Source organism: Choloepus didactylus, chromosome Y (genome assembly GCF_015220235.1).
Source record: "Choloepus didactylus isolate mChoDid1 chromosome Y, mChoDid1.pri, whole genome shotgun sequence".
Classification (NCBI taxonomy): domain Eukaryota; kingdom Metazoa; phylum Chordata; class Mammalia; order Pilosa; family Megalonychidae; genus Choloepus; species Choloepus didactylus.
The window spans coordinates 8,306,764-8,378,852 of record NC_051335.1 but is presented as its reverse complement, the minus strand read 5'-3'; the positions used below and the strand labels follow the sequence as shown (position 1 = coordinate 8,378,852).

Genomic DNA, 72,089 nt, shown 5'->3' with positions numbered 1-72,089 from the left:
AGTTTTTCTGGGTTTATACCTATTAGAGTGTTTGATGACTCATTTGGTAATTCTATACAAAGATTTTTGAGAAGCCACCAGACTGTCTTTCACAGTGGCTGCATCATTTTTCATTCGTACCAGCAAAATCACTGGTTTTCTGCATCCTCTTTTCACTTGTACATTTTTTTAAATAGTAGCCATTCTAGTATGTATGAAATGGCATCTCTTGAGTTTGACTTGCTTTCCTTAGAGCTAGTGATACTGAGCATTTTTTCATGCTCTTTTTAGCCATTTGTATATTCTCTTTAGAGAATGTCTGTTCAAGTCATTTAGCCGTTTTAAAATTGTGTTGTTAGTCTTTTTATTATTCAGTTGTAGGGTCTTTTTATATATTTTGGATATTAAACTCTTAACAAATATACTTTGCAAATATTTCCTCCCATTGAATAGGTTGTCTTTTTGTTTTCATGATAAACTCCTTTGGTGCACAAATATCTTTAATTTTCATGAGGTTTCATTTATCTAATTTTTCTTTTGTTGCTTATGCATTGGTTGTAAAGTCTAAGAAACCATTGCCTAACACAAGACTCTGAAGATACCTCCTACATTTTCTCCTAGGAGTATTACATTTAGGTCTTTATTTCCTTTTGGGTAACTTTTCATATATGTGTTAGAGAGAGCTCCTAATTATTTTATTTTATTTTATTTTATTTTATTTTTTTTGGCCTACAGATACAGATATCAGTTCTTTCGGCACCATTTGTTGAAGAAACTTTTCTTTCCCAGTTGAGTGGACTTAGCAGCTTTGTCAAAAATCAATTGGCTGTATGAGGGTCTGTTTCTGAACAATCAGTTGGATTCCACTGGCCTTCATATCTTTCCTTATGCCAGTACCTTGCTGTTTTTGTCACTGTAGCTTTGTAATAAGGTTTAACATCAGAAGTGTGAGTCTTCCAATTTTATTCTTCTTTTTCAAGATGTTTTTGGCTATTTGGGGCCCTTGCCCTTCTAAAAATCTGATAATTGGATTTTTATTTCTGCAAAGTATGCTTTTGGAAGTTTGATTGGTGTTGCATGGGATCTGTAAATTGCTCTGGGTAAAACTGACATCTTAACAATATTTAATTCTCTAACCCATGAGCATGGAATGTCTTTCCATTTATTTAGATCTTCTTTGATTTCTTTTAGCTAAATTTTGATATTTTCTGTGTATAAGTCCTTTACATCCTTGGTTAAATTTATTCCTAGATAGTTGATTCTTTTAGTTGCTTTTTAAAATGGACTTTTTTGCCATAATTTTCCTCCTCTGATTGTGGAAAAAAGCACGTGAGCACTTCAATTGATGCAGAAAAGGCATTTGACAAAATCCACCACACTTCTTTAACAGATAACTTAGAAAGATAGGAATGTCACTGTCAAGAAGACAGAAATCATATATCAACAACCCACAGCTAACATCGTACTAAATGGTGCAAGTTTGAAACAGTACTGATTTTTTGTGTGTTTATCTTGTACCTCACCACATAGTGAATTTTATTACCTTCAGCAGCTTTATTCTGGATTTTGGAGGATTTTATATAGTGAAAGAGTTACTTCTTTCTTTCCAATTTTGATGCCTTTCATTTCTTTTTCTTGTCTAATTGCTCTGGCTGGAACTTCCAATACATGGTTGAATAGCAGTGATGAAAGTGGGCATCCTTGTCTCATTCCAGATTTTAAAGTGAAAGTTTTCAAACTTGCACCATTTAGTACGATGTTAGCTGTGGGTTGTTGATACATGATTTCTGTCCTCTTGACGGTGACATTCCTATCTTTCTAAGTTATCTGTTAAAGAAGTATGGTGGATTTTGTCAAATGCCTTTTCTGCATCAATTGAGGTGCTCATGTGCTTTTTTCCGCATTTGTTAATGTGGTGTTTCACATTAACTGATTTTCTTATGTTGAAACACCCGTGTATACCTGTATACCTGGGATAAAACACACTTGATCTTAGTGTATAATTCTTTCAGTATGATATTGGATTCAGTTTTGTTGAGGATTTTGAATCTTGATGCATAATAGAAATTGGCATGTAATTTTCTTTTCTTTTAGTTTCTTTGTCTGGCTTTTGTGTTAGGGTGCTGTTGGTCTCACACAATGAGTTAGCCAGTGATCCCTCCTCCTCAATATTTTGATAGAGTTTGAGCAGAATTGGTATTAATTCTTGGAATGCTTGGTAGAATTCACATGTGAAGCCATCTGGCCCTGGACTCTTCTTTTTTGGGAGGTTTTGATGTCTCAGTCAATCTCTTTATTGTAATTTGTCTGTTGAGATTTTCTTTTTCTTCTAGAATTTATATAGATTAAGTGTTTCTAGAAATTTTTCCTTTTGATCAAGATCATCTAATTTGCAGGCATTCTGTTGTTCATAATATCCTTTTATGATTGTTTTTATTTATGTGAATAACTAATAATGTCCCCCCTTTCATTGCTGATTTTGTTTACTTGAGTCTTCTCTCTTTCTTTCTTTGTCAGTGTAAAGTATTGTCAATTTGATTGATATTTTCTAGGAAAGAACTTTATGCCTGTTAATGCTATTTTTTATATTCTCTGTTTCATTTCTTTCTGCCCTAATCTTTGTTATTTCTTTCCTTCTGCTTGCTTTGGGTTTATTTCACTGTGTTTTCCTGTTTTCCCCAGGTATGAAGTTTGGTCTTTTATTTTAGCTCTTTTTTTTTATGTAGGCAAAGTGTAAATTTCCCTTTGAGCAGCCTTTGCTGCATCTTGTAAATTTTGACATGTTATGTTCTTGTTTTCATTTGTCTCAAGGTATTTACTGATTTCCCTTGTAATTTCTCTTTTGAACCAGTGATTGTTTAAAAGAATGTTAATTCACTACTCTGTGTTTGTGGATTTTCCAATTCTCTGCTTGTTATTGATTTTCAGCATCATTCTATTGTTGTCAGAGAAGATGCTTTATATGATTTCAGTCTTTCTAAATTTATTGAAACCTGTTTTGTGACTCCACGTGTGGTCTATCCTGGAGAAAGTTTCTTGTGCAATTGAGGAGAATGTACATTCTGCTGTTTGGGGATGCGGTGGTGTGTGTATGTCTGTTAGGTCCCGTTGTTTTATCATATTATTCAAGTTCTCTGTTTCCTTATTGAATCCTCTTTCTACGTGTTCTGTCTGTTGTTGCAAATGGTGTATTGAAGTCTCCAACTGTTATCTGTCTTCCTCTCCTTTTGGATTTGCCACTGTTTGACTCACGTATTTTGGTGCACCATAGTTCAATGTTATTTCTTCTTAGTGGATAGCCCCTTTGGTTAATATACAGTGTCCTTTGTTTCTTATGACAGCTTCTGATTCAAAGCATATTTTTTTCTGATAGTTGTATAGCTACCACAGATCTCTTTTTGTTACTATTTGCATGGGTTATCTTTTTCCATACTTTCACTTTCATCCTTTTGGGTCTTTGGGTCCAAGGTGAGTCTCTAGTAAACAACATATAGTTGGATCATGCTTTTTATCCATTCTGCCAACTTGTGTCTTTTGACTGGGGAGTTTAATCTGTTAACAATTAGTATTATCACTGTAAAGACAGTACTTCCTTCTGCCATTTTGTCCTCTGGGTTTTATGTCATAGTTTTTTTGTTTCTTTTCCTTTATTGCAATCTTCTTTTCAGTGTAGTTGATCTTCTGTGATGTATCTGACAGATTTCTTTCTCGTATTTGTGTCTGTATTTTTGTTTTGTTTTGTTTCTTTAGGAAGTTTTTTTAAAAAATAATCACAGTGGGAAGTTGTCATATTCAAATATGTTGTGAACACTTCTAAAAATAAGCTTATAAGAATAATAAAATATTGACATGAAAATAAAACTTGTTCATTTGTCCAGTTTGTTGAGTTTTAGATCAAACCGTATCAAGTGATTTTCAGATAACTTTTCTTCTGCTGGAGCCAGTGACAGTGAAGCTGTTGAGTTGATTAATAGGATTTGCTCTACAAGCCAGCAAGGTTTTGAAATTATCATGGTTATTCCTCATCTAGAGTTTAAAGCATAAGGTAATAAGTCAGGCAGCACTTCCTGAAACTTCTAAAGAATAACTAGGCACTAGGCCATCTCACTGGATTTTTTTTGCCAAGGTCTTTTAGATGCCTCAGTTTGTCATCTCTCTCAGGACAATGATGCCTGTATGAGAAACCCTGCTTCACCCTGCCAGTGAGTTGTTCCATTTCCTGTGTATTAAGTCTTGATTCTTTCCTCCTTAGTCATCTTACACACAATCTCTGTTCAGCACTTTCATAGCTATGTTTCACTGCCATTCCCTACCCCATCATTTCTCCCCAGATCAGATTGGCCCTTTGCCCCCAAACTCAGTATCACACAATGCTGATCAGCCACTACCCCCTCTCCTCAGTTCCAACTGCCACCCCAGACACTTAGGAGGTTTCTGTTCTGTCCCATTTTCCTAGTCTCTACTACTTTCTGCTAACTCCCCTTCCCCTTAAGTTCAGTTCTCCTTGGTTCTTTGAGTGGACGCTATTGATGGGAAGAATGGTCTGGTTCTCTTCTGGAAACCAACCCTGAGAATTAAACTGGGGTTGAACCAGGACTGAAATTTTTGCTCAGAGATTATACTGAGTTGATGAGAAACGAGAAATGAAATGTTGGTAGGTATTCCAGTTTGCTAATGCTGCCATTTTGCAAAACACCAGAAATGGATTGGTTTTTATTAAGGGGTTTTATTTAGTTACAGAGTTACAGTTTTAAGGCCATTAAGTGTCCACAGTAAAGGCATCAACAATAGTGTACCTTCAATGGAGAAAGGCCTTTGGCATCCAGAAACCCTCTCTTAGCTGGGAAGGCACATGGCTGGCCTCTCCTTGCTCCAAGGTTGCATTTCAAAATGGCGTACTCCAAAATATCAGCACCAGCTTTCAACGGCCATCTTCAAAATGTCTCTTTAAACTGCATCTGGGAGGTCCTTCTGTCTGAGCTTGTTTATTGGACCCCACTGAATGGGCAGGGCCACATTTCCATGGAAATGGTCAATCAGGAGGTCACAAACTAATCAAAGGTGTCACTCACAGTTGGGTGGGTCACATCGCCATGGAAGCACTCAATCAAAAGGTTCATCATTAATTCATCTGTCCCCACAAGACTGCAACAAAGAACATGGTATTTTGAGGAAATGATACATCCAAACCAGCACATTAGGGTTTCTGCATTGTCTGTAATGTCCTGGTGATGCCCAGAACCACCTGTACCTGGTATTTGGTATTTGCAATTGTTTAGTGTGATCTTTATGATGGGCTTCAGCTCAACTAAAGAAAAGGAACTAGAGAGACCCTCTGGGGACTGAAATACTCTGAAAACTGAGGTGCTCAAAAGGTGCTTAGGTGGTCTGTATACATGGGAGACTTGTCTCCTGCATCCCAAATGGTGGGGGGGGGGGGACTGGAAGTTGAGTCTGGTTGCCTGTGGGGTTTCAGATGATGTTTCTGTACATTAATGTACTTCTCATCCTGTATTCTTTCATAAAGCTAAAATATTATGATGTGAATTAAATGTGTTGTGTCTTGTGAGTTTGATAGTCAATCCAAATTTGATGGCAGTCAGGTGTGGTTTTTTTTAAACACCTTTGAGTGAATTAATTAAAAGCGTGTCTCCTTCAGTAGGCATGATTTAGTGGCAGGCTGGAATTTTTGCAAAAGTTAGAAAGTGATGGATGTCAAAGCAGAGGGCTTGGTCCGTGTGCACAAGTTGACTTTCAGCTCTTATTTACCACATTGGCCAGGTGAACCACTGGAACCAAACTGAGAGGTCATTTTGATCATCCACCTCAAATTTGCATATTGTCGTAGATGACCTCAGTGAGAAGATAGAAGTTCTAAACACCAAGTCTCTCAAACGTAGTTCTCTTCCCACTATTGAACATTACCTCATCTCACAACTTACCGTATAGCTTTAACTATCCTTACTTTCTTCCTTCTGTCTTGTAGGGAAGAAAAGTTCCTATTCTTTTCCAAGTCAGTTAATCTTACCTAAATTCTTTTCATCTTCCTGTATTTTAAAAATTTTCTTTATTTCTTTACATGATAAGCACATAGGTAGGAGTAAAGGCAACAATAGCATATATGCTGTGGTTCTTTTAGTTTGATAGTTTTCTTTTTATTTCCTCCTTTTCTCACTACACTACATCTTTAGCAGCCCCATCCCATCCCCACCCTTCAGATAACTTATGTTTATAGGCTTCCTAAGTTCTTCCATGATCACATGATCATGTTCAAATACTTATAAGATTAAATATAAATGCATATGTATATACAGATGTAAGTTTTAAAAATCATTGTTTTACAAATTCTATTTTTCCCTATAGTCATTTTTTGCCCAACACATGACAATATTTTGGAAGATCCCTCCAAGTGACTGTGTATGCTGGAATTCAGTATTGGACTGATTGATAATATTTCATGGTACGAGTATTTCATATTTATAATCTACTCATCTGTAGGTAGTTATTTGCCTGCTTTCCAGTTTTTGCCACTGTATATGCTACTACAATAAAAGTTGTTCTATGCTGTTTCTTAAATTTTCAAGTATGAGATGTCAATTTAAAAATTTTAAAAGCTGTAGAGATTGCTTTCCATAAGTGCCACAATAATTTATCTATCCGGTATATTTAGAAGAGTAGTTTTTTCCTGCATCCAACACAGTAGCAGGTGTGATTACTCATCAGTCTTCTTTTGGGATAGAGGATGGTAGTCATCTGGTAGTTACCCAGGGCATGAGGAAAGGAATCTGAGGGTCTAATGATTCCTCAGCTCACACATTCACGTGGAGACTTGGAGCCTCCAATCTTGAACTTTTCTGGATTTCTGAAGTAGAAATTACTTATTTAGGTTGGCTCTTCCCATTTCCCCCAACTCCAGGAGACTTGCTTTTCAGATTTCTTTGATATATTCTTAGGTACTACTCACCCATTTCAGTTCCAGGGTTACCTGCCTTCTCTGATGTTTTGCTGTCTGCTTGTCCTTAGGTTTCTACCCATTTAATTTCAAAGGTGAAAAGAGTGTGTTTTTCATGTGGACTTTACACTGGTAGCTATTTATTCAACTTCCAGGTCACCTGTAATTTGTCTATTCTGGTTTTTTCATTTCTCTTTAGGTGTTCTTTGGTACCTCTTACCAATTTTGATCATTTGTATTTTGTCAGAAACGATCAATTTCCTGCATTTTTCCAAAGGTTTGACCATAGAGTATATGCAATATTCTTTTATAATCATTTTATTACTTATTTACAAAGGTATTTACTTTGTCTTTTTCCCATTGTTTCTGTTGATTATTTCATATTTTATAATATAATCTCTTCTATTTTCTGTTTTCCTTTTTTTTTTTTTTTTTTTTTTTACTAATTTCTTAACATATGTGTTTAGTTGATTTCTTCTGTTGTTCATCTCTCACTTCCTTAGTGATGGAGGTAAAGAAAGCCAAACATTTTCTTCTGGTATAGATTTCACTGGGTCCATAGGTTTTGCTGTTATATGTTCTTCTTTCATTGCTTTCTACATGATTTGCTATTTTCTTGTTTTAAGTTTTTCCATCAAAATGTTATGAAGTATATTTCCGTTCCCAATCTGTTATGTTTCTTGGCTGTCTCTTTTGTATTTAAATCTAGTTTATTCATTCACTGAATAAATACAGAGGGCCTACTATGTTTCCAGAACCTTTCACCATGCCTGGAAGGACTCAGTGAACAGATTTACTATGCAATCTCCCATATTCTTTATCCTGGAATCATCTTGAAATCCCCCCTACTTTATCTCTAGGTTGACTATGAAATTTGAAAAACAATAGATAATTTTTATGGTACTGTGACTATAGATATTACTCACCTCACAGCAATGTAGTGTGCTAAAACTGCAATCATTTTTCTAATAAACAAAGAATGCTCCAGATGATTAATTTTTCAAATGTTTCACCACATTTTGGTTGTCTTCTATCTGAACAAGTACCTTTTACAGTTCTACACTTTTCTCTTGTGTGTTACATTTTTTCTAATTGTGATAAGAAACATACATTTTACTCTTCATGTCACCTATATCCAATGTTTTAGTTATCCTGTAACTAAATGTAACTAAATGTAATCAACATAGTTTTTTCTCTTGGAATCTAGTGATTTTCTGATTGAATTAGGATGAGCTCTCTTGCAAAACAGCCATCCTCAAAATCCTTTTCACTAGATTTTTGAGCTAGTTTTATCATTTCTTTTGGTATATACCTTCCTTTCCTTGTTGTTATCCCTCCTATTGCTGGGGTAATCCCCAAGTGCTTAAAAGTGATCTGAAACATTACATTTCAAAAAAAAAAAGACTCAGTTTGCCCACATATTTGATCGATAGTTTGAGTATAGAATTCAAGGTTCAAAATCATTTTAATTGGAAGTTGGAAGAATTGCTCCTTTGTCTTCTAGAATTTGATTTTGCTGATGAAGTATAAGATGCCAGTCTAAATTACACTTCTTTATAGATGACATTCACTCCTTGTATATGTTTTTTTTAATACATTTTCATTGTGAAATGTAACATACATACATAACAGTGATAACTTTCAATGTAGGATTTAACAAATAGCAAATTACAAAGAATTCTGTGCGTTACAGTTCCACTTTTTCACTTATATCCTTCTAGCTATTCCAGTACCCTAGCACCTAAAAAAATTTACATAAAGATTCAGAATTCATAATTATTTTTATTCCTGTCCTGTTTGTTGCTACCCCTTCCTCGTATTTAATCATTTTAACGATTTTCAGAGTTCAGTGGGAGATGGCCCTGAGAGTGCATTCGTTATTTTTTAAGGTTTCATGTATTTATTTTGAGCATTTTTTATTGTGAAATATAAGATATATACAGAAAGGTGATAATAGTCTAAGTACGTTTTAATGAGTCGCTATAGAGCAAACTTCAAAGAATATTATGGTTTACAGTTTCACCATTTCAATTATTTCCTTCTGGCTATTTTAATACTTCAGCATCTACAAAGTATTTAAATAAAGATTTAATATTCATAAATTCTATCATGTCTATTGCCACCCCTTCCTATCATTTAATCACTATCTTAATCTTCAGGGGTGTCTAGGCAGTGACCACCATAACCTGTTCATATTGAAAGGGGGTGTCAACAGTATGAGTAAGGGGTTGTTGTTCTTAAAGAGGCTGTTGCCTCTGGGTTTTAGGACTTGTCTGGTATAGGAACATTCTGGTGGATTTAAGTTTCTAGAACTTAGTCCACTAAGTTTGAGAGACAAACCTAGTGAGTGAAACTTTTATAGAGTCTCAGGTAGGGACCTAGGTATTTCAGGACTACTGTTGGTTAGGGCATGGTGTACTGCGGCCATTTGAATACCTGGCTGGAGCCTGCCTAAGAGTAACCTGCAGGAGAGCTTCTCAACTGTATTTGGGATCTGTCAGTCACCATAACCTTGTTTTGTTACCTTTCTTTCCCCTTTTGGTCAAGAAGGCGTTTTCAGTCCCACAATGTCAGATCTAGGCTCATCCCTGAGAGTCATGTCACATGTCGCCAGGGAAATCCACTCCCTTGAGACTCATGTCCCACGTTGGGGGATGTTAATGAATTTTTTTTGCAGAGTTGGGCCTAGGAAGAGACAGGCTACATCTGAAGAACAAAAGAGGTTCTCGGGAGGTGCCTCTTAGGCATAATTATAGGAGGGCTCAGCCTCCCATTTACAGCCGTAAGTTTCACTGGAGCAAGCCTCAATTTCGAGGGCTTGACTTAAATAGGAAGTTTCTAATTTCACATAGCTGTTATTCTGTCCAAGGTAAACAATTGCTGTCTCACATTATCTTTACTTAGTTGTACAGTCGTCATCACTCTCAATTTTATACAATTGTCATACCACAAGAAATCCCAGAGCTCTTATCAGTCCCTAATTATTCATCTCTAGTATTAGCATAGTGCTGATAAGGTATTCCTGTTAAATATAGTCTATAATATGCAATGGGTGGTTTTTCCATATACTACTCTGTTGTTAACTCTTTGTGCCAGTGGCATACCTTAGAAGTATATCATGGAAACATTTATATTTGTAGTGCTTATCTGTTGGATACCTTCTGTACCCCGTGGTGGTCTGGGCCAAACACACTCGCCAGTCCCTTCAAATGCAGTCTCTCTGCCTCTCCAGTTAAGTCCCCAGTATGTGGAATAGAAGTCCTTGCCCAGCTGGTAGCATCCTGGAACTGCCATTCCGTCATGCTTTCTGCCCTTTTTCTTGTCTCTTTTCCACAGAGGAGAATTTTGCTCTGTCTCTCCTAATGTGCCATCTTCCAGGAACTGTAGTCACTGTATATTTTTAAAATACTTTCCTTGTGGTTAACCAGAGGTTTATATTTCACAGCCTGTATGTATTACCTACTAATTTGAAAAAGATAACCAAGTTAGCTTTAATAACATACATGTGTTTCTTTCCCATATTCCTTGTTTCCTCTCTTTGTCCCACATTACCTCTTTTTATTTTGTGTTCATTATCAGGTAATATGCTATTCTTTTGTTCAATTGTATTCTGACTCTTATAGAAATTAAAGAGTATAGTTGTTTAGTGAAGATACAGTATTGTTGGGTTTTGAATTTTACGCTTTTAGTTTTACTCATACTGAAGATCTTCATTTCTTCCCGCTACTGCAGGCCTCTCTCTCCTGGCTTTCCCTTTCAAGCTGCAGAACTCATTTTAGTGATCGTAGTTGGGCAGGTCTTTAGTTGAAGAACTCTCTCAGTTTCTATTTATCTGTGAAGGACAGTTGTGCTAGGTAAAGAATTTTTGGCTGACAGTTTTTCTGTTTCAGTACCTTAATATATCATGCCACTGCTTTCTTGCCACCATAGTTTCTGATGAGAAATTGGTACTTAGCCTTTTGGAAAATCCTTTGAATGTGACAAATCACTTTTCTCTTGTTGCCTTCAGAATTCCCCATTTTGGGTATTTAACATTATGATTAGTATGCGTCTCAGAATAGGTTTGTTGGGATTTATTATGTTTGGAATACATTACCCTCTTTTGGACTTGTATATTTACTTTTTTTGTTAGGAGTTGCGACATTGTCAGCTATTATAGCCTCAAATATTCCTTCTAAACCTCTTTCCTTGTCTTTTCTTCTGGTGCTCCCTTGATGTAAATGTTTGTCACTCAAATTGCTGAAAAATGCCCATTTTTTCTGTTCTTTTTTCTATTGTTCTTCTGACTGTATCATTTTACTTTACCTGACTTCTTGTTTGCTGATTCTTTCTTCTGCCTTTTTCTTCTGCTTTGTATTCTTCTAGTGTATTTTAATGCAATTTGATTGAGATATATTGCTATATCTCAATTTGTTGAAATACCTGAGTCATCCAAATTGTACAGTCATTAGTTCGTGGTATCATCATATAGTTGTGCATCACCATAGTCAATTTTGGAGCATTTTCATTACTCCAAAAAATTGAAATAAGAATAAAATAAAAACAACACTCCAAACATCCCATACTCCTCATTCCCCCTTATTATTTATTTAGTTTTTGTCTTTATTTTCTTACTCATCTGTCCATACTCTAGAAAAAGGGAGTCATTCACAAGGATTTCACAATTACATGGTCACACTGTGTGAGAAATATACTGATGTACTCATCTTCAACCCAAAAATGGTTTGCAGTTTAACAGTTTCAGGTATTTCCTTCTAGCTATTCCAATACACTAAAAACTACAAAGGGATAGCCATATAGCATGTACGAATACCCTCCAGAATGACATCTCAACTCTATTTGAAATCTCTCAGCCAATGAAACTTTATTTCATTTGTCTTCCCCCTTTGGTCTAGAAGCCTTTCTCAGTCCCACAATGCCGTGGTCAGGCATATCCCTGGGAGTCATATATCAGCTTGCCAGGGAGGCCTATATCCCTGGGAGACAAGTCCCACATAGGGGGACGTCAGTGAGTTCACCTTCATAGTTGTCTTAGAGAGAGAGGCCACATCTGAACAACAAAAGAGGAACTCTGGGTGTGACTCTTAGTCATAATTATAAGTAGTCTTAGCTTCTCCTATGCAGTAATAAGTTTCATAAGGGAAAGCCCCAAGTTTGAGGATGTGGCCTATTAAATTGGTAGTCCCCAATGCCTGTGATAATATCAGGAATTCCCCCAGGTGGGAAAGTTTACTATTTCCACATTTTTGCCACAGCAACTCAAGGGGGCTTTGCAAATACTTTTTTATTTTCTTCCCAAAATACTCTGTGATGTGTCAGGGCATCGCACTAACCTGTTCAAACCAACAAGATCTCACTCCCTATTCAAGGTTCCGTGTAATTACGGTGTTTGAACAAACTAATCATACAAGTTAAATTAGATAGTGTGCTACAGAAAGTATAAATTTTGCATGAAATGAACATCTCTTCCTTTGGTCTCACACAGAAGTTGAAGTTTTAAAACACATATAGCACTTTACCCTTTAGTCTGATTTTCCTTAGTTCTAACCATATCAGCTTCATTCACATCTCTAACTGAAGTCGGAATTCTTTTTCAGCTTTTTAGTAGTCGCTGTTTGAGGTAATGCTGACCTTCAAGGCAGCAGAACTCTAGCTCTGAGTCTCAGGTGACATATAGATACCTGAGTCCTAGGGGCTCACCAGGTTATACAAAAAAGAGCTCAGAATTTAGATATAACTGCAACAACTCATGGGTGGATGTGACTGTTAAAAGAGCTTACAATCTAGGAATCTTTACCATTTGCCTTTTCCTGATAATCTCTGCTCTCAAATTCAGTTCTCAGAGTTTGCACATTATATTTAGTCCATATTAGTGAGGCATTAAAATATTTGTCTTTTCATTTCTGGTATACTTCACTCAACATATTGTTCTCAAGATTCAATCACCTAGTTGCATGCCTCACAGCTTCATTCCTTCTTGCAGTCACTCAGTATTCCATTGTATGCATACAACATAGTTCAACATTCTGTTCATCAGTTGTTGTACTCTTAGGCCACCCCCATCCACTGCAAATCATGAATATTGCCTCCATAAACACCAGTGTGCAAATTTCAGTTCTTGCTTTCAGTTCTTCCAAGTGTCCCTGCTTTCATTTCTTCCAAGTATATACCTAATAACAGGGTTGGTTGAAGGATCATATGGTAACCCTATACTTTAGCCTCTTGTGGGGCCACACACTGCCCTCCACATGGGCTGCAAAATTCTACTTCCCTTCCGGCAGTGATTAGGTACATACCTCTCTTCACATTTCTTCCACACTTGTATCTTCCTGTTTATTTTTAAACAGTTTTATTCACACTGCATACAGTCCATCCTAAGTAAACAGTCAGTGGCTCCTTATATAATTGCATAGTTTGGCATTCAGCACCACATATAGAGGAAGAAAAATGAAGCCTAAAAAATAAAAAATTAAATTAAATTAAAAAAAGAGAAACAACACCACCATACCCCTCCTCTTAATACCCCTCTTATTGGCTTTTGTATATTGCCTTTGTTTCATTTCATGGCAGTATATTACAATGCTACTGTTAACTATAAACTCTAATTTACAATCATTATATTTTTCCAAATACCATCCCATTTTTAACACCATGTAATGCTGACATTCATTTGTTCACCTTCATGTAAAAATATCCTTATATTTGTTCATTTAATCACTGTCATTGACCACTCTTGGATTTGCTGAGTTATATAGTCCCAGTCTTTATCAGCTCTCTTTCCTTCAGTGTTATAAATGCCCCTACCATTCCTCTTTCAACCATACTCACAGTCATCTTTGTTCATGTACTTAGAATATTGTGTTACCTTTAGGTAGTATTGTGCTATCCACTTCTGGATAGCATCGGAATATTCTTTACTCCTTCAGCATCAAATGCCCAGTCTCTACATTCTTGCAATCTCCTGATAACTTGTGTTCTCAACGTTAACTCTCAAAGTTTGCTCATTAATGTTAATTCATCTTAGTGAGACCATATTTGTCCTATTGTTTCAGGCTAATTTTGTGCATCATGACATCCTCAAGGGTAATCCATGTTGTTATATGCTCCATGGCTTTATTCTTGTCTTACAGCTGCATAATATTCTATTGTATATTTATTCCACAGTTTCTTTATCCACTCGTTGATTGGTGGACATTTGGGATGTGTTCATGTCTTAGAAATCATAATAATGCCACTCTAAATATTGTTTTACAAATATCCTTTTGTGTCTCTGCCTTCATTTCTTCCAAACATATATCTAGTAATATGATTGCTGGATCATAAGGCAGTTTTGTTCTTAGTTTCCTGAGAAACCACCACATTGCATTCCAGAGTGGAATCATTTGCAAGAACACATCAATAGCATTGTTCATTTCTAAAATGACCCCTTAACAGAATGATTTAAATCCGTGTCCTGGTCACGGAAACATTTCCTAATAAGTTTAATTTCTTTGTGTACTGCACTGTTAAGCCTTTGCTACCTTCTTTAGTGATGTTGTAGCATATGGATATAATAGCTATCCTATGGCCAACACCAATTGCTGTGTGTCGGGGTGGATTGTGGGAACTCAGGGTTGGGGCCTCTCCCACTTAAAAATATAAGACAACAACACACAGCAGCTTGTGTGGTCCAGACAATAGATATCAATTATCCATCCGCCCTGGGAGGGCGGGAACGTGCAGATGGCCATTCACCCTCCCGGGATCTATTAACCAGACCTTCCCAAGTTCTGCCGGTTCCCGGAACCAAGACTGTTATCCTGCTTAAAAGTATCATACACTCCCTTCTTAGCAGGCAGTTAATCTGTAGGTCACAGGTCCCCCTTTATCTTCTACCCAGTGGAATGCCTCTGTCCCGGGCCCCTATAATTGGCCCTGTAGACTCCCGCCTAAGCATGGAGTGCTAAGCGGAATCTCTGAAATGCCACCTTCAGAGCTATCTCCTGTTCATAAGTCCCATTCACTCAACGACTGAGTCTGTGCCTGGTTTGTTCTTAGGTCTCAGAGCTGTGCTCACTCCTTCCCCCAAGGCCTTGGGAATGGGTCCAAACACACAGCCACTGATAATTGGATCTGTGAGAAGGCTTATCTATACTCCCTACCTAATAGGCTCATTTGAGGATTAAATGATACAATTAATGTGAAATGCTTCAATCTGTGCATGACACTAAACTTATTTTGACAACAGGCCAGTCAGAATGAAGATGAGAGAGAGACAGAGAGACTGACTGCTTTTAGGAGCCTACTTTTCCCAGACAGACTGCTTGCTAGCCTGTGTAAGGAATTCTGAGTTAATATAGATTGGAGAACATTCTTTTTTCCAACAGTAAAGACATTTCTAAGGTTTCATCCATCTGGTGTTACGGGAATCTGTATAATAAAATGAAGACTCTTGGGTGAAGTGTTATAAAAAATTAAAAACATAAATGTTTCACCAACCTGTGGGCCCCTTGAACACTAAGCCATTTCTTTTGCCATCGCATACTGCCTTGTAAAAATGATAAATCAAAAATAGCTTGTCTCTCTTTTCTGTCTTGCTCCTTCCTAAGCCCCGATGTGCCAGAAAAAGTGTCCACAAGTATGATTCATTTGCTGCTACAACCCCTCCCTCCACCCTTGTATACCCTGTTTCCAACAGACAGGTAATTTCCAGGCAGAAATTTAAAAAGCCCCAATGAAAAGTGTTTTGTCATTGAGTGTACTCAAAAATGAAACACACAAATATACATGCAGAGACAAACACGATAGTGTTTATTTCACTTTTCGTATTGATACGCCAAATTAATCCAATCTCATTCTGTTTTTCACTATCCCCTCCTTTCTTCCTTGCATACTTCTGAAGAGACCACTGCTTTCGTATATCTGAAGATGCTGGGCTCAACATTGTTCTGTTTGAGCTTCTGTCCTCTACAGGTCAAAAGGAGAGAGTACCCTAGAAAACACACAAGAAAGAGAGAGAGGTAGAAAGAGAGAGGCAGAGACAGAGAGGCTGATCAAAATTGGAATTTATTAAAAAATAGAACAAAGGTCCTTTCAATTTCCCTAGGTCATGCACTGGTCAGTCTGTGTCTTTCCCTTTATTATCTCTTTAAATTCTAACTCCTAGTTCAAAACGAAACCTCACTGTCCATGCAGTATTGCCTCTGTTCTTTGTGTGACAGTTGAAGAGAAAGAAATGGACATGAAAATTCAAAGAAAACTGTGATGATCAGCAAAGATAAGTGATGCAACAGTTGTGTGAGCAATTCCATTAAGATTTGTCTATTTTTAAGGGAAGGCGGTTGAAGAACCTTAGGTGAGCAAAACCCAAATGCTGGAGCTAGGAGCGGGGCTGACGCCCAAGTTATGCTGCTTAGGAGTGGAGATGATTCCCCAGTGCATCCAGGTGTGCTTGGCTTAAGCTTTCCAAGTTATATGCTCTTTTGCACTGCAGTGCTGCGGGACACTGATTACGTGCTTCGACTTGGCGGGCCTGGGCTGGGGGACCTGATCAGCCCCTGGGGAGGGTGGTGGGCACGGGCGACAGCGCCCTCCACAGCCCCCCAGGCCTGAGAAAGTGAGGCCGGAGGCAGGCCCCATTTCCTCACCCCAAAGTACAATCGTTGGGGAGGGCTTGCCGGAGAAAAACCCCACCCCCGTGCCTTACCCGTACCCTCCACCCTCTTCGTTACCGGAGCAACTCCCGCACCTTTTCAATCAACCTCCACGCCCTCTCAGAACCAATCCAAGCCTTTAACCCCTACAGCTACCCCGCCCTCTAAACCGCCCGATATAAGCTTGTACTCTCCCCTAATAAACTCTCTTGGCTTCTTCATCCTAAAAGAAAGGTGTCCCGCCTGTTCCTTTCTCGCCGCCCTCCATACTTTGCACGCCTCCGCCGGGGACCGGGCCCAGTCCCCCGCCTCGCCCTCGCCTCCGGGAAAGAGCCCCCGCCGCCGGTACCCTCCGAGCAATCCTGAGAGCCTAGGATTTAGCAACCGGCCGCCACTCCCCCCCACTAGACGAGTCAACGACGACCGCACAGTGCTCCAATGTTGCTGTCTCAGAATGACTCCCTGGGTGACCTGGAGTTACTCACTGCCTTACTGTTACCGTCCATTCCTGCACTGGAGAAGTGAGTGTCCCAGGTAGCTGACAGGTACTTGTAATTCCCACCACATTGCATCTTCACCTGTCTGCCTCTCTGTTCCCTCGCCCGGTATCTTCTGTCCTCGGGTAATATTGCAGGGGATTCAGCCACAGGTCCTCGCAGATGACCTGGTAGTGTAAACAGCATGGTGAGGTGAGGAAGTGGACCCTATTCCCACCCCCCAAGAAACTGGGAAGCCCAAAAGATGGTTTCTGATATTGTCCACGATGGCCTCACCTCAGCAATCCTATTAGACATTGCCAAGTTGTGGTCAGAGAATAAGGCCAGTGTAGTGGCGACTGCATTGTAGGCCTCCTGTTCACGATCACGGAACCACTGGACTGGAGTGGAATGAGATTCCCAATACCCTGGAGGAGGAAGATGTGAGAAAGATCTTGACCACCTCCCTCCCTAGCCCATCCAGAAAGCCACCTCTTACCAGTGATGGTAACATCAAAGACCTTAGTGATCACTTCATTCTGGAAGTAGGGGTTTCTCCATAAGAAAAATGTGATCTTGCAGCTATTCATGGGATGGCTAAGTTCTTCTACCTGAAAGGAAAAGGTAGAGAAGGTGATACCTTTAACTAATAATGTCTTTCCTAGGGAAAACACTTTTTTCTCATTGCATTCTGTGTCAATGCCTCTCGCCCTCACTTGCTCATCCCGAGGACCGATCCTCCCCAACTAACCTCCAAATTGATCAGGTAGTTGAGTATGTCCACATCTTGGTCACTGATCATAGCTGACATCTGAGGATGGTTGAGAATCTGTATTGGGTAAAGGAGCTTAAACATGCTAGGGATGGAAGGGAGAGATGAAGACCATGCACATATGGAGAGCAATGAGATGCCAGGTAGGACATCTACCAGGTCTCCCGGCATTGCCAGGCTATTTTCCTCAGTCCCGAACCTTCATCAGAGGCCTCCTCATCTCTCTGCCTCCTGAGCGTGCTGCAGTCTGTCTAAATCTGTTTCCGCACCGGCACTCTCTGAGCTCTCAGTGAACATGTGCGGTGTTCATTTCAGGCAGTATCCTGTGCTGTGTATTAAATGAAGTCAGCAACTCTTTAATTCTGCAGAAAGACCTGAACTCCTACACAACAGGCAGGAACCCTATGTTATGATCACAGTCGGAATTCTCACAGAACCTGTGTGTTGCTGCAGCCCCCTCCCACTGCTCCAGAACTGCTCCGCCCCCTACCCCCGCCCCAACTAAAATGTCCCCGTTCCCGGCTGGGGCTTCCTCCCCACACCCCCTTCCCTAGTCCACCCTCCTGGGAGGCCATCACCTCTGAACTGCCGGAAGGATACGGTTTTCACCCAGAAGCCAGGAATGCCCCTGATGATGCCGCTTCTGCGATCCAGGAGGGGCTTAAGCCTCTGAATGGTCTGGCGCTTCAGCCGGCACAAGGACCGGTTACCGTGCTCAGCTCTAACTGAAGGATCTGCAGCGCCTCCAGCGATGTCCGGGACCGCATGTTATCGAACCCTGGCTGGGCCTGCCCACGCTCCTGCCACTCCTCCGGGCTCTCCTGCATTTGCCCCTGCGCCTGCACCTGCTCCTGCACCTCCTCTTCTTCCACTACCTCCACCACCTCCATTACATCCCCCTCCACCACCACCATCTCCTCCCCTATGTCTGGCGCCTCTCTCACTTCCAGCACCTCAATTTCCTGTAGCCCCACCACCCAGATGACCACAACCTCCTGGGTCGGCTCTTCCCTCGGCTCCTCAATAGCAGTGACCTGTTCCACTGCCCCTACGCTACAGCTCTCTGGGAACTGCACCCCCGGAGGCTCCAGCGGCTCTCCTACCAGAAGGCCGCCTGCCGGCTCACGGAGGTTTTCTGAGCATTCTGGAGGTGCCGACGCCTCGCCAGGACCTGCTTCACTCGCCATGTGGCCCTGGCCCGTCGCAGAGAAGGTGAATCCCAGGCCTCTCTCAGGCACAGCCCGGCAGAACCACCCAACGGCTCCCGGACTTCAGACTTGCCTTCCGGGAGTCTGTTGGGCTCGGAGAGCCTGGGCGCATGCGTAGCGGTTGGTGACGTCAACGCGCCCGGCTTTGGCGAGAAAGAGGCCCGTGCCATGCCCCACGCCGGTCCTCACCGCACACACCCGCCCCTCGCCTCCTCTGCTCGCAGAGCATGTGGGCCTCCACTGCTGGCAACTGCCCGCCCTCACACTGGGCTGGACCCAGAGCCCGCGCCTGCAACCCGCCACCTAACCTTCCTTTAGCGGACTACCCCAGGGCAGCTGCCAGCCTGTAGCAGCCGGGTGGGGAGAATGCACGGCCTCCGTGATTGCCAGTGCCCCCCGTCCGGTGCCTGGGTCAGTACTGCGAGGAATTTCTTACCCCGTGGTGGGAGACCTCCCCTTTCACCGTCTCGCTCCACCTAGCGTGTAGCCCGCCGATTCACCAAAGAGGAGTCCACAAACCTGCTAGCAGCCGCCTCGCCCCAGTGCCACGGGGACCAGCCCTTCCCTTGTTCTGCTGTGTTTTCTGTAGGGGCGACAAAGCCGGCACCCTGACCCAGAAGCTCCCTCTCACCCAGCAGCTTAAGCCCCACCTGGGTCACAGAAGCAGCAGCATCAGGGACATTCCTGGCCTCTGGGTCAAAATCTTTCCACCGTGTCCCATGTTGAATAAAGAGAAATTGATAGTGGTAAGGATGGTGAGGAAAAGGAAGACATTCCACATCCTAGAGGAAGTAGAATCTTAACTCTTTTGTTCCTGATACATGAGTGAAAATGATGGAGGGCATTCTGTATAATGGTAGTTGATCTTAACTCTCATATTCCTTCCAAACAAGAAACTTTGTAATTGCAAAGAAATTCTGAAACCTGTTGTTACACAGGTTTCAGAATGCTTGGTAGGATTTCTCCTGGAAATTGTTTTGTTTCTCCATAGTTGCATGCCTCCATTTATTATTTCTACTTTTGATATACACATGTTTTAAAGGTTACTAACATAATAAAACTTTATCTGTCCTCAGATTGTCATCGAATGGAAATAACTTATTTCCAATTAATGAAATAAATGATGAGGTAAGATAAAATATTATTGACCTTGAAGTAGTAATTCTTAATTTTGCAAAGAATTACCAGTCATTTTACTGGAGGAATGGTTGCAAATATAAAATTTTAGGATCATGTCAGGTTAACAATATCAACTCAAGAAATTCAATTTCCCTGTTTTTTTTTTTTTTCTTTAGACGTAAAACATTCATTGAAAGAGTTACTAACTTCCAAATGTTTCATTACTGGTAAACAAAAACCTAACTTCCCTTTCTTGTGAAAATATGAAGTTTTGAGTCTTATGAAATATGAAAAAATGTAGCAAAGGACCTGCATTAATTAATTCAGCAAGTAAGCAGAAAGCAGCCCATTATAGAGACAATGACTATTTATTAATGGAATATCTAGGGAGGGCTTACGGAGCGTTACATCATTGTTTTTCTCTGAGGTTTGTCCATCACAGTGTGGACATTTCAGGAATACCAGATATTGCCTTTGGACTACAACAGACTCTGGGCTGCAATAATTATTATTGAAGAAAGTGGCAGTGTGAGTGCCTGTTTCATTCTGCTAGAAGACTTAGGATTCTCTACCCAAGACATGAGGTCTCTGTTTAGGGGATGATTTGCCTTTGCTGATGTGGATAAGATCCAGGAGAAGTGTGGACTCACGATGGTAGCTAGAGCCTTGAGACTGGTGAGGCCTATCTGTCTCCAGCTACCATTGCCAGACATTGGTCTGCACATAACAGCACTGCCTGGAGTCACTGGCTCCTGTGAAGTTAAAGGTAGAATTTAGATTTGAATAATTTTCACCAAGGTTTTATTAATCCTAGAATTTGTCAAAGGGCAGTGAGTAAAAATACATAGAAGACTGGGAAAGCACATAATTAAATCATCCTTATTTTAAATTGATTCAGGTCAGAAACACATACACAGACACACACACAATCGAGGCTCAGACAATAAGAGATCATCTGTAACTGGAGAAATAGAGGTCTTTTTTTGTTGAACTATGAGGACACAATAATTAAAAGGATATTATGTGAAGTGCCTAATTTGTTTGGAGGGCACAAAATTAGTTGTTCAGCGTGGGTAGAGAAGAAAAACAATTGTAAAATAACTAGAGATTAGTAACATACTTTTTAGGAAGCTTGTTCTGTATCAAAGAACTTTCGTTTCTTCTCACTAATCCAGGATTCACTTTCTAATATAAATCATTTAAGAATAGGGAGATCTACATTTTTATTTAGATACAAAATCACAGATTCTATTTACCTGGATAAGAAAAAGAAAAAAAGCTAAACAACTTACCCCATTTGTGTCAGAGCCCGAGGCCTGGGTAATGAAGCAGATAATAGAAGTGCCTATGTCAGGGTAGAGGTGGGCACAGCTTGAAGGTCCCATTACCTGCATCTGTAACATTTCTGAGTTTTCATCTGTTTCTCCTACAAAGAAGAATGGAATTAAAGAAGCATAAGGGGTATTTGTTTATATTGAAACACCAGGCTTTGAAACAAGACAGTGTTCTCTATCATCATCTTAATTTGTATCTCTTTTATCTCTACCTTATGCTAAGAGATTTCATTTATTTTATCACATATTAATACCATTGGCATATAACCTCACAAATTTATTTATTCCACATCCTTCCTTAATTATAATTCCTCTCCTCGTAATAAAACAATCCCTCTGATTTGTAAAATTGTAGTTAAAAAGTCAAGTCTATCCTCATTTTCCCAAATAGGTAGAAAGAAAATAAATAAACAGAACATAAACAACTCTTTTTCTTCTGTTCCAATGTTAGCTAAGAGTGTGTCTTATTTGGATAAAATCTTACAGTTACTAATTGAAACAGCTCTGATTTAGTTCTTTATTAAACTTTAATAAGAATATGTACCTTTTAAGCCTTTATCCAACATGGCTGATGTCCTTATAAAAAAGGAAACTGAACCCAGAAGTAGAAGCCAGAAGTAAGAGAGAGCAAAGTGAGATCGACCCATGATGGAGGATTTCCATCACCAGAAGACTACATACTTTGGAGAAGGCATTTTGGACTAAACACCTCCAAGATTTTGGGCCAATAAGTTATTGTTTAAGCTAAGAAAAAAAAAAGATCCTCTACCTTTCTTGTTTTAGAATATTGACCTACTGAGAAAGTTATAACTGACCTGGCTTAAGAATTCGAGGCCCAGAGAGCCAGCATTCTGAGCTATTCAGGTTCTTCAGATGTCCCAAAGGTGCAAGAAGCTGAATGGGGGTCTGAATCTCTTGAAGCAGCAGCAATGCTAAGTCATTTCTTGCTGCTCCACTCACCAGTTGGAATCTCTCATGCAGTAGAATGGCAGACACCTTAACAACTCTCAGAGGTGCCCCAGGGTGCCTCAGGCCCAATATCACAGCAGTGTCTTCAGGATTCCTATGTGTGTAGGTAGAGATAAACTGGAATACATTTACCATATTCACTAGAATAGATTCACTGAGCTTTTAACCCCATTACATTTTCCAAAGTACTTCCTTAGCTGTAATCCATAAGGCCTAGGAAGTTCACCTTCAGAGAAAACGGGAGCCTACGAATGAAGTCAGATTTTATAGACAATGGTATTATAGACTGACTTATTCACAGAGAGAGTGATCCAGCAAATATCCTGAGGGAAATGTCTTACTTAGACTGAAAGAAAGATGCTATGGGGAAAAGAGAGATGTTTTGGTTGTATTATGAAAGCAATCTATCCAAAGAATTCAGCAAACTAGTTTGGGGATATTGGATCCCAGGGTTATGGGAATAGGCAGGACACAAACTTACATGTTCCTGACACAGTGAGCAGCAGTGAGAACCCAAGAGCTGCTAACAAGGGAACCACTGCAAATTTGACTGCCACAGCTGATAATCATGGCCTGCCAAGGCATGGCATATCGTAGAGAAATTCGATCTGCCAACGCTGAAAGAAATATTAAAAATAAATTCAGCAGAATTGTCCTCTCTAGCCCATATTTAAAATTTTCTCAACACTCCTAGTTCTGCTATTGTAGGTCAGCATTGTTTAAAGTGATTTGCAAGCACAAATTCTTCTGCTTAATTATATCCATGCTATTTTTCCTGCAAACAATGCTTTTCTTATCATAATCTTTTCAAAGCTAAGGTTTCTTTTTGGCCCAGTTCAAATTCCTTTTAGTCAAAATAGTGGGAACCACTTCAGCTTCCCATTGTTAACATAAGTATTAATTTAAACTAGTTAGGATTTATTTGGGCAGGTAAACAATAAAATAGGGAATAAGTAATTTGATCTGAAAATGTTAAATAAATTAAAACTTTGGAGTTAGAAGACAGCTTATCTGATCTGGAGGAGGCTGGGCCTGCTAAATTTAATATCTTAGTAAGTTATCAAATGGACAAATTAACTAGGAAATTCAGGTTGGAAGCTTAGGAAAGAGGTCAAATTCAAGAAACACATAGAGTTCCTCCAAGAATGTGTGAGTGAAGCAATGAAGTGTAATGCACGTATTAAATAATGGGTGGAAATAACCTGCTAACAAACGAGTAAGTAAGGGAAGAGTAAAGGATGAAATGAGAAAAATAATTAGGATCTTCTGTGAAGTAGCCTATTTGAGTTTTGCTGAGTGAAAATGGTTTTGGATTATTTGGGAAAATAAGTGATTTAGCTTTACTTAATATTTTAAAAGGATCATTCAATGTGGATATGCAGAAAACAGTTTTAATTTGGGGGAAATTAAATGTGTGGGAATATAACGATGTCAAAAGTAGCTTGCTAAAGGGGTCAGGGGAATAAGAGTTTTGTGAAATAGACATTGATGATTCTGTGATACATTTTGTAATAACCAAGAAAGATGAGAATCATATGTAATACAAAATTGTGTATATAGAAACCTATAAAAACCATTGTTTACTATGGTAAACAAAATAAAATAACGTGAACTTAAAATTCTTCTATTACATTTGTAAGGCACTGCATGGTAACAAAAAATAACTTTGTGTTAAAAGAATAAGATGTTTGAGTCTTGGTGCTGGCTCTAATATTTCTTTGCTCCTAAGAATATATACATTCTACTTCTCTTGGCATCAGATTAATCAATTAAGATAAACATTTTGTCCCTGTTCTCTGTATCATATAGGGATATTATGAAAGTTAAAGAATTGATTAGGTATGAAAAACCCTTGTAAGCCATAAAGCCTTACAGCATGGTAAATGATTCCAACTATTTGGTAAGTATAAAGCATTTCTCAGAAAGAGCTTTTTCTCCCTGCTTTGCTCCTTTTTCCACTTCCCTTCTCTTTTCTTCCTTTCCTTCTCAATACCTCCCTCTCTACCATTTACTTGGGGCTTACTCTGAGGCTGTGGCAGAGAGATGAAGTGTGGCCGGATAGAAGCAGGAGTGGAGGTAAAAGCCGAGGCATTGGTAGAGGTAGAGACTGAAAGGGAATTGGAAGCAGAGGTGGTCATAGGCCCTTGCTGAGACCAGGGTGCATGGCTGGGCCATGTAACTCCCTGGAGCCAGAAAAGGAAAGGGCTCACTTTGCTGAAGACGTAGGGCTTTGTGCAATGCTCATCAAAGTGACTCAAGATTCCCACCTGCACCCAAGTGTCCTTTTGTTGTAGATGGCACACTAGAGGTGCCCCTAGGTCACCCTGCAAAAAACAAGGAAGAAAATATTCATGCATATTTTGAAAGAGGCCAGATAGTAGCTTTTGCTGTTGAAGGATAATCCTCTTTTTCTTCCTGCTTTTCACACCCCTTCAACTTGTCACCTTACAGCCGGCCTCCCCCATAGCTTTCTTGGCCTCCACACAGAAAGTGAATTCATTCAGCTTGGGCCAAAATTGGGCACAAGTACTGGCTTGCAGGATGCTTAGATGCCTTTTCTGCAGAATTCCAGGACTTCCTAATAGAAAACACAGAATAGAAAGGATTTTAAACTTTAATTTAGAGGGAAAATATGAAGGGAATGATAATGACAAATACTCTACTATTACTTATGAGAGGACTACTGTTTTCCCAATGTGTGTTTCTCAAACCATCCAATGTCATTTCCATTACTCACCCCTCATGAGGGACCAACTGGGTAGCCAGCAGTCATATAGCTGTATGTTCTTCTTTTGCTCTAAGTTCTCCTCCAGGCAGATGGGAAGCACCAGGGGTTGGAAATGCAGTGGCTGCTTCAGTAAGATTAGCCCAGGGCCCAGAGGTCCACTAGGACCTAGGTAGGGCATGGCCCGATGAATGCCTACAGTCTGAGCTTGGGCAGGATCCTGAAGATCAGTAAGCCCCACCTGGACCACGGCCAGAGCTTCTGAGTTTTTTCTAGAGAAAATTTCATGAGTCTTATTATTTCCACATTTCAAGGCTGGAAGAATTTTGGGATCACATAAATCAAATGAAATATCAGTGACTATTAAAGTACTACTCCATGTAATGTCTTATTAGGCCTGCTAGCAGTGGACACTTTTAGGGATGAGAAGGTAAATGTTATCCTTGTTAAATTTCTCGCTTAATTATTATACATCCTAATATTTATTGGATTCCATATTTAGCAATATGAACTTTGAAAGTAAAGAGCTTAAATATTCCACTATAAGACGTGAGATTTTGGAGACTTACTTCTTCTACCTGAGGCTTGTTTTCCCTATTTGTATTAAGGACTCTATGCTGAAATAAGAAATTACATTATGAACCCCCAAAGAATCTTTTGAAAGATATTATTATTCTACAGATGAATAACTTTAAGTTTTAATACACATTATACTTCAAAGTGTAAAGTACAAAGCTGGGATTCTGATTTAGTTATACTTTAAAACAAAAACAGAATTTCCTTCATTTTATAGGTAAAATTATATAAAAAGAGGGTATCTTTTCATTTTCAATAAAAAGAATCTATTTACTTTGGAAACTGAAATTATCCTGAAAACAGATAAAGCATTAATTTGGAGATAAATGAATAAATAGGATTAAAAATAGAAAATATCCTATTCCAAACATGGAATTCATTACCAAAGTCTAGGAAAATCTCTTATGTGGGGTTTGGTATATATCAGACATATTTTTTTGTTAGCTAGTGAAATAAATCAGATGTGATTACATCAGGTAAAAAATGCAGCACATTTTACTTCTGCAGCTAATACTCACCATCTACTTCAAAGAAAGATATCCACTAATAACCTCAAAGTTTTCATCATATTGTAATGATATCTTAATCCTAGAGTGACTTGCTAAGACTTACATGAAATTGGCACATCTAGCTGTTGTAAGGATCCACTGTTCATTCAATATAGAGCCAGCACAGAAATGGGAGAAAGACAGTTGTACAGAAACCATCCAAGGGAATTCACCCACTTCTGCTTCCCAGCAGTTGGGACAGTGGGGAACGAGGCCAGGGCGTAATCCACACTCTGCATAAGAAATCAAAATGTGGGACAGGGTGAGGTTAGTGATCCTACCCTCCTTTCCTGAATGTGTTTTCTATTTTTAGCTTTTAAGAAAATATTTGGAAATTCAACATCTTCAACTTTGGGAAAATGCTTGAAATTCATGTCATTAACCTTAGAAAATTACGTGTAATAACAGAGGATGTCTGCACACAATTCCTGAGATAAATAATATGAAGAACCTTTGTATTCATTTCCCAAGTGGACTAATAAAACATCTCCAAGAACAAAAATAATTTTATAATTATATTCCTCTGAAAGAAATGTGTTGTTTATTAAACTTTCAGCTTATATAGCTCTTTCTGGCAAAAATAACATTCTCTTAATATGTGCACATTCCTTCAAGATTATGTATCACCCTTTCCTTATTAGATACTACTGGAATTTTGATCTTGCCAGTTTGAGAACATGACCTCTAATCTACTCTTAAATTCTGCTTTTAGTTTCCAACAAGAACTTTGGTCCCAAAGATATAACTCTAGGAGTAACTAGGCATTGAGGACTTGCCTGTGGTTTCATGAGCAATAACAGCTGTCTTGAACAGCCCGAAGGCCTGGAAATTCTCTTTCCAGACCACATCCAAGTGACACTCAGCCAAGGAAACATGGAGTTCTGAATACTTGAGAGGTTCTTGTCCAGGCTGATAGTGAGCCTTTGGTCCAGACTGAAATCTAGGCATCAGAGAAGGCTGTTTTGCTAAAAGTGTGGGCGGAGGAGCAGGCAGGGATGAAGAAATATGAGAAAGAAAGGTCCCCTTAGTAAACTTTGAAGAGGATAGTTCCTGGAAATGGCTATTAGAAGAGGAAAAGAGAAGGAGAACAGGAGAATAGAAGGCCACAGGAGACAGTGTGGAGCAAGATGGGAGAATACAGAATGAAGGCAATGTACAAGAAGAAAAGATTGAACAGGAAGGGGACAATACACATAGATATGTGGAAGAACAAGAAATAAGAAAAGAAAATGATGGGGAAAGGGGACTAAGAGATGTAGATGGGATATTAGGCTTTCCTTTTGTCTCAGTCATTTGCATTATGCTGCCCAAGTTCTGATAACTAGCACTTCCAGGAAACCAAGCTCTTGGAAGGGTAGGAAGGAGAATGTTTGTGAGATGACTGGGTTGGATAGAATTGATTCTATTTTGGCTCATTGTGAGAATGATGTTGGTTGAGAAAACTGCATAAGACTGATCCGGGAAGGGAATTGTTTCTATTGGTAACAAGGGCACAAGTTTAGACCAGGAGCCAAAATGACTTGATAATACAGTTGCCCCATCTGGCTCAACATCAGGAGAAGAAAATGTTGTAATTATACCAGCTTTAGAATTAGTACCAGACTTGACTATTTCTGTTTTGGGTTGGACCCAGGCACTAACTTTATCAGGCTTAGGAATATCAAAAGATGGGATAATATCAAATTCAGGTTGGGTCCAGGATCTGTCTGCTTGAGTTACAGGCAAGGTCCAGGATATGAGTGTTCTATCTTTAAGTACAGAATCAACCTGGGCCAACAATCTGACCAAATAGGCTTCAGACTGGGTCCACTGTTGGTTTGTAACAGTTGCTTTTTGACTCCAGGGGTGAATGGTATTAGCTTCAGTCTGAGTCCAGGGACTGAATGTTGGAGATGGAGGTTGAATCCAAGGTTTAGTTTTATCACTTTGAGTCTGGAACAAAGGTCTGACTGTATCTTCAGACAGAGTTGGGTATTTTACTACTTGTTTTTCAGTCTGGGTCCAAGTTTGGAGTGTTTCCACTTTAGGCTGGGTCCCAGATCTGACTTTATGAGCTTCAGGCTGGTTCCAGGATCTTTTTGAATCCAGTTGAGTCTGGAACCAAGATCTTACTTCTGCATCAGCTTCAGGCTTGGTCCAGTGATGGACTGCTGGAGTTTCATAATTGGTCCAGGATTTAACTGAACCAGCTTCATGTGGAGTCCAATGGTTGGTTATACCAATTTCAGCCTGGGCCCAGGAATGGCTCATTTGAGATCTGAGTTGGGACCAAGGCATTACTGCATCATTTTGAGTTGAGAACCAAAGTGGGACTGTATCAGCTTTAGTCCAGGACATGACTGTTTTGGATTCAGGCTGGGTCCATGGTTTTATTTTATCAACTTTAGATTGGGTCCAGAATGTGACTGTGTTGTTTTCAGCCTGGATCTGGGGTAGGGCTCTACTATCACCAGGATAGGGCCAATATCTGACTGTATCAGATTCAGGCTGGGTCCAAGGATGAATTATATGCCATTCTGGATAGATCCAGTTAGTAACTGTTTGAGATTCAGGTTGAATCCAGTGTTTTATTGTATCATTTTGAGTCTGAAACCAAGGTCTGACTGCATTAACTTCAGGAAGGTTCAAGGGTTTCACAGCTTGCATTTCAGCCTGGGTCAATGGGATCACTGTATCATCTTCAGTCTCTGTCCAGAGCTTGAACACTTGAGATTCAGCCTGGGTCCATGGTCGAATTGTATTTGTTTTAGGACTGGTCCAGGGATTGACAATTCCAGCTTCAGTTTGGATCCATGTACTTATTGTATTAGCTTTAGAATGCATCCAAAGTTGCAATGTTTCTTCTTCAGTGTGGGCCCCATGATGGACTGTACTAATAACAGGCTGGAACCATGACATGACTGTATCAATCTCAGAATGAAACCAGGACCCTACTCTTTCAGCTTCAGACTGGACCAAGTTGCTAACTGTTTGAGATCCTGGTATGATTATATCTGTTTGAGTTTTGAACAACCAAAATCTACTTGTAGCATCTTCAGGTTGGGGCCATGGTCTGTCTGCTTGGGTTATGGGCAGTATCCATGGTAAAAGTGCTCCAGCTTCAGATACACTCCATGCATCAACTGTATCGTTTTCTAGATGTGTTTGAGGAATGGATGTTTGAGACTGAAGTTGAACCCAGGGTTGGAGTGTATCAGATTGAGTCTGTAATGAAAGTGTGACTAAATCAAGTTCAGACAATGTCAAGGTTTTTTTGTCTTTAGTTGTAAGCAGGGGCCAGGCTAGACCTGTATCACCTATAGCTTGTGTCCAGGAATATATTAAAGGATAATCATCTAGGGTCCCTGGTGTAACTGTATCAGCTATAGCCTGTGTCCAGGGATAGATTAAAGGAGAATCACCCAGGGTCCATGGCAAGACTGTATCAGCTATTGCCTGTGGCCATTGGTAGACTGAAGGAGAATCATCCAGGATCCCTGGTGTAACTGCATCAACTATAGCCTTTGTTGAGGGATAGACTGAAGAATAATCATCCAGGGTCCCCAGTATAACTGTATCAGCTACAGCCTGTGTCCAGGGATAGACTGAAGCAGAATTATCCAGGGTCCACAGTGAGACTGTATCAGCTATAGCCTTTGTTGAGGGATAGATTGAAGGAGAATTATCCAGGGTCCATGGTGTATCTGCATCAGCTAAAGCCTGTGTCCAGGGATAGATTGAAGCAGAATTATCCAGGGTCCACAGTGAGACTGTATCAGCTATAGCCTTTGTTGAGGGATAGATTGAAGGAGAATTATCCAGGGTCCCTGGTGTAACTATATCAGCTATAGCCTGTATCCAGGGATAGACTGAAGGATAATCATCCAGGGTCCCCAGTGTTACTGTATCAGCTATAGTCTGTTTCCAGGGATATACTGTAGGAGAATTATCCAGGTTCCATGTTGTTACTGTACCAGCTATTGCTTGCGGCCAGGGATAGACTGAAGGAAAAACACTCAGGTTCCATGGTGTTACTGTACCAGCTATAGCCTGTTCCCAGGGATATACTGAAGGAGAATCATTCAGGATCCATGGAGTAGCTATATCAGAGAAAGCCTCTGTCCAAGGATTTACTGCAGCAGAATCAACCCAGGTCACTTGTGTAACCACATCAGTTTCAGGAAGTGTCCAAAGAAAAAATGATGGAGACTGAGCTTGTGTCCATGTTGTGATTCTATTAGCTTCAGGCTGTGTGCTGGATTTTATGGCTGGAGAAGCAGATTGGATCCAAACTGCAGCTATATCAGTTACTGCCAGAGTCCAAGAGTTTACCATAGGAGAATCATCTGGGGTCCATGGGGTAACTGTACCAGTTTCAGGAAGTGTCAAAAAAAATAATGATGGTGACTGAGCCTGGATCCAAAGTTTGGCTACATCAGCTACAGCCTCTATCCAGGGATTTACTACATGAGAATTACTGACTATACCAGTGTCAGGCAGTGTCCAAAAACTTTCTGATGAAGACCCACCTGGGGTCCTTGAAGTGGCTATACCAGCTTCAGACTGTGTCCAAGACTTTATGGCTGGGAAAGCAGACTGCGTCCAGACTGTGGCTGTATCAGCTACAGTCTCTGTCCAGGGATTTACTACAGGAAAATCAGCTTGGGTCCACTCTATGGCTGTACCAATTTCATGCACTGCCCAAGGAAATACTGTTGGAAATTGGGCTTCGGTCCAGGATGTGACTGTACCAGCTTCATACTGTGTCCAGGACTTTATGGCTGAAAAAGCAGATTGGGTCCAGAGTGTGGCTTTATCAATTATAGCCTCTGTCCAGGGATTTATTGCAGGAGAATCACCCTGGTTCCATGTTATGACTGCATCAGGTTCAGGCTGTACCCACGGCTTTACTGCTGATGATTCAACCAGGGTCCATAGTGTGACCAAATCAACTTTAGGCTGTGTCCAGGAATTTATGGCTGGAGAAGCAGTTTGTGTCCCTGATATGACGTTATCAGCTACAGATTTTGGGAGAGGGATTACTACTGGTGAAATAGCCTGGATCCATGGTGTTATTGTATCAGCTATAGGCTGTGTCCAGGCACTTACAGCTGGAGATTCACCTTGGCTCCACAGTGTGGCTGTATCAGGTAGAGACTCTGGCCAGGGATTTATTGTTGAAGTATCAGCCTGTGCCCATGCTGTGACTGTATTAGCTACAGCCAATGTCCAGGGATATAAGCCTGGAGAATCAGCCTGGGTCAGTGGTATGACATTATCAGCTACAGCCTGCGTCCAGGGTTTTAATGTTAGAGATTCAGCACTGATCCACAGTGTGAGCGTATGAACTACAGCCCATATCCAGGGATTTACTGTTAGCGATTCAGCTTGGGTCCATGATGTGACTGTATCAAGCACAGCTACTGACCATGGATTTATGGTTGGAGTATCAGTTTGTAACCATGGTGTGACTGGTTCAGTTTTAGGCTGTGACCAGGGATATATTGTGGGAAACTCAGTCTGGGTCCAAGAATTAACTATTGGAGAATCAGCCTGAGTCCATGGTATGAATGAATCAACTACAACTTGTGGCCAGGGATTCACTTCTGAAAATGCAGCATGGGTTAAGAATGTAACTCTGTCAGCTACCGCCTCTGTCCAGGGCTTTATTATTGAAGATTCAGCCTGGTTCCAAGGTATTATTCTATCATTTACAGTCTGTATCCAGTGATTTACTACAGGAGAAGCATAGTGGATCCAAGGTGTGACTATATAATTTATAGCCCATGTCAAAGGTATAAATGCTGTAGATTTAGGCTTGGCCCAAAGTGTTACTGTACCAGCTTCAGTCTGTGTCCAGAATTTAATTGTTGGAGATTCACTTTGAGTCCACACTATGACCGTATCAGTTACAGCATATATCCTCGGATTTACAGCTGGGGAGTCATCCTGGGTCCATGGTGTAAGTGTATAAGTTACAGCCTGTGTTCTGGGCATTACTGCTGGAGATTCAGGTTGCATCCATAAAGTGACTGGACCAATGACAGTCTGCATCCATGGCTTCATTGATGGAGATTCAGACTGGGTCCACTCTGTGCCTGTAGTTACTAATGCTTTTGTCCAGGGAATTACTTCTGTCAATTCAGCCTGTGTCCACATTTTTATTGTGTTAGTGACAGCCTGTGTCCAGGAATTTACTGTTGGAGAAACAGCCTGAGTCCACAGTGTAAATATACCAGATACAGACTGTATCCAGGTATTTACTGCTGGAGAATAAGTTTGTGCCAAGGATATGACCATATCAGTTATGACTTTTGTCAAATGATTTTTAGCTGGAGAATTAGCCTGGAACCACAATGTTACCAAATACATTTCAGATTCTAACCATGACTTTATGGTAGGAGACTCAGCCTGGGTCCACTGCTTTATTCTGGCTGAATCAGCTTTGGCCTGTGTTTTGCCTACATCAACTATCCAGGGATTTACTTCTTCAGAGTTAAACTGGTTCCACAGTGTCAATGTATCAGTTTCAGGCTGTTTCCAGAGCTTTTGTGTTGAAGATTCAGCATGGGTTTTTGCTGTGACTATATTATTTAAAAGATGTGTCCAGGGATTTATTGCTGGAGAAACAGCCTGGGACCACTGTGTGACAGTACTAATTGTCCAGGGTCTGATCACTGTAGAATCACCTTTGGCCCACAATACAACTGTACTAACAGCAGTATGTGTCCACTGCTTTACTTCTAGAGAATCAGCCTGGCTCTTCAGTATTTTTAAATCAGGAGTAGCCTGTGTCCAGGGCATTAATAACGGAGATACAGACTGGATCCACAGTATGACTATATCAGGTATAGCCTGCATCAAGGAATTTCCAGGTGGAGAATCAGCCTGGGCCCATGCTTTGACTGTACTAGCTAAAGGCTGTGTCCAGGGATGTAAGACTGGAGAATCAGCCTGGGTCAGTGGTGTGACATTATCAGCTATAGCCTGTATCGAAGGCTTTAATGTTAGGGATTCTACATTGCTCCATGGTGTGACTATGTGAACCACAGCCCATGTCCAGGGATTTACTGCTAAAGATTCAGCCTGGGTCCAAGTTGTAACTGAATCAGGTACAGTCTCTGTCCATGGATTTATGGCTGGAGAATCAACCTGGATCCTTGGTGGGACTACATTTTGTGTCCAGGGCTTTAAGTCCAGATAAGTAGATGCTTGGGTCCCGACTGAGGTTGCTCCAACTACAGTCTGTGTCCAGGATTTTATTGCTAGAGAATCAGTTTGGGTCCATGGTGTGTCTGTGTCAGCTACAGTCTTCATCCAGGGCATTAATGATTGTGATTCAGCCTGGGTCAATGCTGTGACTGTATCAGTTTCAGCCTGTATTCCAGGATTTAACTCTGGAGAATTAGCCTGGGTCCTCAATGGGGTTGTAACAGCTACAGTCTGTGTCCAGGACATTAGTGTTGGAGATTCAGGCTGTGTCCACAGTATGACTATACCAGGTATAGTCTGTTCCAAAGGCTTTACTACTGGAAAATTAACCTGGGTCCATGATATGGCAGTCTCAGCCCCAAGGTATGTCCAGATCTTTATTCCTGGAGATTCAGTCTGATGCCACGGTGTGTCTGTTTTAGCTCTAGCCTCTGTCCATAGTTTTACATTTGGAGATTCAGTAGGGGTCTGTAGTGCGACTGTGTCAGTAATAGACTCTACCCAATAATTTACTACTGTAGATTCTGCCTGGGTCCATGATGTGACTATATTGGCTATAGCCTGTGTCCAAAGTTTTATGGTGTGAGATTCTGCCTCAGTCCATGGTATAACCTCGGTCCAAGGATTTAGTGCTGTAGGTTCAAACTGGGGCCATGGGGTGAGTCTTCCAATTACAAGCTGTGTCCAACCCCTTACAGCTGGAGACTCAGCATGGTTCCATGGTGGCATTGAATCAATATCAAGTTGTTTCCAGAGATTTACTGCTGATGATTCAGCCCGAGACAAGAATGTGACTTTTTCAACTATATCCTGTGACCAGACCCTTACAGTAGCTGCAGGTTCAGCCTGATCCCATGGGGTCACTGTATTAGCTTCAAGTTGTTTCCACTGACTTAGTGCTGGTGTTTCTGCCTCTTTCCATGTTACAGAATCAGCTACAACTTTTGACCAGGGATTTAGTGCCGGAGTGTAAGTCTGGATCCATGGTGTAGCTGAAATAATGATAGCCTGTTTCCAGGAATTCAATGCTGGAATATCTGCCATGGTCCAGAGTGTGACTGAATCAGCTAAAACCTCCACCCATGGCCTGATTTTGAATGCCTCAGGCTGTGACCACAGTGTGACTCTATCAGGTTCAGTATGCGCCCATGGTTTAGTTATCCTACCCTCAGGTGGGTTCCAGGGTTTCAATGTATCAACTTTTGATTGTGTCCAGAATCTAACCTTATCACCTTCAAGCTGAATCCAGGGTCTAACTGTATAAGCCTCATTCTCTGTCCAGGGTCTTATTAACCCAATTGCAGAGTGAGACCAGTGGCTGCCTATTTCAGCATTAGACTGGATCCAGTGCTGGTATGTTTGAGCTGCTGACAGTTTGATTGTATCCATCTGGGTCTGGAACCGAAGTTTCACATTATCAATCTCAGATGGAGGTCTGTCAATATAACCTTCATGTCGGATCCAACGGTGGACTGTCTGAAATTCTGCCTGTGTCCAAGGCCTGATTTTGTCCATTTGAGTCTGGAACCAAAGTCTGATTTTATCAGCTTCAGGATTTGTCCTGGATATCATCGAATCAACTTTAGGTTGTGTGAAGGATCTAAATATAGCTTCATCTGGGTTTCTCCAGGTTTGAATGGTTCCAGATTCAGAATGAGTCAGTGATTTTACTACATCAACTTGGGGCTGAGTCCAGGAATCAGCTGTTTTAAATCCTGGCTGGATGCTCGGTCTTATTTGATTTGATTTAGTCTGGAACCAAGATCTGTGTATAACAGCTTCAGGATGGGTCTGGAGACTAACTATTTCATATGCAGAATAGGTCCATGGTCTAACTGTATCTGCTTCTGTCTGAGTCCAGTATTTGTCTTTACCGTCTTCAATATGGGGTCTAGGTCTGATTATTTGAAATTTAGGCTGAGTCCAGGCTTTGCTTCTTTCAGTTCGAGTCTGTAACCACAGTATGAATTTATTAGCTTTCAGATGGGTCAGAGGTCTTCCTGCTTGGCTTTCTAGGTGGGTCCATGTTTGGACTAATCTAGATTCTGATTTAGTCCAGTGTCTGACTGTATCAACTTTGGAGTGAACAAAAGGATCATTTGCATCAGTAATAGAATGGATCAAGACCCAACTAGTATCTTTAGTATGTTTCTGGGGTTTGATTACAGTAGTTTTGAACTTATTCAAGGGTCCAATTTTACCCATTTGACCTGAGGGTCTAATCATACTGGTCTTGGATAGGATCCAAGACTCAAGAGTATCAGCTGCTGTTTGAGCCCCAAAGAAAGGCATACTAAGTGTAGAGAAATGCCAAAATTGAGTTGACATAGATTCAGGGGCTATCCAGTATCCATCTGTCTTTTCTGTAGGTTGCTGGGATGTAACTACATTTGACACCAGCTGAAACCAGGGTTCCAAACTATGGGTTACTGTAGGATACTGAAATACATCTTCATTGAGGGTAGAATGAGTCCAGAATTCAATTTTATTGACTATTAAAGGGACCCATGGATGCAGGTTATAGGTTACTGGTTTAGTGCTGGCTTTAGCTGTATCATTATTTATAGGGGATCTAATATTGTCTTCACTAGATTGAGTATGCATCAATGTTCCTGTTTTATCAGGCACAGGATGTGTCCAAGTTTGAACATTGGAGGTACCTTGTAGCAAGGGTCTCCATACAAGTTTATTATGGAAAAGAAACCTAGCAGATTGATCTTGAGGCTGGACAGTATTAATCTCAAAAGGCACATGGGATCCATTTATGTCATTAGAAAAATAAGCCAAGGATCCACCAGCATTAATTAGTGGTAAAGTTGGAAGCCCAATTATCTCAGTTAAAGGTTGAATCCAGGATCTTACAGAACCTGCCACAGTTCCATCTTGATATTTCATTGCATCTTTCTGAGGACGGTTCCAGTCTTCAGGTACATAAGAGGTTGGAGGATGCAGGGTTCCAGTAAGAACCCAGGATTCAGATTCAGCAGCTTCTGGGGTATTCCAGGGTCCAACTATTTTAGAAAGATCCCATGCTTTGGCAATAGGAGAGGTCCAAGAATGCACAAAAGGAAATTTTCTAGCTGAGTAGAGCTGACTACTTTGAAGGTGTAACTGTCCACTGACAGGAAAAATGTCCCCATTATTTGAATCAAAAAATACTGGCAGAGGATTCCGATGCTGTCTGTATAGTGGAGAAGTGCCTAAATTTCTTCTCCATGACTGTATAGAGTATCCATGGGAGGCCAGAATGGGAGATCCTGAGTTAAGGCTGAGCCTGTCTTGTGGGCCATGCTGGACCCCAGGAGAAAAACTGCAGGATAGAGAAAAAATATGTTCCAGTGACTTCTGGGATGTCTTGATAAGCCATTTAATCCAAGATAGGTACGGAGCTGCCTTGATGACGAAAACACGGTCGTGACAGGCCATTGAGGACTCACTGACCAGGCCTACAAGTTCCCAGTGGCTGCCAAGGAGACAGAAAACAGGACTACCCTGCTGCACCTGAATGAGGAAACAAGAAAATTCCATATGTATATGTATGTGTATATATATATGTGTGTGCATGTATATATATATATATAAAGTATATGTATATATATATAAATAGTCAAATGTATAAGTCATACGTGTATACTTAAAATATATTTATAAATTATGTATATAATTTATATAATGTAAAAACACATTAAATATAAAATGTACGTATTTTCCTACCATTTATAAATTCTATATAACAAACCTGTCAAGATTGTGGTGTGAGACATTCCAGGGCTCTATCCCCATAGAGAAGCTTTGAAGTACCACCAAGATTGGCAAGAAACATCATTCTCAAAGTTCCAGAACACAGTTCAAGGATTTCAGTAATAGAGTGAAAGAAAAAGGCTGCTTATAAGTGGTAGGAAAACCTTCTCACAGTACTCTTACTGGCCTCTCCACCATCCCTTCACTGAGTCAGTGCAGAGCATATCCACATTCCCAGTGCAGGACCCTGGCCCCTATTCTAGAGGAAGCAGAGTACCTTCATTGATATAGTTGGTTTGATGTGTTTGTGCCAATATGTCTGTAGCAGTATGAGAGACCAAACCAAGACACTTATAATGGGCTTGTCATCCCAGAACTTGGCCTGCATACAGAGAGGCTGACAGAGCTTTCCTACAGGATGCAGTACAAGAACAGTAAATTCTCACCTGCCTGGGATAAAGATTACTATCTGTGGGACATACAAGGAGGTAGTACAGTTTCCTAGGAAAAAGGAGACATTCAGGTCTGTGTAAACAGAGGGATTCCTTAAACTACATGCACATGACTACATTGAGACACATGTGCAGAGAAGACTGGACGTCCTAATGCTTTTGCCTTGGACCATTCTCTAACCTATCTGGATACACTCTGAAGTAAAAAACACGTAGATTAATGTGCAAAGACTGGCAAGGCATTTTCTTCCTTTCTTTCTTTGTTTCTTTCTTGTTCATACAAGCTTAAGGAACACATCTCAAGGTCTCAATACCAGGAATAACCAACCACTTTAAAATACCACCATGCCAAGGTTGCAACAAAAGATTACAAACTTAAAAAGAAACAGGAAATTATGGCAAATACAAAGGAAGAGAATAAAGTAAGGAAATCACCAATGAAAATGTGTGGAACTGGGAATACCAGAAAAGAAATTTAAGAACTAGTCCTGAATTCTGGGAAGATGGCAAATGAGGAAAGGTGGAGTAAACTTATCCTCTATGAAAAAAATATTACAGTGCAGAAAGTGCCAAAGAACAGTGGTTCCACAGTGTGACCAGCTGGACAGCGAATCTACAAATATTGTTAAGAACTTGGATGAAAAAGCGGAGAAATTGCCTCTGAAAGGACTGAATGAGTGTGTTCAGCTGGAACTGCCACTGGAATCTGGCAGCTGGAACCAGCTGCCAATCAAGGTAGGGACCAGCTATCCACCCCATGTACCCATTTGAGCAGTTGGCTGGAACATAACCCTTCACAGCACCATAGCCCAGAGCTCCTGTGAAGGAACTCGGGATTCAGTGGATTTGTGGTGACTGCATTTACTCTTCCTCCACAGAATCACATGGTGTGCACAGCCAAGAAGCAAGGGTATTGCAGGGAAATGCCAGGAGCCTTTCCCCACCCCTTGAGTCTTGCAGCTGCACAGTGCACAGGAAATGCAGTGCATTTGAGCTGGAGGGTGAGACACAAAGCTCCACAGTCCAAGAGTGATCTACTTGCAGCCTCAGGAACTGCTAGGATCCTGTGCCCAGGAGCAGACTCCCTGCCGAACTGCATAGGGCACCCACCCCACCCACAGGGCTGGTAGTCCCACTGCACAAGAAGGACAGGCATGCTGATTGCATTGGTACCTGTTTTGGACCCTGCCGAGAGTGCAGGTGCAGTTTGCTTGAGGGAAAGAGTTGGCTCAAGAGTGCCATCTGCTGGGAAGACAGGGAAAGGGCACTCCAGCAAGCTGTGGCTCTCCCAAATTCTATATAAATATTCAGATAATCCTGATTTTCCCAAAATAACCTTATCAAGAAAAGCAAATGCCCCAAAGGCAACAGAAAATCATAAAGCCCATGAAGTCTCAAGTAGATATGGAGAAGCAAAATGACCAAATTAAAAAGTCAAAGGAGTAACAAAATCTGGAGAAATTACTCAAAGAAGTACACACAAATCTAAATCAACTTCAATGGTCTGGATAAAAACATAAAGGCATCTAGAAGAGTTTAGAGGAGCCTAAAGAGAAATTTGAAAGAGTAAATTAAAAAACAGCAGAACTTATGGAAATAAAAGGTAGTGTAGATAAAATTTAAAATATACTCGAGACCTACAACAGATTGGAAGAGGCAGAAGAAAGAAAAACTGAATTGGAGGACATGGCAATTGAATGTGAATGTATAAAAGAAAAAAATGATGAAAGAAATGGAAAAAAATTTGAAATGGATTTCAGACAAATGATGGGCAATATGAAGCACACAAATATAAGAATAACTGTTGACCTAGAAAGAGAAAAATAAAGGACTAGGAAGAATATTTGAGGACAAGTTGGGAAATACTTCCCAACCCTTCTAAATAACATAAATATGCAAATCAAAGAAACCCAACAAATACTAAATAGAGTAAATCCAAATAGACAGACTCTAGACAAATATCAATCAGATTGTCATGTGCTAAAAGAAGGTAAAAGTCCTGAAAGCAGCAAGAGAGAAGCAATTCACCACATACAAGCAAAACTACATAAGATAAGTAGTGACTACTGAGCGGCCACTATGGAGGCAAGAAGGCAGTAGCATGAAATATTTAAAATTCTAAAAGAGAAAAATTGCCAACCAAGAATTCTTTATCCAGCAAAGCTCTCCTTCAAAATTGAGGGAGAGCTTAAAATATTCACAGAAAAACAAACGTGAGAGAACTTGTTAACACAAGAGCAACACTGCAAGAAATACTAAAGGGAACTCTACCAGCTGAGGAAAAAGAAAGGAGACAGAGTACTGGAGAAAGGCACAGAGCTAGAAAGTATTAGTGAGTATAACTTACAGGAAAAACAGAGAGAGGAGGCAAAAATAGATCTGACAATTTAAAACAGAAGGATACATGGTGATATAAACAACTACTGAAAATTTCTCTCCAGAGGTTCAAGGGTAAAAAGGATAATACTGAATTGTTTGAAACTCCAGAGGAGGATACAGACTGGAGAAAGATCCTGCAAAGGCTGAATTGAAGAAAGGTAAGAAATATCAGCAGGAAGACAAGCAAGTGAGTGTCTGGCCTGGAAAGCCACCAGGGAGTGAGGAGCTGAGCCACAGATGAGGGAATGAGGATCTGGCCGGGAAAGCCACCAGGGAGCGGGGAGCTGAGCCACAGACAAGGGAGTGAGGTCCAGGCCAGAAAGCCACTGGGTGAAAGGGCAGCTGAGCTGCAGATGACTGGACCTGCAGCCAAGAACTCCCATGCCAGGGACAGGCCATTTCAGCAGGCAGAGGAGAGAGGAAGGGGTAGCCCTGCATGCCCCATGCAGCCATCTTTGCACCTGACTGGAAGACACTCCTGAACGGCGCTGCAGCCAAAAACCTCCTTAAAAGGGAACTTGGAAATCATTGGGCTTGCAGTGGCATCCAACCTTCCTCCACGGGAGCCCATACTGTGCACAGCTTAGAGGCAGGGCTGCCACACAGAAGTACCAGGAAGCCTTCCCGAGTCCCAGAGACATGTGGGCATCTCACAGAGAGGGACTGTGGGGCATCTGAACTGGAGGCAGAGAAACCCAATTCTGCAGCCCCAGGGTAAGACACCTGCAGCCCTGGGAAAGGCTGGGATCACTGCATCCTGAAGCAGTCTCCCTGACAACATGCACAGGGCCTGCCCCCACCCACAGAGTTGGTGGTCCCCACTGCACACAGAAAATTGCTGAACTGATAGGACTTCCATATAGTTTGGACCCCCACTTAGTGCACAGGTGAAATAAGGGATAACTGGCTTGAGGGTAAGAGGTGGCTCAGGAGCAATGTCTGCTGATAGCTAAGGGAAAGTACACTCCACCAAGTTGTAGCTCTGTCAAATTATAGATAAATGCTCAAATAAACCTACGTATCCTAAAAGAACCCCAACAAGATAAGCAAATGCCAAGAGACCAAAAACAAAAGAAAATTATAACACACATGAAGAAACCAGAAGCTATGGATAATCCAAATGCCCAAGTTAAAAAGCCAGAGGAGACACAGAATTTGGGGCAATTATTCAAAGTACTCACAAACATCAATATCAAGGCTTAGATATAAAGGATATGAAGAAGACCCTAGAAGAGCATAAAGAAGAATTTGCCAGCATAAATTAAAAAATAGCAGATGTTATGGAAATAAAAAATTCTGTTGATTAAACTAAACAGATTCTTGAGACACACAAGACCAAATGTGAAGAGACAAAGGAAAGAATTAGCGAACTTGAAAATAGCATGGCAGAAAGTGAAAGCACAAAAGAATGAATAGTGAAAAAAAAATTTTTAAATGTGAAACACATCCCAGGGAAATGATGTTCATCATGAAGTGCACAATATAAGCATCATCAGTTTTCCAGGGGGGAAGAGAAGGGTAAAGGACTAGGAAGAGTATTCAAAGACATTGTTGGGGAGAACTTCTCAAACCTTCTAAATGACATAAATATGCAAATCATAGATGCCCAACGAACCCCAAACAGAATAAATCCAAATAAACACACTCTGAAACCTATTCTGAGCAGGTTATCAAATGCTGAAGAGAAAGAAAAAGTTCTGAAAGCAGCGAGAGAGAAGTGATTCACCACATACTGGGGAAACAAAATAAGACTAAGCCATTGACTACCCAGTGGCCACCATGGAGGCAAGAAGGCAGTGTTATGACATATTTAAAATTGTGAAAGAGAAACATTGCCAGCCAAGAGTTATTTATCCAGCAAATCTCTCCTTCAAATTTGAGGAAGAACTTAAAATTTTCACAGACAAACAAATGATGAGAGAATTTGCCAGCAAGATACCTGCTCTACAAGAAATACTCAAGGGATCTTGACCAACTGAGAAAATAAAGAAAGGAGAGAGAGGTCTGGAGAAGGGCACAGAACTGAAGAGGTTTTACTAAAGGTACTTCAAAGGAAATAGAGAGAAAAAAACATATTTGACAATTAAAAACCAAAATACATGATGGCTGATTCAAGAACTACCTTCACAGTAATAACATTGAATGTGAATGGATTAAACACCCCAATTAAAAGATACAGATTGGCAGAATGGACTTAAAAATATGAACCATCAATATGTTGCTTACAAGAGACTCATCTCAGACCCAGAAACACAAAGAAATTGAAAGTGAATGGATGGAAAAAAATATTCCACACAAACTGCACTGAAAAGAAAGCAGGGGTAGCTATCCCAATATCAGGCAAGATACACCTTAAATGCAAGGATGTCATAAGAGACAAAGAAGAACACTATATATTAATAAAAGGAACAATTCAACAAGAATAAATAACAATCGTAAATGTCTATGCAGCCAGTCAAGGAGCTCCAAAGTACATGAAACAAACATTGGCAAAACTGAAAATAGACGTTTCCATAGTAATCATGGGAGACTTCATTTCATCACTCTCTCCCCTAGATAGAGCAATCAGACAGAGGACCAATAAAGAAACTGAAAAATTAAACAATGTGATAAATGAATTAAAATTAACAGACATATATAGATCATTACATCCCAATTTACCAAGATATACATTCTTCTCTAGTGCTCATGGAATGTTCTCCAGAATAGGTTGTATGACTGGGTACAAAACAAGTCTCAACAAATTTAAAAAGACTGGAATTATTCAAAGCACATTCTCTGACGACAATGGAATGCAACTAGAAATCCATAACCACCAAAGAACCAGATCTTTCACAAATATATGGAGATTAAACACTTTTTAACAACCAGTGGGTCAAAGATGAAACTGAAAGAGAAATTGTTAAATATACAGAGATAAATGAAATTGAGAACACAACAAATCAAAACCTATGGGATGCAGCAAAGGTGGTGCTGAGAGGGAAACTGATAGCTCTAAACACATACATCAAAAAAGAAGAAAGAGCTAAAACTATAGACCTAACTGAACAGCTGAAGAGACTAGAGAATGTTCAGCAAACTAACCCTAAAGCAAGTGGAAAAAAAGAAATAACAAAGATTTAAGCAGAAATAAATGACCTGGAAAACAAAACAAAACAAAAAAACAATAGCGAGAATAAATAAAACCAAAGGTGGTTCTTAGAGAAGATCAAAAAAAATTAGCAAATACTTAGCAAGGCTGACAAAGCCAAAAAGAGAGAAGACGCCAAAAAAAAAAAAAAAAAATTCAGAAATGAGAGTGAGGTCATTACCATGGATACTAAAGAAATTTTAAAAATAGTAAGAGGATACCATGAACAACACTACATCAACAAGCTAGACAACTTAGAGGAAAAGGACAATTTTCTGGAAACACATGAACAAATTAGACTGACCTGAGAAGAAAGAGAAGACCTCAACAAACCAATGACAACTAAAAAGATCCTATCAGTCATCAAAAATCATCCTATTAATAAAAGCACAGGGCCAGATGGCTTCAAGGGGGAATTTTACCAAACTTTCTAAAAAGAACTGACACCAATCCTACTTAAACTCTTTCAAAAACAACAACAACAAAAAAACACTGCCTAATTCATTTTATGAAACTAATATCACTCTAATAGCAAAACTGGATATACTATAAGAAATGAAAACTAGATGCCAATCTCCTTCATGAATATAGATGCAAAAAATTTTCAACAAAATACTAACAAATCAAATCCAAACTCACATTAACAGAATTATGAGCCAAGTAGGATTCATTACTTGCATGCAAGGGTAATTAAACATAGTCAGTCAATATAACACAATACATTAACAATTCTAAAGGGAAAAAAATCAAATTATCATCTCGATTGATGCTGCAAAAGCATTTGACAAAATTCAGCATCTTTTTTTGATTAAAAACACTCCAAAAGGTAGGAATTGAAGGAAACTACCTCAATATGATGAAGGATGTATATGAACAACCCGCAGCCGGCACAGTACTCAACAGTGATAGACTGAAAGCCTTCCCCATAAGATTGGGAACAAGACAAGGATGGCTGCTCCCAACATTATTACTCAGAGCAATCAAATAAAGGGTGTCCAAATTGGAAAGGAAGAAGTAAACTGTCATTATATGCAGATGATATGATCTTATATTTGGAAAATCCTGAGAAAACACAACAAAGCTTTTGAGATAATAAACAAATTCAGCAAAATGGTGCAATACAATATTAATGTGCAAAAGTCAGTAATGTTCCTATACACTAGAAATGACTTAACTGAAGAGATATTCAAGAAAAAAATTCATTCACAATAGCAACTTAACCAAGTACTTAGCAATAAACTTAACTAAGGGAATAAAAGACCTCTCCACAGAAAATTACGTAAGAAATCAAAGGGGACCTATAGAGGTGGAAAGATATTCTGTGTTCATGGATAGAAGGCTAAATATTGTTAAGGTGTCAATTCTACCCAAACTGATGTATTGATTCAACTCAATTCCAATCAGAATTACAACCTACTTTGCAAATTTGGAAATGCTAGTTATCAAATTCATTTTGAAGGGAAATGGGCCTCATATTGTCAAAACAATCTAAAATTGGGATGTCTTGTGGTATGACAATTGTTTAAAATCAAGAGTGATGATGGTTGTACTACTAAGTAAAGATAATGTGAGACAGCAGTAGTTTACCTTGGACAGAATATATGCTATGTGAAATTAGGAAACCCCCACTTATTATTAAGCCCTCGATCTTGAGGCTTGCTTTTGTGAAACTTACAGCTGTAAATGGGAGGCTAAGTTTACCCACAATTATACTCTGGAGGGACCTCCAGAGAACTTCTTTTGTTGCTCAGATGTGGCCTTTCTCTCTCTAAGCCCAACTCTGCAATAAATTTATTAACCTCCCTCCGCAAGTCAGACACATCTCCCAGAGGAGTGAATCTCTCTGGCAACATGGGACAAGATTCTCAGGAATGAGCCTGGCCCTGCATCAAGGAACTTTTTGACCAAAATGGGGGAAAAAATTAAGAAAATAAGGTTACAGTGGCTAAGAGATTTAAAATACAGTCAAGAGGCTGTCCTGGAGATTACTCTTTTGCAATCTCCAGCTAGATATCCCAAATGGCCACAGTATGCCAAGCCCTAACCAACAGCATTCCCCAAATACCCAGGCCCCTATCTGAGACTCTGTAAAATTTCACTCACTAAGTTTACTTTTCAGAAACTTAAATCCTGCACATTGCTCCAATGCCAGATATGTCCCAAAACCCAAAGGCAAGAGCCTCTCCAAGAACATCAACCAGATTCAGCCCCCTTCGCCATAATGTCGACACTTCTTCTCAATATGAACAAGTTAGGGTGCTCACTGCCCAGATATCCCTGAAGATGGAGACAGTGATCACATGAGAGAGAGAGGGGTGGCAAATGGCAAGATAGGATTTAATAAAGGGTTACAAATACTGAATCTTTACATAAATATTTTTTTGATGCTAGTATATTACAGTAGCTATAGCGAAGGCAAAAACTGAAATAGTGAACCCATAAAATTCTTTGCAATTACCTATATAACTACTTGCTAAATCATACTTTGAAAGTTGTCACCTTTTTTGTATTTATGTTATTTTACACAACAAGGAAATAACTGATACTGGGAAACTGTAACTCATAACATTTTTTTTATTTTTGCTCCAACTGCTTGTTAAATCATACTTTGAGTTATCACTGTTATTTATATATGTTCTATTTCATAGTAAAAATGTAAAAAAAAAAAGTTTGTTGAATGTATGAATCTAATTAATAAATTCTTATTTTAAAAAAAACTAGCCCTAAATATACTCAAACAGCTAAAGGAAAATATGGACAAAGGACTCCAGGAAATCAGGAAAATGAAAGAAACACCCAAGGAGCATATCATAAAGACACAGAAATCTTGAAAATATCCAAACAGAGCTGATGACCACAGTAACATGAGTGATTAATTACTAAAAAGTTTCAACAACAGACCAGATCTGACAGAGGGGAAATTCAGTGAACTTGAAGACAACTGAAAGCTAATAATCTGAGGAACAGAAAGAAAAAAATGATTTTAAAAAGTGAACTAATCTGAGAACTCTGTGGGACAACACCAAGCATACCGATGTATACGTTGCGGGAATGATTCCTAGAAAGAGAATAAAGAAAGAAAGGAGTGGAGGAATATTTAAAGAAATAACGGCTATAACATTCCGAAATTTAATGGAAGATACGAATATGTAATAAGTGAAGCTCAGTAAACTCCAAAAAGAATAAGCCCAAATAGAAACCCAAAGACATACATAATAACCAAAATGTTAAATGCAAAATTAGAGAATCCTAAAAGCCCCAAGAAAGAAATATATCACAATCAAGGAAGCCTCAATAAAACTAATGCCTAATGACATCAGAAGTCACATAGGAAGGAAGGCAGTGAGGTAACATATTTAAATTGCTGAAAGGAAAAAGCTGCCAACCAAGAATCCTATATCCAGAAAAAAAAAAAAAAAAACTGTCCTTCAAAAATAAGGAAGAGATTAAGATAATCCCAGGTAAACAAAATCAGAGGGAATTCTCACCACTAGACCAGATATGCATGAAATGCTAAAGGTACAGGCTGAAATGATGCTAGACAATAAAATGAATCCAAATGAAGAAACAGAGATCTCCAGTAAAGGTAATGACATGGGTATACAAATGTCAGTACTATTGGATTTTGGTTTGTAAAGCCACTTTTTACTTCTAAAAGGCAAGTGAATTTAAATAAGTTCATGGTTTTGAACTTATATAGTATACAATCTGTGACAAGAACTACATAAAAGTGGGGGGATAGAGCAGTACAGAAGCATTTACTTTTTGTATGGTATTGAAGTTAAATTAGTATCAAACCAAGTACAATTATTATACATGTAAGATGTTAAATTTAAGTTCCATGGTAACCACAAAGAAAGTATTGGAAAAAAATGCACAAAAAATAGAAGGGATTCTAAAAGGTTCTCTAAAAAAGAGCAATTACATTTCAAATAGGGCAGTAACAGAAGAGTAGAGGAAAAAAAATCTTATGATTTAAACAAAAAAAAGCAAAGAATAAAACGAAAGAAGAAAGTCCTGAATTATCAGTAGTTATTTTTAAAGGACTAAATTCTCTGCAGTCAAAATGCAGACATTAGCAGAATGGGGAAAAAGGTAAGACCCAAACAACTTATCTTATTTAGAAGAGTCTCACCTTAAATTTAAACATACAAGTAGGTCGAGTGAAAGGATCAAAGAAGTTCAAGGCAAATATAACCAAATAGTATGGTGTGGGTATACTAATATCAGACAAAATGGACTGATTTTATGTTAAAAACTGTTAAAGGAACAGAGAAGGGCACCATCTATTGATAACATGGTAAATTTATCAGGAAGATATAATGATTATAAATACTATGCACCTAACATGAGAGTCTCAAAATATGTGAAGCAAACACTGACAGATTTCATAGTAAAGTACAAATTTCTACATTAACAGGAGACTTCAACATACCACTTTCAATAATGGATAGAACAGCTAGACATGAGAACAATAAGGAAACACAGGACTTGAACGATACTATAAACCAGTCTACCCAGGCATAGCAGAAAGCACATTCTTCCCAAGTGCTTATGGATCATTGTCTAGGGTAGAACATATGTTTGGTCACAAAACAAGTCTCAACAACTAAAAAATATTGAAAGCACACAAAGTACCTTCTCCAATCACATGGAATAAAGCTAGAAATTAGTGACGGGTAGAAATGGAAAAATCACAAACTTGTGGAATTTAAACACTCTAAAGTAACCAACAGGGCAAGGAAGAAACAAAAAGGAAAAGTAGGAAATATCTTGAGAAGAATGGAATGAGAGGAGAATATACCAAAAACCTGTGGGATGCAGCTGAGGCAGTGCTGACAGGGAAATTTATAATTCTAAACACATCTACAAACAAAAAAGATCTCAAATCAATGGCCTATCTTCTTCATACCTGGACGAAATAAAAAAGGAGTACAAACTGAATCCAACATAAGGTTAAAAAAGGAAATAACAAAGATGAGAAAGGAGATAAATGAAAGAGGCTAGAGAAAATCAATGACTCCAAAATTGGTTTTCTGAAAATATCAATAACCTTCAGCTAGACTTATAAAGAAGAATAAGAAAGGATGCAAATAAATAAATAAATCAGAAATAAAATGGAGATGTTACTACCAGCATTTACAGAAATAAAATGAATTGTATGATGATAAAATCAACAACTGTACACCAACAAATCAGTCAATCTAGATGAAAGAGACAAATTCCTAAAAGCACACAAACTATATAAAGTAACTTAAGAAGAAATAGAAATTATGAACACTATTGATATAATAGGTATATAATGAATGAAATCAAAACCATTCCAAAAAGAAAAACCCAGGAACAAATGGCTTCACTGGTGAATTTGATCTTCGCAATTGATACAGAAAAAGCCTGTGAAAAACTCCAGTACTATTTCTTGAACAAAACTCAGAAAACTAGAAATGGAACCTCTCTCAATGTGATAAAGGATATATATAAACACCCATAGTTAACATGATACTCAAAAGTGGAAAACTTTCTCCCATATGAAAAAGATGAGGATGCCCACTATCATCAGTGCTATCTAACATTGCACTGGAAGTGTTAGCTGGAGCAATTAGGCAATAAAAGAAATAAAAGGCACCCAATTTGGAAAGACGTAAAACTATCTCTTTTCACAGATGATATAGAAAATCTAGAAGATACTATGAGAAAGCTACTATAATTAGTACATTAATTCAGCAAAGTGACAAGATACAAAATCAATATACAAAAATCAGTGGTATTAAGAAATGAACAATATAATAATGAAATAAAGAAAACAATTACATTTATAATATCAACGAAAGGAATAAAATATCTCAGAATAAATGTAGCCAAGGATGTGAAGGACTTATATGCAGAAAGCTACAACATATTACTGAAAGAAATTAAACCTAAATAAATGGAAGATTTTCTGTACTCATAGATTGCACAACTTAATATCATTATGATGTCAACTGTACCCAAAGCAACTTACAAATCTAACACAATTCCAACTAAACTCCAAAAGCCTTTTCCACAAAATTGGATAAGTTGATCATCAAATTCACGAGGAAATGCCAGGGACTCTGAATAGAAAAAAACACTTAAAAGAACAGAGTTGAAGCACTTAACACTTCCAAGATTTCAAAAGTTATTGCAAAGTTTCGGTAACAAAAACAATGTGGTACAAAAACAAGGATGACATATAACCAACAGAACAGAATCCAAAGCACAGAAATAAACCCTCCCATCTATGGTCAACTAACCTTGGACACGAGTGCAAAGTTCACTTCTTGGAGAAAGAAAAGTCTCTTCAATAAATGGTGCTGGTGAAGTGGAAATCCTCATGCCAAAGAATGAAAGTGAACCAATACCTTACACTACATACAAAAATTAACTCAAAATGGAGCAGAGTAAACATAAGAAACAAAACTATAAAACTCCTATATAAGAAAACACAAGAAAATATGTTCAGTACCTTTCACTAGGCTATGGTTTCTTAGATTATACACCAAAACCATGAGCCAAAAAAGAAAAATAGATAATGGGCTTCATCAAAATTAAAAGCTTTTGTGCATGTAATGACATTATAAATAAAGTGAAAAGTCAACCAACAGTGTGGGAGAAAATATTTGGAAACCAAATACCTGATAAGTGCTTAATATCCAGAATATTTAAAGGACTGCTGGAAATCAACAACACAAAGACAAAGAGCCTGATTTTTAAAATGGGCAAAGTATCCAAAGACACATTTCTCAGAGAATGCAAATGGTCATATGTAGATGGTCAATAAGCAAATGAAAAAGAAGCTCAGCATCATTAGCCATTAGGAAAATGCACATCAAAATCACAATGAGATACCAACTCACACCCGGTACGATGTCTATTATTTAAAATGTGAAATAAATTCTGGGGAGATTGTGGATAAATAAGAAACCTCAAACATTGTTAGTGGAAATGTAAAATGGTACAGCTGCTATGGAAGAGAGTTAAAGATAGAACCAACCTACAACCTGGCCAAACCGCTTTAGTTCTCTAACCAAAAGAATTGAAAGGAGGGAATCAAACAGATAGTTCTACACCAATGTCCACAGCAACATTATCCAAAATAGTAAAAGGTCAAAGCAACCATCCAGCAGATGAATGAATAAACAAAATGAAATATTAGTCTAAGGAATGAAGTCCTGATACATGCCACTGCTTGGAAGAACATGAAAACATCTTGTTGAATGAAATGAGTCCATTTATATGCAGTAGCTAGACTATGCAAACACACAGAGACAGAAAGTAGAATACATATTACCAGGTTAGGGAAGGAAGGAAGAATGGGGAATTAATGCATATTGGCTGTAAGGGTTTCTGTTTGGGAAGAGGGGGAAATTCTGGTAATGAACGGTGGTGAGGATAGCACAATACTGTGAATGGGATTAATCCCACTGACTGGAATGTTTGGCAGTGGTTGTGATGGGAAAGTTTGTGCAGTATGAAAGTTATCACAAGTAAAGTCAAAAGAGCATCTAAAGAGATAATGACAATTAAATCCTTTCTTGAATCTCATAATGGAGGCAAAATGGCCCAAGGACATTACTGGGATATATGAACATATGATATATAGACTAAAAGCTGCTTATCAATATTATTGAACTGTACTTGTGAATATTCTTTTTCTTAGTAAATATACATGAACGTAATATGTATTCAAGGACTATGATGAATACAATGTATTCTCAACTTCAGAAAATTGATAGGTAGGCAGATAGATAATTCATACATACATAGATATTTAGATAAAATGATACAACAAATGTGCCAAACTATATAAAATGATAGATCTGAGGGAAGAGAAGCAAGATGATGGAGTGGTGAGGTGAAGAATTTGGTTACTCTTCTAGGGCAGCTGATAAATAGCCAGGAACTGTATGAAACAGCATTTTTGGGGTCTGCAGTGACTAGTCACGCATCATATACTAGTCTGAAATAAGTGGAAAGGCTGAGATCACAGTGAAATCTGCAAGTTTCTCCAGTCAGGGAGCTGGCAACTCTCTTCCTAAACCTGGTGGACTTTCTTGGAGCTGGCTCCTTGAGGGAAAAAGCATCTGTGCTGGGAGAAAGATGGGAGACTCAACCCAGCCCCAATTGCAGAATTAATTAACAAATTAATTAATTAACTTTTGCAGTTGGGGGTGTTCGGGATGCTGGAAAAGGGTTGTGTTCTGGGAAGGGGGCACACAGAAGAAGGCACCCAATCGGGCTCTCATTCAGTGATTCCAAAAAGGCTTGGTTTTTTTTTTAACCTTCCCAACCCGTTTCTCTTCTTGCTGTCTGACTCATTATCTTTTTATACTTTAATAGCTCCTGGACAAGGGCAGAGTTATAGGTGTTGGAGAGTAACTATCCAGGTGAAAGAGATAATAGTGCACATCTTTAAATACTCTACAGTGAGACAGACAAAACTTGGGGCCTGGGGAAAAGCTTTAAAAAAGGACTTATTTTTTTTATTTTTTCCTTTTTTTTTCTTTTTAAAATACCTATTCTAAGCAGCTCTTTACAGAAAGTGTCAGACATTTACAACTGGCCTCTGGACCTAGGCAACAAAGGGGTGATATAGGTCTGACAGACAAAGCAATGAATCCAGTGGGGAGAAAATTCCCTAAAGGGCACAACTTCCCCAAGAAAAGGGGGGTGTGGTCCAGCTCAAATGGCAGCCCCTCCTAGAAAGAACTCAGAACCCAGAGACTGGAAAGCAGAAAACAGCTTCAGTCAGCTACACCCCCAACAGAGACAGTCTGTGGAGAATTAAAGGTACCTGTGGCACCTCTTTACACTGAGGGGAGCTGTGGGAAGGTAAGTGTCAACTGCTGGACATTACAGGAAAGGTACAGACTCTAAAGGCCTCGCAGAAGGGTCTCATTCTCAAGGAAACTCCATGTCTTCCTCCTGAGACCTGGGCCTCTCTAGACGGGGAAAACCTGACTGGGGTTGACCAAATCTGAGGAGACCCTCTCACAAAAATGTTACATAGAGGCAGAGCAAGAAACAGAAAACCAAGAGGTGAAAGACTGATCAACTAAATAGAACCTAGGTTAGAGGTCTAGAATAAGTTGTACTGAACCAAAGGATAGAGAACAAAGCCAACGAACAAGAAAAACCCTAGGTAAAAGAGTGAAAATGAGCTCCAGAATAAACTAATCAGAAAGTCAGATGCCTAGACAGCTTAAGATAACGAGCCATACTAGGAAACATGAAAATATGGACCAGCCAAAGGGAAAAACTGACAGTTCAACTGAGATACAGGAGATGAACAATTAAAGATGTTCAAACAAATCTCCTAAATCAATTCAAAAATCAATACAATGAGCTGAGGGAAGATATGGCAAAAAGGATGAAGGATATAAAGAAGAATTCATAAGCTTGGAAAAAAGTGGCAGAACTTATGGGAATGACAGGAACAACAGAAGAGATAAAAAACACAATGGAGGGATACAACAGTAGATTTGAACAGGCAGAAGAAAGGAACAGTGAACTGGAATACAAGACTTTTGAATTCATATACACATAAAAACAGGGAAAAGAATGGAAAAATGTTAGCAGGGTCTTAGGGAGCTCAAGGACAATATGAAGCACACAAATATACATGATATGGGTGTCCCAGAAGGAGAAAAGAGAAAAGGGGCAGAAAGATTAATAGAAGAAATATTCACTGAAAATTTCCCAAGTCTTATAAAAGACATAAAATTACAGATTCAAGAAGTACAGAACAAACATACGTGTTATGGGTATCCCAGAAGGAGAAGAGAGGGGAAAAGGGGCAGAAAGAGTAATAGAAGACATATTCACTGAAAATTTCCCAACTCTTATAAAAGACAGAAAATTAGGAATTCAAGAAGTACAATGTACCCCAAACAGAACAGATCCTAACAGAATTACTCTAAGACACTTATTGATCAGATTGTCCAATAGCAAATACAAAGAGAAAATTCTGAAAGCAGCAAGAGAAAAGTGACCCATCACATACAAGGGAAGCTTGACAAGACTAAGTACAGATTTCTCTGCAGAAACCAGGGAGGTGAGAAAACAGTGGTATGATATATATTTAAGATAATGAAAGAGAAAAACTGCTAACCAAGAGTTCTATATCCGGCAAAACTGCCCTTTAAAAATAAGGGAGAGGGAGGCGGGGCAAGATGGCGAAGTGGTGAGGAGCAGAATTTCGTCTCTCCCTAGAGCAACTGGCAATTACCCAAGAACTAAATGAAACAGTGTTTTCGGGGTCTCCAGTAACCAGTCACACTTTGGACACAAGTTTGGAATTGGAGGAAAAGCTGAGATCGCAGCGAACATTGAAAGTTCCCTGGACCAGGGGTCTGGCACCCTTCCCCACCCAGACCTCACAGACTGTCTTGCTGCCGGCTCCCTGAAAGGGGGGGAAAAAAACCCCAAAATCAGCAATCTGCTGAGGGCAAGAAGGGAGGCTCAACCCAGCCTCAAGTGCAGAAATAATTAACAAATTAATTAACTAACTTTGGGAGCTGGGGTGCTAAAGAAGGGCTGGGCTCCGAGAAGTGGGGGCACGTTACAGCCGGCACCCATTCCCAGACTCCAAAAAAGCCGTTTTGTTTTTTTTTTTCCCCTGCATTTTGTCCCTTCTGGCTCCTCACTGATCCCTTATCTTTTTGCATTTCAATAGCCCCCGGCAGGGGTGGAACTGAAGCCATTGGAGAGTAATTATCAGACAATAGCCCAAAGCACATCTTTAAATGCTCTGTTCTGACACTGACAAAACTTCCAGGCTGGGAAAGACTTTTAAAAGAGACTCTTTTTTTTTTCTTCCTTTTTTCTTTTTCTTGATTTCTTTTCTACTTTTTTTTTTTTTTTAATCTAAAAGTAATATACGTGGTTATTTTCTATCAGAAAGCCCAGGTTGAGGGACTAGGCTGGGCTTGGGGGAGACAGAGTACCCACAGTGTCTTTGAATTCCGTATTCACTACTGAAGGCCTCCACCCCCGTCTTTAATTGGCAACTCAGGCTGAGCAAGGAATCTACCTGGAGAGGACCCAAAGAGGAGAGAGGAGAAGGGAATAGTGCCCCTGAGAAACAATTGGAGTTCTGAGGATTGGAAGAGCGGAGGGAGGTCCAGCTCAACTGGCAGTCCTCCTCCTGGGAATTCAGACCCCAGGGGCTGGAATTCAGATTCCGGCTTCAGTCAGCCAGGCCCCTGACAGGATCAGAGTCACCAGGAGAACTAAAGGCTCCATACCTCCTCACACTGGTGGGGGAGCTACGGGCTGGCCAGCGCCGCCTGCTGGACAGGAGAGGAAAAGCACCAATTCTAAAGGCCTCACAGGAGGGGCTCATTCTCAGGAAAACTCCATACCCTCCCAATGAGACCTGGGCCTCACTAGACTGGGAAAATCTGACTAGGGTCGACCATATCTGAGGAGACCCACTCACAGAAAGGTTACATAGAGGCAGAGCAAGAAACAAAAAAAAAAACAAGAGGGGAAAAATTCTGATCAACTAAATAGAACCTAAGTTAGAGGTCTAGAATAAGTTGAACTGAATAACAGAGGCCAGAGCACAAAGCCAACCAACAAGAAAACCACTAGGTAAAAGACAGAAAACAAGCTCCAAAATAAACTAATCAAGAGAATCAGATGCCTAGACAACTTAAGATAACAAGCCATACCAGGAAACACGAAAACATGGACCAGCCAAAGGAACAAACTAATAGCTCAGCTGAGACACAGGAGTGGAGGCAACTAATGCTAAATAAATTTGATGAAATGAAGGAAGATACAGCAAAAGAGCTGAAGGATATAAAGAAGACACTGGCTGACCATAAAGAAGAATTCATAAACTTAAAAAAACAAATGGCAGAACTCATGGGAATGAAGGCCACAATGGAGGAGATGAAAAACACAATGCAGGGACAACAGTAGATTTGGACAGGCAGAAGAAAGGATCAGTGAACTGGAAGACAGGTCATTCGAATTCATACACACAAAAGAACAGATGGTGAAAAAAATGGAAAAATATGAGCAGGGTCTTAGGGAGCTGAGTGACAACATGAAACGCACAAATATACGTGTTATGGGTATCCCAGAAGGAGAAGAGAGGGGAAAAGGGGCAGAAAGAGTAATAGAAGACATATTCACTGAAAATTTCCCAGCTCTTATAAAAGACAGAAAATTAGAAATTCCAGAAGTACAACGTACCCCAAATAGAATAGATCCCAATAGACCTACTCCAAGACACTTACTGGTGAGATTGTCCAATGTCAAAGACAAAGAGAGGATTCTGAAAGCAGCAAGAGAAGAGCAACCCATCACATACAAGGGAAGGTCAATAAGACTATGTACAGATTTCTCTGCAGAAACCATGGAGGCAAGAAGACAGTGGCATGATATATTTAAGATACTGAAAGAGAAAAACTGCCAACCAAGAATTCTATATCCAGCAAAACTTTCCTTCAAAAATGAGGGAGAGATTAAAACATTTTCAGACAAACAGACACTGAGAGAGTTTGTGAATAAGAGACCAGCACTGCAAGAAATACTGAAGGGAGTGCTACAGGCTGATAGGAAAAGACAGGAGAGAGAGAGTTGGAGAAGAGTGCAGAAATGAAGATTATCAGGAAAGGTACAAGGAGAGGAAAACATAAGATATGACATATAAATTCCAAACAACAAAATGGTAGTAGAAAGTACTGCCCTTACAGTAATGACACTAAATGTAAATGGATTAAACTCCCCAATAAAAAGACACAGACTGGAAGAATGGATGAGAAAACAGGACCCATCTATATGCTGCCCACAAGAAACTCACTTTAGACACAAGGGCAAACATGGACTGAAAGTGAAAGGTTGGAAAAAGACATTTCATGCAAACAACAACCAGAAAAAAGCGGGGAGTAGCTATATTAATATCAGACAAGTTAGACTTCAAAAGCAAAACAATTAAAAGAGACAAAGAAGGACACTATATATTAATAAAAGGGTCAATTCATCAAGAAAACATAACAGTCATAAATATTTATGCACCAAACCAGAATGCCCCCAAATTCATGAGGCAAACACTGCGATCACTGAAAGGAGAAATAGATACCTCTACAATAATAGTTGGTGACTTCAACACACCACTCTCATCAATGGATAGAACATCTAGACAGAGGATCACTAAAGAAACAGAGATGTTGAATTGTATGATAAATGAACTAGACTTGACAGACATTTATAGAACACTACATCCAACAGGATACACAGCAGGATACACTTTTTTCTCAAGTGCTCATGGAACATTCTCTAGGATAGACCACATGTTGGGTCACAAGGCAAGTCTCAACAAATTTAAAAATATTGATATTATACAAAACACTTTCTCAGACCACAATGGAATGAAGTTGGAAATAAACAAAAGGCAGAAGGTCATAAACTTCACAAACATATGGAGGCTAAACAACACCCTCTTAGAAAACCAGTGGGTAAAAGAAGAAATTACAAGAGAAATTAGCAAATACCTCGAGGCAAATGACAATGAAAACACAACTTATCAAAACTTATGGGATGCAGCAAAGGCGGTGCTGAGAGGGAAATTTATTGCCCTAAATGCCTATATTAAAAGAGAAGAGAGAGCAAAAATTGAAGAGTTAACTGCTCACCTGGAGGAATTAGAGAAAGAACACCAAACTAACCCCAAAGTAAGCAAAAGGGAAGAAATAACAAAGATTAGAGCAGAAATAAATGCAATTGAGAACAGGAAAACAATAGAGAGAATCAACAAAACCAGAAGTTGGTTCTTTGAGAAAATCAATAAAATCGATGGGCCACTGGCTAGGCTAACAGAAAAAAAAGAGAGAGCAGATGCAAATAAATGCAATCAGAAATGGGAAAGGAAATATAACTACCGACCCTGCAGAAATTAAGGAGATAAGAAGAAGATACTATGAGCAACTATATGCTAATAAACTAGACAACTTAGATGAAATGGACAACTTCCTAGAGAAGCATAAACAACCAACATTAACTCAAGAAGAAATAGATGACCTCAACAAACCAATCACAAGTAAAGAGATTGAGTCAGTCATCAAAAAGCTCCCAAAAAGGAAAAGCCCAGGACCAGATGGTTTCACACGTGAATTCTACCAAGCATTCAAGAACGAATTAGTACCAATCCTGCTCAATCTCTTCAAAAAAATTGAAGAAGAGGGAAAGCTACCTAACTCTTTCTATGAAGCCATCATCACCCTAATACCAAACCAGGCAAAGATACTACAAAAAAAGAAAATTATAGACCAATTTCTTTAATGAATATAGATGCAAAAATCCTCAACAAAATACTTGCAAATCGAATCCAGCAGCACATTAAAAGAATTATACACCACGACCAGGTGGGATTTATTCCAGTTATGCAAGGCTGGTTCAACACAAGAAAATCAATTAATGTAATACACCACATCAATAAATCAAAGCAGAAGAACCACATGATCATCTCGATTGATGCAGAAAAGGCATTTGACAAAATTCAACATCCTTTCCTGATGAAAACACTTCAAAGGATAGGAATAGAAGGGAACTTTTTCAATATGATAAAGGCAATATATGAAAAACCCACAGCTAACATCATACTCAATGGGGAGAGACTGAAAGCTTTTCCTCTAAGATCAGGAACAAGACAGGGAAGCCCACTATCACCATTGTTATTCAACATTGTGCTGGAAGTTCTAGCTAGAGCAATTAGGCAAGAAAAAGAAATAAAAGGCATCCAAATTGGAGAGGAAGAAGTAAAACTTTCACTATTTGCAGATGACATGATTCTATATGTAGGAAATTCCGAAAAATCTACAGCAAAGCTACTAGAACTAGTCAATGAATACAGCAACATAGCAGGGTACAAGATCAACATACAAAAATCTGTAGTGTTCCTATACACAAGTAATGTGCAACAAGAGGAGGAAATCAAGAAAAAAATCCCATTTACAATAGCAACCAAAAGAATCAAGTATTTAGGAATAAACTTAACCAAGGACACAAAGACCTTTACATAGAAAACTATAAGAAACTGCTACAAGAAATTGAACAAGACCTGAAAAAATGGAAGAACATACCATGTTCATGGATTGGAAGACTAAATATAGTTAAGATGGCAATTTTACCTAAACTGATTTACAGATTCAATGCAATACCAATTCAAATCCCAACAACTTACTTTACAGAAATAGAAAAACCAATAACTAAATTTATTTGGAACGGTAAGGTGCCCCGAATAGCCAAAAATGTCTTGAGGAAGAGGAATGAAGTGGGAGGTCTCACACTACCTGACTTTGAAGCATATTGCAAAGCTACAGTGCTCAAAACAGCATGGTACTGGCATAAGGACAGATATACTGATCAATGGAATCGAATTGAGTGTTCAGAAGTAGACCCTCACATCTATGGACAACTGATCTTTGATAAGGCAGTGAAGCCGAAGCAACTGGGAAAGAGCAGCCTGTTCAATAAATGGTGTTTGGAGAACTGGATATCCATTTCCAAAAGAATGAAAGAGGATGTCCATCTCACACCTTATACCAAAATTAACTCAAAGTGGATCAAAGACCTAAACATTAGCACCAAGACTATAAAACTCTTAGAAGAAAATATAGGGCAATATCTTAAAGATCTTGTGAAAGGAGGTGGTTTCTTAGACCTCACACCCAAGGCACGAGCAACCAAAGAACAAATAGACAAATGGGATCTCCTCAAAATTAAACACTTTTGTACATCAAAGGACTTTGTCAGAAAAGTCAAAAGGCAACCTACACAATGGGAGATGATATTTGGAAACCACATATCAGATAAGGGTTTAATATCCCGAATATATAAAGGAATCCTGCATCTCAATAGCAGAAAGACAAACAATCCAATTAAAAAATGGGCAAAAGACATGAACAGACATTTTTCTGAAGAGGAAATACAAATGACTCAAAAGCATATGAAAAAATGCTCAACTTCACTGGCTATTAAGGAAATGCAAATCAAAACCACAATGCGGTATCATCTCACACCTACCAGAATGGCCATTATCCAAAAAACAGAAAATGACAAGTGCTGGAGAGGATGTGGAGAAAGAGGCACACTTATTCATTGTTGGTGGGAATGCAGAATGGTGCAACCACTCTGGAAGACAGTATGGAGGTTCCTCAGGAAGCTAAATATAGATTTGCCATATGACCCAGCTATTCCATTGCTGGGTATATACTCAGAGGAACTGAAACTTAAGACACAAACAGACATTTGTAAACCAATGTTTATTGCAGCATTATTCACAATTGCCAAGAGATGGAAACAGCCCAAATGTCCTTCAAAGGACGACTGGATAAACAAACTGTGGTATATACACATGATGGAATATTATGCAGCTGTAAGACAGAACAAAGACATGGATCATGTAATAATGTGGATGAACCTTGAGGACATTATGTTGAGTGAAGTTAGCCAGAAACAAAAGGACAGATTCTGTATGGTCTCACTAACATGAACAGACATTAATGAACAAACTTTGGGAGTTAAAAGCTGACAACACAGGTGACCAGGAGATAGAAAGAGGGCAGAGATCAGCCATTTGATGCTGAAGGACTACAGAATGTTTAGGACTGATTGCATAGATCCAGAAATAGATAGCATAATACTGTGTGATGTTAGCACGGTACTGTAAGTACACTGAACAAAGATGTCTGTGAGTAAAGCTGAAAGAGGTGGGATAGGAGAATGTATGACACCAGAGGTAAAGATAGATGATAAAGACTGGGACTGTATAACGTGGCAAAAACTGGAGTGGCCAATGACTGTTACTAAATATACAAATATAAAAATGTTTTTGCATGTGGGAAAGGAAATGAATGTCAACCATGTAGAAATTTGAAAAAGGGATGGTATTCAGGAAAAAACATAATCAAAACAAACTGGAGTCTATCGTCAACAGTAACGTTGTAATATACCTCCATTAAATGTAACAAAGGCAATATGCCAATGCTAAATGTATATGAGAGGGGGATATAGGGGAGTAATATGGGATTCTTGGTAGTAGTGTTATTTGCTGTCCTTAGTAGTATATTGTATTGTATGACATGTTATTTTTCTTTTTATCATTTTTTCTTATTGCTAAAAAAAAACAATTTTTCTTGTAGTAATCAGTATGTTCAAGTGCTGATTGTGGTGATAAATGTACAACTTTATGATGATATCATGAACAACTGATTGTACACTGTGGATAAATGTATGGTATGTGAATATAACTCTATAAAATTGTAGTAAAATATATATACAGGAGTAAAAGTGTTGGAGAAAACATGGTGAGAGGGATGATGCCTCACCAATATGGACTAACTACAATGTGTAAACTCAGAATTGAATCTTAGAACATAGCCTAACGTGGACACAATAATTGTAATAGTCCCTAGATTGTAAGCTCTTACAGCAGTTAACTCTGTCCCTGAATTGTAAGGCCTATCTCTAAACTTTGAGATGCCGATCCCCTAGCGTATAACCTGATTGGTCTCTGGAACAATGCATATCTCTGAGACACCTGAAACTCAGAGCTAGAGCTCGGCAGACATGAATGTCAGTATTAGTGCATACAGCCACTGTCAAAAAAAAAAAAAAAAAAAAAAAGCTGAAAAAGAGAGCCCAGACTTCAATTAGTGATATGAATGAAGCAGGTCTGGTTAAGACCAGGGCAAGCCAGGCCAAAGGATAAAGGTTGAAACTGATTGTGTTTTAAAACTTCAACTTTCATATGAGACCAAGGGAATAGATATCTATTTGGTACAGGAACTAAATTTTCTAAACGGTACAACTCTACAGTCGATTTGTTCAAACACCACAATTGCACAGAACTTTGAATAGGAAGTGAGATACGGTAGGTTAGTATAGGCTGGAGTGAAATAGTGACACATCCTAGAGTAATTTGGGCAGATAATAAAAATCATATTTACAGCCTCCCCCTCCCCAGCCCCGAGGATCTGAGGGAAGGTGCGGATGTGTTGGACATCTTCACCTGGACTGGTGTTGATGTTGTCAGAAACATTGGGACTGGCGGTTTGATGTGCTGAGCCCTCGAGCAAGGGACTTGCCTTATGAAACTCATTACCACAAAGGAGAGTCTAAAGTTGTATGTAATAGCACCTAAGAGTCTCCCCCTGAGTACCTCTTTGTTGCTCAGATGTGGCCCTCTCTCTCTCTAACTGAGCCATCTTGACAGGTGAACTCGCTGCCCTCCCCCCTACGTGGGACCCGACTCCCAGGGGTGTAAATCTCGCTGGCAACGCAGAGTATGACTCCCAGGGATAAATGTGGACCCGGCATCGTGGGACTGAGAGTATCTTCTTGACCAAAAGGAGGATGCAAAATGAGACGAAATAGTTTCAGTGGCTGGGAGATTCCAAATGGAGTCCAGAGGTCACTCTGGTGGACACTCTTATGCACTATATAGATAACACCTCTTAGGCTTTAATGTATTGGAATAGCTAGAAGTAAATACCTGAAACTACCAAACTCCAACCCAGCAGTGTGGACTCCTGAAGACAATTATATAATAATGTAGATTACAAGGGGAGACAGTGTGATTGTGAAGACCTTGTGGATCACACCCCCTTTATCTAGTGTATGGATGAGTGGAGGAATGGGGATAAAAAGTAAAGGACAAATGGGGTGGGATGGGGGGATGATTTGGGTGTTTTTTTTCACTTTTATTTTTTATTCTTATTCTGGTTCTTTCTGATGTAAGGAAAATGTTCAGAGATAGATTGTGGTGATGAACGCATAACTATGTTATCATACTGTGGACAGTGGATTGTGTATCATGGATGATTGTATGGTGTGTGAATGTATTTCAATAAAACTGAATTTAATCAAAAAAAAAGAATGCATGTACCCCCCCCCCCCAAAATAAGGGAGAGATGATTAAAATAATATCTGAGGAGACCTTCTCACAAAAAATGTTATGATGGGGGCAGGGGGTAGAAAGAGAGAGGATGCAAATAAATGCAATTAGAAATGGGAAAGGAGATATAACAAATCACCCTGGAGAAATAAGAAAAGCATAAACAGCCAACATTGTCTCAAAAAGAAATAGATGACCTCAACAAATCAATCACAAGTAAAGAGATTCAGTCCCTCATTTAAAAGCTCCCAAAAAAGGAAAAGCCCAGGACTAGAAGGCTTCAATGTGAATTCTATCAGGCATGCAAGAAAGAATTACTACCAATCCTGCTCAAACTCTTCAAAAAAAATTGAAGAGGAAAGAAAGTGACCCAACTCATTCTATGAAGCCAACCTCACCCTAATACCAAAAACAGACAAAGATACTAAAAAAAAGAAAATCACAGACCAATATCTTTAACGAATATGGATATAAAAATTCTTAACAAAATACTCACAAATTGAACCCAGCAGCACATTAAAAGAATTATACACCATGACCAGGTGGGGTTTATTCCAGGTATGAAAGGCTGGTTCACCACAAGAAAATCAACTAATATATACAACATAAATAAATCAAAGCAGAAAAACCACATGATCATCTTGATCAATGCAGAATAGGCATTTGACAAAATTAAACAACTTACTTGATGATAACACTTCAGAGAACAGGAATAGAAGGGAACTTTCTCAATATGATAAAAACAATATATGTCATACCCACAACTAACATCATACTCAATGGAGAGAAACTGAAAGCTCTCCGTCTAAGATCAGGTACAAGACACGGATGCCCACTATCACCACTGTTATTCAATACTGTGCTGGAGGTTCTAGTTATTAGGAAAGAAAAGGAAATAAAAGCCATCCAAATTGGAAAGGAAGAAGTAAAACTTTCATTGTTTGCAGATGCCATGATTCTATATGTAGAAAATCCAGAGAAATCTACAACAAAGCTACTAGAACTAATCAATGAATACAGCAAAATGGCAGGCTACAAGATCAACACACAAAAATCTGTAGTATTCCTATACACAACTAATGTCAACAAGAGGAAATCAAGAAAAAAAAATCCATTTACAATAACTACCAAAAGAATCAAGTATTTAGGAATAAACTTAACAAAGGCCACAAAAGAAAACTGCAGAGAAAACTACAAGAAACTGCTAAAAGAAATCAAAGAGGCCATACAAAAATGGAAGAATACACTGTGTTCATGGATTAGAAGACTAAATATAGATAAGATGTGAATTCTACCTAAACTGATTTATAGATTCAATGCAATACCAATTAAGATCCCAACAACTTACTTTGCAGAAATAGAAAAAACAATGACCAAATTTATTTGGAAGGTCAAGGTGCCCCAAATAGCCAAAATGTCTTGAGAAAAAGGAATGAAGTGGGAGGTCTCAAACTACCTGACTTTGAAACATATTACAGTGCTACAGTGCTCAAAACAGCATGGTACTGGCATGAGGATAGATATACTGACCAATGGAATCAAATTGAGTGTTCAGAAGTAGACTCTTGCATCTACAATTGATCTTCGGTAAGGCCATCAAGCCAAAGCAACTGGGACAGGGCAGCTTCTTCAATAAATGACGTTTGGAGAACTGGATATCCATTTTCAAAACAAACAAACAAGACCCCTATGTCACAAATTATACAAAAATTAACTCCAAATGGATGAAAGACTTAAACATTAGTGCTAAGACCATAAGACTCTTAGAAGAAAATGTAGGGCAATATCTTAAAGATCTTGTGATACAAGGTGGTTTCCTAGACCTTACACCCAAAGCACAAGCAATCACAGAAAAAATAAATGGGATCTCCTCAAAATTAAACACTTAGGGACATCAAAGGACTCTGTCAGAAAAGTAAAAAAGCAGCCTACACAATGGGAGACAATATTGGGAAACCACATGTCAGATAAGGGTTTAATATCCTGAATATACAAAGGGAATCTACAACTTAACAAAAGAAAGTCAAACAACCGAAAATGGGCAAAAGATATGGACACTTTTCTGAAGAGGAAATGCAACTGGCTCAAAAACAGATGAAAAATTGCTCAACTTCACTGGGTATTAGGGAAGTACAAATCAAAACTACAATATTGTTTCACACCTCCCAGAATGGTCAGTATCCCCAAAACAAAATCAGAAGTGCTGGAGAGGATGTGGAGAAAGAGACACATTTACTGTTGGTGGGAATGCAGAATGGTGCGGGCACTCTGGAAGGCAGTATTTCGTTTCCTCTGGAATCTAAGTATAGACTTTTCATATGACCCAGCTATTCCATTACTAGGGATATACTCAGAGGAACTGAAAGTTAAGACACAAATGGACATTTGTAAACCTATGTTCATAGCGGCATTATTCACAATTGCCAAGAGATGGAAGCAGCCCAAATGCCCATCAACAGATGAGTGGATAAACAAACTGTGGTATATACACATGGAACAGATAATAATGTGGATGAAAACTGAGGACACTATGGTGAGTGAAGTTAGCCTGAAACAAAATGACAAATATTTTATGGCCTCATTAGTAAGAACTAACATTTATGAGCAAACATTGAGAGTTAAAGGCTGATAACACAGGTTATGAGGAGATAGACAGAGGGTCGAGATCAGGCATTTGATGCTGAATGAGTACAGAATGTTCACCAGGACTGACTGTATAGATCCAGAAATAGATAGCAAAATACTGTGTGATGGTAGCACAATATTTTAAGTAAACTGAACAAAGTTGTCTATGAGTAAAGCTGAAAGAGGTGGGCTAGGGGCAAGTATGACACCAGAGGTAAAGACAGATGATAAAGACTAGGACTGTATAACTTAGCAAAAGTAGAGTGGTCAACAATTGTGACTAAATGTACAAATATAAAAGTTTTTATATATAGGAGAAGAAATCAATGTCAACCATGCAAAGTGTTGGAAAAGGGATGGTATTGGGGAAAAAGTAAAATCAAAGCAAACTGGAGTCCATGGTCAACAGTAACATTGTCATATGCTTCTGTTAAATGTAACAAAGGCAATATACCAAAGTTAAATGTGTATGCGAGGGAGTTTAAGGGAGGGATGTGGGATTCTTGGTAATGGTTTGTCTTATGATCTTACTATTATATTTTATTCTATGATATTTTATTTTTTTTATTGTTCTTTAAATTTTTTTTTCTTAGAAATCAGTATGTTCAAGTGCTGACTGTGGTGATAAATGCACAGCTATATGATGATACCTCGAACAATGATTTCACACTGTGGATAACTGTATGGTCTGTGAATATATCTCTATAAAATCATAAGAAAAATATAAATATGGATAAAAGTGCTGGCAAAACATGGAGAGAGGGATGTATGTATTTTCTGTTGGTTAGGAGGCAGAATGGTATAGCCTTTCTGGAAGTCAGTGTGGTGGTTTCACAAGAAGCTAAGTATGTGGGGGCCATAAGGTCCTATAACCTCATTAGGGGCATATACTTGGAAGATCTGAGAGCAGGGTCATGGATGGACATTTGCACATTAGTGTTTATGGACAGAGTATGCATGATTTGCAATGGGTGGAAGTGGCCCAAGGGTATATCAACTGATGAACAGAATGGTGAACTGTGGTGTATGCATACAGTAGAATAATGAGCAATTGCATGAAGGAGTGAAGCTGTGAGACACACGAGGGAAACGTACCCTGTAGACAGCATTTTGAGTGAAGTACACCAGAAGCGAAAAGACAAACATTATATTGCCTCACCAATGTGGATTAACAACGTGTAAACTCAGAATTGAACCTTAAAGCACAGCTTTCAGGGGAATGCTTATTGTAATGGTCCCTAGACTGTAAGCTCTTACAGGAGCCACATCTATTCCTGAATTGTAATGACTGTCTCCAAATTCTGAGAAGGTGATCCCTTTGTGTATGACCTGGTCGGTCTCTGGAACTTTGGGATCTGTGTGACACCCAAAACTCAGAGCTAGAGCTTGGCAGATACAAATGTCAGTATTAGCACATAAAGCAACTGTTTAAAAAGCTGAAGAGTCCAGACTTCAACTAGAGATACGAATGAAGCAGATCTGGTTAGGACCAAGGCAAACTGGCCAAAGGGTAAAGGGCGATATTGGCTGTGGTTTAAAACGTCAACTTCCATGTGAGACCAAGGGAAGAGATGTTTATATTGCACAGGATTTATATTTTCTATAGTATACTAAATAATTTAACTTGCACAATCAGTTTATTCAAACACCATAATTTCATGGAACTTTGAATAGGAAGTGAGATCTGGTAAATTTGTACAAGTTAGTGAGAAATAGTAATACATCCCAAAGTAATTTGGGCAGAGAATAAAAATATATATGCAGGGCCCCCCTGAGGAGCTGGGAGAAAATGCAGAAATATTGGACTTTCTCAACTGGGTTGTTGCTGATGTTCTCACAAACACTGAGGGCTGACAATTTGGTATGCTGAGCCCTCTATTTTGGGGCTTTCCCTTTGTTACTACAAAGGAGAGGCTAAGCCTACTTATAATCGTGCCTAAGAGTCTCCCCCTGAGTGCCTCTTTGTTGCTGAGATGTGGCCTCTCTCTTGCTAAGCCAACTCAGCAGGTGAACTCACTTCCCTCCCCTCTACATGAGATCTGACTTCCAGGGGTGTAAATCTTCCTGGCAACACAGGATATGACTCCTGAGGATGAATTTGGAGCCGTCATCATAGGATTGAGAACATCTTCTTGACCAAAAGGGGGATATGAAATTAAACAAATTAAAGTCTCAGTGGCTGAGAGATTCCAAATTGAGTCAACAGGTCACTCTGGTGGGCATTCTTATCCATTAAACAGATATCCCTTTTTGGGTTTTTAGTGTATTGAAAAAGCTAGAAAGAAATACCTGAAACTATCAAACTCCAACCCAGTAGCCTTGATTCTTGAAGATGATTGTGTAACTATGCAGCCTACATGATGTGACTGTGTGATTGTGAAAAACATTCATCCAGTGTATGGATGGTTGAGTAGAAAACTGGGGAGAAAAACTAAATGAAAAATAGGGTGCAATTTGGGTGTTCTTTTTCATTTTTATTTTTTAGTCTTATTTTTATTCTTTCTGCTGTAAGGAAAATGTTCAATAATAGATTGGGGTGATGAATGAACATCAGTGGTATAAGAACAGATCTCAATAAAACTGAATTAAAATATTTTTTTTAAATTATAGACCTGGATATTTGGGGTGAGTATCTTGGAGTTTACTGTATAAGATTTTGTATTTTTTTCAACTGTCCTATAAGTCTGAAATTATTTCAACTAAAAAAATTTATGGGAAAAAAGGCCTTTTGACATGATGGATAGCAATAGATGTTAACGGTGCATACCTCAAGGGGCTCCAGAATGTGAGACTTAAGTAAAAACAGCTGACTTTCGATAAAAAAGAAAAACCAAATACTAGAGGGGAATATTAAAGAAAACTTCCCAATTCAAAAATTCAACTGCATAATCATCTGTATTATTTTCTTCTCGGCTTGGTGCATTTAGGTAGAGCACAACTTATAAAAACAAACAATATTAATAATTAGGCGATCCTGTATTTCCACTACTATAACTCTGTTTCAAGCCAATGTCATTTCTCATTTGGTGTCCCTGTTTCTCCCTCATTCCCACCAACAACCCATGATTTGTTCTCCTCTCAGAACCCAGAATGATACTCAGAATAAAAGCCAAAGTCTTTACCAGTCTCTGATCTCACCTCCTAAAATTTTTTTCTTTGCTCATTTTTCTATCATATTTGCTTCCTTCCTAAAACATTCCCTATTCATCAAATTTCAAAATTTTCAGTTATTCTACTTGGAATTATTTTCCCTTAAATATCCAGACATTTGCTTCCTCAAAAGCTTCAGACCCTTGCTCAAATGATACATTACTAAAAACCCCTCTCTGGTTCCCCTATTTTAAAAGCATATTCTCAGCATCTATTATCTCTTATTTTCTTGGAAATATGTTTTATCACTGGCCACTTTACTCTTGTTTTCTGCCATTTAGCAATAATACATATGCTTCATTAGGATAAATGTAATTACTTTTTTTTTTAACTTCTAAGCCTTAGAACAGCAACAAATAATTTGGTTAGGCATTCAATGTTTAATGAAAGAATGAATCCTTATGGCTCTTAAATTAGTCCATAGCAGTTCACTGTAACCAAATTGGAAGAGCAAAAATGTTGATTGCTAGATTGTGGAAAAGGTTCTTAAATAAATCTGATTTCTTAATTTTTTAAAAAGCCATTCTTCATATCACCCTCCAGAACAGAAAAAAATTTCATTATTCTAAACTGGCACTTTTACCTTAAAATGTTTGTGTTTCCCACTTGTTAAATAATTCCATATGCCAAAACTTTATAATATGGCCCTGGCTATTTTTTCTCTTCTCCTTTCAGCTGTTTCTCCTACCAACATTTCCCTCTAAAAGTTTTATTTCCCAAATATTGCCTATGCCCTATATTTTTTTCCTGTACTTCTACACCTTAACTATATGATGAAGAGCTACTTTTCTTTCAAAATCCATTTAATGTCTCCATCTAGTCATAAGTAGATAGAATATTTCTTCATTGTGGCTGTACTGTGAACTGTAATGATTTACATCAGATTTTTATAACTGGTAACATTATATTATACTAAATTTTTATACTTCAATATATAGTCTATTTGTGTCTTATCAAATGATAAGCTCACTGAGTTCTGTGCTCAGGCTTGGGTCATATGGGATCTGGGACCATGAAAGCCTATTTCTTCACTGACACTGTCATACTGGGATCCCAGGTTTGTATAGGTTTTTTCTCTTAATTTCAAATTTCTTCTTAAATATTGATTTCAGGTTTGTTTTTTCTTCCAAGAATTTTGGACTTAGCAAAAATTCTAGCAATATGTTTTTTTTAGAAATAACGTATCTCACTTTCTCGTTCTCACACTTGAATTATAACCATTCCACAGCATGCAAATTTCTAATTTCAATGCCTTTAAAAGTTTTGTATTTCTTATTTATTTTGCTTTAAATGTCATTCTAACCTTTTGGTCTTCTTAAATTTTATCTGTCTTATAACTGAGTATCACCCTCAAAACTTACTACCTGATCTTCCTTCCAGGTTAGATTTTTCTTTAAGAGTAGGGCCACCTCATTCTTAAAACACAGTTATTTTTATACATGTGTGTTTCATCACTAATTATATGTGATGTTCTTTTATGTTCTCAAGATAAATGGTTAATAATTATTCCTCATAACTGTTGTTTTTATTTTTCATAGGTATTCAGTTTATATTTGTTGAATTGAATTTTATTTGTACTCTAAACACAATCCCAGCATCTAAACATAATTTCTTCTATTCTTTCCAAAGGTTCTTTTTTTAAAATAAGTTCCCTACATCACAAATTTTAAGTGAAAATATTCATGATTTTGTTTACATATTTGTGATCTTACAGAATATTACATGTATTTCTACATCCTCCCACCCCGTCAATAGTAAAGTGTCCTTTAAGTACCCAGCAGTCTTGTTGTGGCTGCCTCCAGATGCATAAGTTGTCAGTTGTAGTCAAATGGATATGTTGATGGTAGCAGAATGACAGGTCCAGCAACTTAACTGACAATTTCTTGATACTGGTCCCAAAATTATTATGGTCTAAAGGAACAGAGATGGGAAGGATTGTGCTACATACATTATTATGTCTTTTAATCATTTTATAACATGGTTTCTCAGGCTTTTTACATTATAACTTTCAATCATGTAATAACATGGATTTTCTGAGATAATATGACTTATCTTTTCCTACCATCTTATTTTGTACTAGCTTACACACTCATGGACTTTTAGCTGTTCTTAAATCCATCCTCAACCAAGTAATAGAATACCAAATAGTCTTATGACCTGATATTGTCACTTTCCTGCTTAGGATTCAATTTGTTCCCCTAGAAAGAAGGATAATATGAATCCATTTATTTACAACCTTATTTTAAGCTTTCTCTTTTAAAATGTTTCCACTTTTTCATACTAGTCCTATAAGTTACATTTACAATGTATCAGAATATAACTGTTAAGGCTTACTCTGAAATTGGTATACCCTGCACTGTCTATACTGGCAGTTTTTACAGCTCTTCCAGATGTAAGTCTGAGAAAGTGGCATTTCTTCCCTCCTTATAGGGTCTTGCAGGAGAACCACTCCTATGTCTCCTTTGGTTGGATCTATTCCACCCTGTGGATCGAAGCTGGGGTGCAGGCAGATTTTATGGCCAAACAGAGTACCTGTTTGGTCAATGACTCCTGAAGTGTCAAATGACAACTGTTTCCTGAGGGAATAAAGAGAAGAACAATACAATAAAATGAGATTTAATTAAACTTTCATTTATAATACAATGTTGGTCAGTATAATGCCTTTACTTACTTGGAAATGTAATCCAACCAATTTTCTACTTTATATTCCTATGTATTAATAGTCTACTTTACAGGCATAGCTTGGAGATATTCCAAGTTTTGTGCCAGACCACCAAAATAAATTGAATATTGCAATAAAGTGAGTGACAGTGCATATAAAAGTTATGTAGACCTTATAAGGTAGTCTTTTAAGAATGTAATAGGATTATTTCTACAAAAGAAGGTACAGATCTTAGTTAAAAAGTACTTGATTGAAAAAAAAAAATACTAACCATCCCCTGAGCCTTCAGTGAGTCATAATCTTTTCATTGGTGGAGGGTCTTGCCTGGATGTTGATGGCTGCTGATTGATCACAATGATGAAGGTTGGTGTGGTTACGGCAATTTCTAAAACATCACTGTAGTTTGCCTCATCAACTGACTCTCTTTTTTACAAAAATTTTCTCTTAGCATGTGATGTTGTTTGAGAGTACTTTACCCACAGAAGAACTTTTTCAAAATTAGAGTCAATCCTCTCAAATTGTGCTTTGTTACTTTAGCAACTAACTTTCTGAAATCTTTTATTGTAATTTCAACAATGCTCACAGCTTCTTCAGCAGGAGTAGATTCCATCTCAGTAAATCACTTCCTTTGTTCAACTATAAGAAGCAAACCCTCACATGTTCAAGTTTTATCATGAGATTTTAGCAATTCAGTCACACCTGCAGGCTCCAACTCTAATTCTCTTGCCATTTCCACCACATCTGCAGTTACCTCCCCCACTGAAGTTGTGAAATTCTCAAAGTCATCCAGGCTGGCTGAAATCAACTTCTTTCAAACTCCTGTTACTGTTGATATCTTGACCTCCTTCCATCAGGAGCAAAAGTTCTCAATGGTATCTAGAATGCTGAATCTTTTCTAGAAGGTTTTCAATTTACGTTGCCCAGATCCTTCAAAAGAATCACTGTGGCAGCCAGAGCATTACAAAATATATATCTTAAATAATTAAGACTTGAAAATTGAAATTTCTCCTTGATTCATGGGTGCAGAATGGATGTTTATTAGTGGGAATGAAAACATTAATCTCATTGTACACCTCCTTCAGAGCGCCAGGTTCATTATCAATGAGCAGTAATATTTTTTTATCTTCATTTTATTGAGATATATTCACATACCACGCAGTCATACAAAACAAATCGTATTTTTGATTGTTTACAGTACCATTACATAGTTGTACATTCATCACCTAAATCAATCCCTGACACCTTCATTAGCACACACACAAAAATAACAAGAATAATAATTAGAGTGAAAAAGAGCAATTGAAGTAAAAAAGAACACTGGGTACCTTTGTCTGTTTGTTTCCTTCCCCTATTTTTCTACTCATCCATCCCTAAACTAGACAAAGTGGAGTGTGGTCCTTATGGCTTTCCCAATCCCCTTGTCACCCCTTATAAGCTACATTTTTATACAACTGTCTTTGAGATTCATGGGTTCTGGGTTGTAGTTTGATAGTTTCAGGTATCCACCACCAGCTACCCCAATTCTTTAGAACCTAAAAAGGGTT

The 72,089-nt window shown here is 38.9% G+C and overlaps 2 protein-coding genes across 2 annotated transcripts; both read right to left on the bottom strand.

Annotated features, from left to right (window-relative positions):
* Positions 1-17,137: 17,137 nt before the first annotated feature.
* On the bottom strand, positions 17,138-18,998 carry LOC119524004 (testis-specific Y-encoded protein 3-like). Its single transcript, XM_037822693.1, has 6 exons — positions 18,522-18,998; positions 18,412-18,480; positions 17,791-17,868; positions 17,539-17,650; positions 17,337-17,467; positions 17,138-17,227 (listed from the first exon to the last, which is right to left on the bottom strand). Exons 1-6 carry the CDS (start codon positions 18,996-18,998, stop codon positions 17,138-17,140), a joined length of 957 nt encoding a protein of 318 aa, XP_037678621.1.
* Positions 18,999-19,495: 497 nt separating this feature from the next.
* Positions 19,496-24,579, bottom strand: LOC119524003 (chymotrypsin-like elastase family member 2A). Its single transcript, XM_037822692.1, has 6 exons — positions 24,465-24,579; positions 22,923-23,058; positions 22,288-22,535; positions 21,431-21,564; positions 20,629-20,890; positions 19,496-19,722 (listed from the first exon to the last, which is right to left on the bottom strand). Exons 1-6 carry the CDS (start codon positions 24,577-24,579, stop codon positions 19,496-19,498), a joined length of 1,122 nt encoding a protein of 373 aa, XP_037678620.1.
* Between the last annotated feature and the right edge of the window lie 47,510 nt (positions 24,580-72,089).

What these genes read in the sequence shown, in the direction of transcription:
- LOC119524004 (XM_037822693.1), bottom strand. Translation starts at nt 18,998, where the DNA reads ATGGCGAGTGAAGCAGGTCCTGGCGAGGCGTCGGCACCTCCAGAATGC. An exon ending in TTCAGTTAGAGCTGAGCACG is followed by an intron (nt 18,481 to 18,521) that starts GTAACCGGTCCT and finishes CAGACCATTCAG; the next exon opens with AGGCTTAAGCCCCTCCTGGA. An exon ending in TGTCTAATAGGATTGCTGAG is followed by an intron (nt 17,228 to 17,336) that starts GTGAGGCCATCG and finishes TTACACTACCAG; the next exon opens with GTCATCTGCGAGGACCTGTG.
- LOC119524003 (XM_037822692.1), bottom strand. Translation starts at nt 24,579, where the DNA reads ATGACCACCTCTGCTTCCAATTCCCTTTCAGTCTCTACCTCTACCAAT. An exon ending in GCTCACTGTGTCAGGAACAT is followed by an intron (nt 22,536 to 22,922) that starts GTAAGTTTGTGT and finishes CTACACACATAG; the next exon opens with GAATCCTGAAGACACTGCTG. An exon ending in AATAATTATTGCAGCCCAGA is followed by an intron (nt 19,723 to 20,628) that starts GTCTGTTGTAGT and finishes CACGGTGGAAAG; the next exon opens with ATTTTGACCCAGAGGCCAGG.